The sequence below is a fragment of the Mytilus galloprovincialis genome, chromosome 11, assembly GCF_965363235.1.
Source record: "Mytilus galloprovincialis chromosome 11, xbMytGall1.hap1.1, whole genome shotgun sequence".
Taxonomy (NCBI): Eukaryota; Metazoa; Mollusca; class Bivalvia; order Mytilida; family Mytilidae; genus Mytilus; species Mytilus galloprovincialis.
The window spans coordinates 74442119-74514207 of record NC_134848.1 but is presented as its reverse complement, the minus strand read 5'-3'; the positions used below and the strand labels follow the sequence as shown (position 1 = coordinate 74514207).

The 72089-nt window shown below is 32.5% G+C and overlaps 2 protein-coding genes and 1 long non-coding RNA gene across 3 annotated transcripts in view; 1 reads left to right on the top strand and 2 right to left on the bottom strand.

Annotated features, from left to right (window-relative positions):
• Positions 1–11239: 11239 nt before the first annotated feature.
• LOC143050897 (cytochrome P450 2J4-like) lies at positions 11240–22557 on the bottom strand. Its single transcript, XM_076224002.1, has 7 exons — positions 22541–22557; positions 21341–21467; positions 17688–17844; positions 16199–16335; positions 15436–15532; positions 13355–13546; positions 11240–12170 (listed from the first exon to the last, which is right to left on the bottom strand). The coding sequence occupies exons 1-7, from the start codon at positions 22555–22557 to the stop codon at positions 11989–11991; spliced, it is 909 nt and encodes a 302-aa protein (XP_076080117.1). The 3' UTR covers positions 11240–11988.
• Positions 22558–47724: 25167 nt separating this feature from the next.
• On the top strand, positions 47725–51781 carry LOC143052792 (uncharacterized). Its single transcript, XR_012971245.1, has 3 exons — positions 47725–48138; positions 50012–50121; positions 51714–51781. It is a non-coding gene; the product is annotated as an uncharacterized LOC143052792 (long non-coding RNA).
• A 17734-nt stretch (positions 51782–69515) lies between these two features.
• The window catches only part of LOC143052793 (cytochrome P450 2J4-like), a 14999-nt gene continuing 12425 nt past the window's right edge, over positions 69516–72089 (bottom strand). The window contains exons 7-8 of the mRNA XM_076225896.1: positions 70933–71124; positions 69516–69919 (exon numbers count right to left, since the gene is read on the bottom strand). Coding sequence (XP_076082011.1) covers positions 69723–69919; positions 70933–71124 — 389 coding nt within the window. The 3' untranslated portion in view covers positions 69516–69722. The remainder of the gene's footprint in view (positions 69920–70932; positions 71125–72089) is intronic.

The window sequence follows — 72089 nt, the reverse complement described above, 5'->3', positions numbered from 1 at the left end:
AATGTTTGTCCATGTTCGGTATGATTATGAAAATGTTGTAAAATGTAATTTTATGTAGTACTGACAGAGATGTAAAAGTTTCAGAAATTTCAGCAATCGCAAAATTAGATAGAACAAATTGTGGATAGGTTATGGAAGGAATAACGTCTTTGATGGCTTCCTGTATGTGACATATCAATCGCGTTTGGTCCTTGGTTGCCGCTCTTACTTTCGTCCATGCATTCAGTGGATGTGGGACATTGTCGAATTGTCGTGAGAAAGGGAAGATGTCAGTTTGGCTAACAATGGAAGGTTTTCCAGATATAAAGGACGTTTTTTTTTGGCAGAAGTATGAAGCGAGGCACTATGTGAATTGTTTTCCAGGAAGCAGCGGCATTGTGATGCAATTCCGCCTACAAGAGGTTCTTTTCCAGAGTACATCAAAAGATAAGTATATCAAGGAGAAGTTGTTTGGGCTTGGCCTGATTCTTGTATTATACAGGTACATGTACCAAGTCATGAGCACTGGGGTTGGATGAAAGAAAGAATGACAGTTGGAAACCAAAATGGACTTCTTTGACTGTCGTTGCATCCTCGTGTCAGTAAATTTTGAAATGCGGTAGCGAAAATACAACTGTGTTGGTAACTGTAGATGATACCGTTCTGGCCTTCCTTGTACGGGTTATTGTATAGGAAACTATCAGATAATTAAAAGATAAGCAACCTGTCTTTCTAACCAAACTAGGCATCTAAAATTAACAAAGAGTGTTATCACTCGTAAATTTATTGAAATAATAAAAATATTTTCTACATATTTGCCGCCATTTTTTACCGGAAGTCACCATATTTTTTTCATTTATGTGTTGTTTTGTCATACTTAGGAACTGTTTTTAACGTTTAATCATAACTTACATTGGATTATACCTATCACACATCTTTAAGGAATTACATCCCTTGTGAAGTTGTTTGAAAGTATAAAAATTGAAACCGGAAATCACCTTTAGTTTCAATAATGTATTGTCTAGTCCCAATTTAGGAACTGTCATTTACCTTTTATCAAATCTAAAAATGGATTTTACATATAAGACACGTTTCATAGGATTAACGAATTATTGCCAATTTGAAATGACGCCATTTCCAAAATGTGTGGTGGCCATTTTGAAAAAAAATGATTTTTTTTTCTGGCCAGCAGCGGATATTTCTTAAGTATCATTTTGTCAACCTTTATACCAAATTTCATGCTTGTATCACGATTTGCACAATTATGTCCATAATATCTCCAACTATAACTGGAAAACACGCAAATTAAGATAAGATAAATATATAAAATATAAAAACTGACCTGAACAAATAAATTAAAGTTACTGTGTAGTCCCAAACAAAAATACGTTTAGTAAAGATTGAAATAAAACAATTATACACGCAGCTTTTAAAATACAAACGCACAAAACATTATGTCGGTGAAGCGTAAAAATGTCATGGTCAATCCCATACAAATATCAATAAGGCACCTTGTGAAACAACTACTCATGTTTTAGTATTACCTGTTAGGCGCTAGGCACAATTTATATACAAACTTCCGTGTTGAAATATAAACTGTCGACATTATAAGTATGCATGTGCACTGATTTGTTTATTTTTGGATCATAGTGTAAAATTGAGAATGGAAATGGGGAATGTGTTAAACAGACAACAACCCGACCATAGTGCAGACTACAGTGTTTTATTGTCCAAGCTGTCACGATTGAACGTTAAGAACCATGCATACATGTATATTATATATTACTTCGTTACTGATATGAGTTATAACAAACCTGTCTTAAATTGTCAGTAAAAGAACAACAAAAAAACACAAAAGGGACAGTTTGAACGCGCATGAGTCGAAAACAAAGCGACAACGCAGTGGCTAAAAAAGACAAACACCAGTACACAAAACTTTTTAGATATATTGTATTTCGCACTTTTTTCTTCTGTCGTGAATTTGACAGTTCCGAGGCAAATATAACAGTTGTGTGAAACCAATTCCGTAAGTGGAATGCACAATAATGAATAACCATCAAGTAGTCTAACAAGACATTGTGTACCTGCTCATAGTTTTTTTTTCTTTTTTCTCTCTTTTTTAGTTAATTTGTAAAGTAAATTAAAGAGAGTCTAACGATACCAAAGGGATATTCAAACTCAAAATCAAACTGACAATGAACAAAAGATAACCTTTATCTGATAATTGGTAGTACATACATGTACACGAACTAGAAAACATTGATTTTTAATTACTGTAATAAGTGTTTTTTTTTTCTTTGCATCAAAGTAACATGTTTATGCCAAATAAATAACAAATATCAATGATTTACAAATTAAATATAAAACTATGTGTTCCCATCATTTATATATGTGTACTGCATACAAAAAAGAAATGTATACGTCTGTGTGTTGCATTGAAAACAGTTTTAAATAACATACAAAATATTGCTAACAATGCATCCAAATAACGGTTTATAAAATTATCAAGTGTACGATTTATTTTTTGTAAAATCAATTTATTGCTGATATGACAATTCTTATATGGTAATTCATTAGGAAAGGTAAAATTCAAAACATCATGCAATATATATCAATTGAAAATCAGTTATTGGATATTAGTTGATTTTTTTTTTTTTTTGTGTTTAAAAAAGATACCTTAAAGATTTCAGGAATACCTTGTTTGTTTGTTTTTTTTGTAATAGAAATAAGACAAACCTGGACAGAAGTCCATTGTCACACATGTTTCACCATTTAAACACGGGCAGTATTTAGCTAAAAAACAACATTATCGTAACTAAATTTCTTCTTAATAAGTATGTTTAAAGGTTTGAATGATTCGAAAAAAAAATAGTTGGAGTTTACATAAGGTGATAGTTTATGGGTTTTTTTTTCTATAAAAAAAGTCTCTCATATAGAGATTTATAATTGTTCAGTGTCTACAAAACGTATGAAACAGTTTAAATAACCGTGAGATTTCGGATATAGGTGAAATTCTGTTACTCGTTAACAAATCAGCAGATATGTTATGAAAGACACTTGTTATAAATATCGATCGTATCGTATTCCTGTATATATTTACCAATAACATCCTGATTTATTAATTGCTGTTTGATTATAAACGACCCAGACAAGATAATTCATATACTAGTTCAAATTAAATTACTTTTAACATTTATTTTGTTTAATTTGTTTAAAGACTTTTCCAACGCGGAAGAATATCATTTGATAAACTGGTATTCTTAATAAATGCAGTCTTAATAGAAATGATATTAACTGAATACGGAAGAATTTATCTACGTTTTCTTAAGCGATATTGAATATAATACTTGTTTTTGTGTCCTTTCAAATGCATGTCCTATTTCACTAAAGATTTAAAAACGTTATCGTTTTTTTTTATCAAATGGATCAACTTGTTTTTAATTTGTCTTACCCTTTATTAAAAGAGATAAATCAAACATATCCGTTAAAATGTTTATTGAATCGCTAACATACTGCAGATAATATTTATAAGCAGACCTGGTCTATCTGGTTTTTATGTTTATTCGTTGCATTGCATTATGTGATTCAGGGATAATATTATATTGTGTAAGTAATTGACATGCGTTGTGTTATCGGGTATCGGGAAAGTCTGAAATGTAAAACACGATGTGTGTGTTGTACTAAAAGAGGGACGAAAGATACCAAAGGGACAGTCAAACTCATAAATCTAAAACAAACTGACAACGTCATGGCTAAAAATGAAAAAGACAAACAGAAAAACAATAGTACACATGACACAACATAGAAAACTAAAAAATAAACAACACGAAGGGGTGATCGCAGGTGCTCCGGAAGGGTAAGCAGATCCTGCTCCACATGCGGCACCTGTCGTGTTGCTTATGTGATAACACATCCGGTAAATAGTCTAATTCGGTAGGTCATATTCAGGAAAGGGAAGGGGATTGTAGTTACGACGTAAGGAACATATCCGATATCATTTGTGATACGGTTATTCCATAACGGTCAACCAACTCGTGATGGCGTCCGTAAACTAAACTGCTTGTACTAGAAACTACAAAACACTGTCCAGACCTACATCCATGCACAAAAAAGTGTAAATTTCATATCTTTTGTCAATTATAAAATGGTTAAGTAGGGCTTTAAATATGTCATTTCATATAGATAAGGCGATTGATAATATAAAAACAAACAGATGTTTAAAACACAAATTGTAAAACTTAAAAAGTTTTAGGAAAATGCACAGGCACATTTGGGGTTGACCCTTCCCCTTTCTTTCTTTTTTTTGTGTTTAATCTTTATTTTTTAAATATTTTTTTAAGCTGTTTATCCTTACTTTTAAGATTTTTTTGAAAATCCAATTATCTTTAAGTACGCTTTTTTTTAAATATTTTAATCTTGTTGATTAAAACAATTAAATCTTGTAAAAAAATCACATATATAAAAAAATGATACATTTCTTCATTTGTATTGTGTATTTCATTTTTATCCCTTCTTGCAACAATTGTCACCTAAAAATTGAGAGAGAAACCATGTTAACTTGACATTGTATACTTGATGTGACAGTTTAATTTGAAAATATGGTGTTTTCTAAGTGGTGCAGGAGATAAGTTCACTTGTTATTCAACATCATTTGAAGCAAATTATTGAGCTTAGATTAACGAATGTGTCGTACATGTAGTTTGTGTCTTTGTCAGATTTTGTCAGATTTACTATACCTTATATCTGAAAAAAGTGTTTGTAGTCTTCCTAGATAGATGTATCATTATGTATTTTTTTCTTGAATTATTGAGTTAGCTATATTGTACGTATGGGATCCATGTCAACCCAGTTCTGCTGAAAAAAAAAGTGAAAGAAAAATGCAACTATGACATTAATCATTTATATCTGTTAAGGTTGCATTCCCAATGTTGTCAATACAACTAAATTATAAACAGATGTCATGCAAATATAAGATTAAGCTGGCTATACAACTAGGTTTATTTATTCCTGTACCAAATAAAAAAAATATGACAGCTGCAGTTTCCCACTCTTTCCGCTGGCTAATATAGTCTATTGTTTGATTTTGTCAGTTTTTATGGACTTCCCCTTTCTTTTCATTTTCATCTTACAGTTTGAAGTATTTAATCATTTGATGAATGTCATATTCCTTAAGAAATCATTTACATGATGTATTTCTCAATTACACTTTGAACGACATAACAGTTATGATTAAATACGGCACCTGTCTTTTTTTAAGATAGTATCGTAATCCTTTATACGTTCTCCGATTACATCTTAGTGGTTTATGTGTTATTTGATTCACAATCACTCCCATTATTAAGTTCATGATGTTTCTTTTATCTTTAAATCAAAGTACGTTTGCATGTAATGTGTTTATGGCAGTTTCAATGCGGGAGAGTATGATTATACAAGTTATTTGTAAAAATGAACAGTGTGAATAAAAATGGATTTTCTGTATTATTTGTTATTGAATTTTATTATCAAAACAACTTTTGTGTACCTCTTCATATTGCATGTACTGTACACTTCTGCTTTAATTTTTTTTGTTTTGTTTTGTGTTTAAGCATCGTTGTAAATGTTGTTGAATAGCAAGAACAAGTTTTCGTCTGCAAGTAAGACAACAAGTGTATAGGTCCGTGTTAACACTTATCAACATGATCGATTCAAATGTGTTCATTATTTCAATATCAAACTTTCAAAAAGCGAAATGATCAAAACTGTCCCTTCAGTTTAGTATTTTAAAAGTTTGCTGAAAAATCTAAACTGTTAAGTTTTAAAACGAAGTTTATAATTTCTAAATTTTAATTATTTGTTGAAAATTAAAAAAAAAAGAAATTGTAATTGATAAGTGTTATATGGACCATTATACAATTAATATTAAAAATACATAGTAAGTACTTAAAAATGTTGTACGGAACACCTCCAAAGTGAATAATTACGGAGCCCCGAGAGGGACATGCAAAGAAAAAAATATATATTGTGCGCACAATTTAAATATTTTGTGCGCACAATTTAAATATTTTGTGCGCACAACCTAAATATTTTGTGCGCACAACCTAAATATTTTGTGCGCACAACCTAAATATATTGTGCGCACAATATAATATACTGTGCACACAAAACTAATATGGTGTGCGCACAAAAACAGTTTTCACTTGACCATGACCTCATTTTATTGATCATTGAACAAGGTTAAGTGATCATGGTTTAGACGAAACCTCAGATACCAAATTCAATAGTTCTTCTATATTTGACTGTATGGAACGAGTTTAATGTCTAAATGTCCACTCGACAGGTGTCACCTGACATTGACCTCATTTTCAGGGTAAAGTGGTCCGGCAAAGACAAATTTTGTGTTTTGGTGTAATTATCGGACTTGCAGTAATTTTAATCTGACCATGGGTCATTGGTTTATGTTATTTCAATCTTGTTTGGTCAGTTTTTCAGATACTATGAGGAATATGTGAATTATATTTGTTTTATGGAATGATTGGGATGTATATATATTTGTCTGGTCAGTATCATTTGATTTTTATCTTATTTTCATAGTTTATTAGTCAATGTTAAATATCTTAGAGCTAGTCTATTTTTCAGTTATGATCATAAAGATGTAGGTTTACTGTATTTAATTTAAAAAATAATTATAAGGCGAGTATGTCGTATAATTTATTGTTTCTCAGATACATTTGGTTTCAATGCAGCAAGAAAATCCCGCACACAAAGGCGTGCTTTAGCTGGCCAATAAACAAAAATATGCACTAGTTCAGTGCTAATGGACGTCATACTAAATTTCATAAGTGTTTCTCGTTTCGCGTTTTTTATATGATTAGACCATTGTTGTTCACATTTGAATGGTTTAACACTATTAATGTTGGTGGCCTTTTATATCTTGCTGTTCAGTGTGAGCCTATGCTCCGTGTTGAAGACCATCCCTTGACCTATAATGGTTTACTTTTATAAACTGTTACTTGAATGGAGAGTTGTCCCATATCACATCTTCCTTTATCTATCCAAAAATATATACAAGAAACTAAGATTAAAAATCATACAAGACCAACAAACGCCATAGGCTCCTGACCTTAGACAGGCACACAAATGCAGCGGACTTCAACATGTTTTGTGAGACTTTAACCCTCCTTTTATACCTATAGTCAATGCAGACAAAAAACAAAAATATGATTTGAACCAAACCCGACAGTAAAACTCATTTTCAAAGAAGTCCTTGACCGATGTCAGAATAGGTAACAAATGAAACTTAACAAAATGACAATTATACATAACTTAACAAAATGACAATTATACATAAATTAACAAAGGACTACTAGCAGCTACTGTCATGCCAGCTCCACACCTCAATTAAAATGATTGAAATATTATGTTTCAATCATATGAATATCAAGCACAATCCCTCCCGTTAGCGGTTGAGTATCACACCATCATAAAATATATGAGAAGAGTACAACCCGTATTTGTATGAGCTATGGTGTATATGTATAGAGTTGTCTCATTGGCAATGGCATCGATCGCGATCAATCGCGCCACAAGTTTTTGAATAAATGATGCCCCTAAACGGACCATATTTGGAAAAAAAAGAATCATAACTGTTTCGTTTGTTTTCAAAATATTCTACTGAGGAATACGTTTTCATTGACTATTCCTAAATTACTTCGTAAAATTTCAGTTTCATAATGTATACGAACAATATTTTGTAAAATTGTATAACGAAATCGATCAAAAATAGGTACTATAAGTGACATCTTGTCCTCTTTTCTATTAATGAAAATGAAAATATAACTTGACCTGAAACATTTGTTTGGCTTTTTAACTTTTTTGGTCTGAGCGTCACTGATGAGTTTTATGTAGACAAAATGCGCGTCTGGCGTATTACATTATAATGGTACCTATGATAACTATTGTACACAACTGTTAAAAATTTCAAATCATAATAAGCATGTACTTTTCTATGTCGGGAGCTTATTATTCATTGTCGTTTATAATGTGGTTCATATCTGCTTATCGTTTTGTTATAGCCATTTTGGGTCTTTTATAGTTTGCTGTTTGGTGTGAGCCAACGATCGGTGATGAAGACCGTACTATAACAAATACTGTTGATTAGTCATTGTTCGTTGGATACCAATATTCGTGTGTTTCGAGGGTACAGGAGAACCACGAATTACAATGTTCAACGAAAAAAACAAATTCTAAAATGTTGTATCCAGACTTTGCCAGAACCACGAAATGACATATAAACGAAAATGCAAGGTTTCCGCAATCAACAAAATTTGGTACCAACGAAAATTAAAGATTCCAAAGTAATTGTTAACTTTTAATAAATTATGACTTGTAGGGAGAGCTGTCTCATTGGCACTCATATTGCATCTCAGTTTTATCTTTGTTTGATCACAACTTCATGTTGAATTTCTTAGACTGAACACACCGTCACATTCCAATAACGAATAGTACATTTTGGGTCAAAACCGTACGTAATCAGGATCAACCATAGTCATCTTTAATAAAACGAAAAACTTGATATCTTTAGAGAAACCACATAATTCATTTAAGTTGATGACACTAAAACTTCATCATAAACCAAAACATGTACCATAAAAAGAGACGGACTAATGGACGGAAGTAGAGACTTTTAAATATAATGACCATCTCTATCGTCGACGAAGTATAACAAAATCAAAGTCGTGAATTGAGTAACATTTCAGTCTTGTGTCAACAAACATAAAGTATAATGCATAAGTGCATATAGTTTTATATTTGGTACAAGAAAACAGGTACAACCATATTATCAAAGTCTCTCGCTCTATTGCCAAGTCGGTTTTAACCCGTTCCAATAAGCTCGGATATTAAGTGGAGGCTACCAAGATTCAGACGAAATACACTTCCTCAGTATTCGTGTCAGGAGTCGATAAAAATACAGTGATGCTGTTTTGCTGGAGAATTTCCATGTAATCTAGCTCCACTTCAAAAGAAAATCTTATGCATTTCTCCACTCTGTCATTTTAAAAAAGGAGACATTGAAGCCCCGTACCATGTGTAAAGGTCAATAAATTTAACGCACAATATATTATTTTGTGTGCACACTATATTAAATTTGTGCGCACAATTTATATAAGTTGTGCGCACAATATACTCAATTCTCTTCAACTTTATTTGGCTCTTTTAACTTTTGCTCTTTTTACTTTTAAGAACTGAGCGACACTGATGAGTCCATGGTGAACTTGCGCGCGAGTCTGGTGTAACACATTTTAATCCTGGTATCTACGATGATTTTATTGACTTTTCATAAAACTTCTGAAAGGTATTCTTAAAAACTAAGTTTTTCCTTTAAACTATTTGGATTGATTTCAGTTACCTCAGAAAATCATAAAAATTGAAAATGTTTACTTCGACTTAAATAATTGTCAGTACATAATTTTTTACTTTTGTTATTTGAAAACAACATAACCAAACGACAAACTGGGTTGTTTTAACTATTTTACAGTACTGCTTGATCAAATACCTGCATACAGCCTTGGTTGCATAATTATTCAATTTATCTGCTTCAAATGATCAATTAAGTTTCACACATAAGTACATTGTTAGCATGATGCCATCGTTTAGTATGTAATAGGATATTCATTCCATTTACAATATTTGTGCATGCTGGTTTTCAAAGACCACTGTAATAGGAATGGATTGTTTCCCTTTTCATTACTCAATTATTTCAGGCTGTTAATTTAATTGCTTTATTATATTTCATTTTCATTTGATTTATTCTATTTAGTATTCATATATTGAGCAAGACTGACATTTGTATTTCTCTATTTATTTGGCGTTTGTGATAATTTTGCAATTTATTTATTTTTGCTTACCATTTTGAAATACTTATAATATTTGAATTTTAATTCATCGAATTAAGACGTATTGCCTGTTTGATGTGTTTCTCAAGCCAGGTAATAAAGATGAAAAAAAAAGCTGGCCTCATGAAATAAAGATAAAAAAAAAGGTGGCTTCATGATGGTTAAGTTAATTTGGTCTTGCAGTAATGTATGAAAAGGGTTTCTGTCTAAACTTAGTTAGGATGTTTTGATGTGATAAATGTTGTATTAAATATGTCTGTACTTTCATTTGATTAAATTGTTAATTATTTATCTGTCTTGAGTTTTAATTGAAGTGCCTTGGAAAATACCCCATACACTGTATCTAGAACCACTCCTCTCACATCAAGAACGAAAAATGTATTCACTGTAGAAAAGTAAAATAAAGATATTTTAAATAGTTCATACTTTTCGTTCTTATGTACTATAAAATATGCGTAAACATAACAATACTGATTCATGGTTAAAAAAAACGAAAAAGGGCGCTAGAGTTCAATATATATATGTGTTTACCAATATTTCTATTAGCACGATAGTTCTTCATTTTAAAGAAACGGGCCGGACGTTCCCAATTTTTTTTAATAAGCTTCAATGCATAATATTTATTATCATTATATACTAAACCCAAACTGCAAAAATACCGTTTGTTAAAACAAACAAAAAACAAAACAGTTCAATATGTTATATCCTCTACATAACGGAACTACCCCCTGATTAGCTATGCGATTTAAGGCCTCACTGTTGGTCAAATATCTAATTATGATTTGCGAAATCGTAATACTTATTTACCCCCGTTATGGCCTTGACAAGGCGGTACGGTTGCACTTTGGTGGATAGTTGTATCATTAGCAATCATACCACATCTCCTTATTTCTATAATAACCATAAAATCCTGTTACTATTAAATGGAATAGCATAAACCCCGACATACGTACTTCTCAAACGTAAATATATTCAAACGGAAGATATGACATCCTGTTGAGGATAGTATTCACTTTGCCCTTTTTACAACAAAGCCAGAGAAACATTGTTTTTGAAATTAGAAAGATATGATATCAACTGATCTTCTATAAGCTGATGACGGTCACCTTTCATTTCAGCAAAATATAGATATAGTATATACAATCTTATATCAGAATAACACAACACTTTAGATCATTTAATCAGAATTCTGACTTCCTACTTTCTCACACTTCAATCTAGTCCAGTCTTATATAATATTCCTTATTATTTTGTATTTGTTTGTTTTTTGTTAAAAGTTTGTATTACATTCATTCCTACTATGTTGTTTTTGTCATTATATAATGCATATTGTGTTTAAATGTGTATAGGGAGACGAAGTCGTTAATGTTGTAATAACCTGTGTCCAATCATATTTGCTACATTTGCAAATGAAATACGTTAAAACTAAAGAGTAACAAGAATGTGTCCCCAGTACACGAATGCCCCACTCGCACTATCATTTTCCATGTTCAGTGGACCGTGACATTAGGGTAAAAACTCTAGTTTGGCATTAAAATTAGAAAGATCATATCATAGGGAACATGTGAACCAAGTTTGAAGTCGATTGGACTTCAACTTCATCAAAAACTATCTTGACCAAAAACTTTAACCTGAAGCGGGACAGACGGACGGACGGACGAACGGACGAACTGACGAACGGAAGAACGGACGCACAGACCAGAAAACATAATGCCCCCCTACTATCGTAGGTGGGGCATAAACACATTTAATTCGTTTGACATGAATCATGTGGTGTTGCAAGTTGTGGGTTTATTGCACAATTGTCTATATTTAATATTCTTGAAAGGTGTTACGCAAAAATAATCCTGTCTTCATGAATGAGATTGAAATATGAGTCACTAGAAAATGTCTTGCCTGTACAGTTTAACTTTCGAAACAAATAATTTGAAGTTCTGTTAATGTATCACTTCAAAAAAGGGCCATTATGAGAGATCAACACGCTTTTAAATCAAGCAAAGAAACCAAAAACTAAACACAGCTATCATATTACTCAGACTATGTTGGAACTTCTCTTTACAAACACACATTTGTTTTTGAACCCGTGGTTTTACACATATTTAGTATATCAACACTTTGTCTGTTTGGTGTATTGTCATCATTCCAGAGGCTTCATACATATTTTGAAGGGTTTAGGAAAAAGAGATATGCCAGTCCATTCTCGTTCCACAGGCAAGTTTCTCTCATCTTCAGGTATCAATTCAAATTTCTTCAATATATTAGTTATCATGAAGAAAAGTGACAATTCGGCTGTTGGTGCACCTACACATCGTCTTGGTCCTGTTAAACATATGCATAGCTTTTAGTTTATATTGGACATAAAAGAGACAAAGTATAAGATGAGTTTAGGGACAAATCAGACACTGCTATAAATTTAAGTTATATAGTTTTATTGCAAAAATGTTAAAAATGTTGTGTGATTAGGGTCGTGTTGCTCAGTCGGTGTTCTGTTTTTGACTAAACTTATTTTTTTGTGTTTTTGTATCGTGACATTGTCAGTTTGTTTTCGATTTTATTACGGAAATTCACCCAATGGAACTTACTTTAGATAAATCGAAACCAGACAGTATTGATTTTGGAAATTTCAGTTTCATGAGGGAATCTCAGTGCAATAATTTTCAACAAAAGAAACGATGTTTTGTTTTATATTGTTACGTTTCACGTTTTGGATGTTGACACCTTTTTTCGATTTATATATTTTACAACTAGGTCGCATGTATTGCTGTGTTTTATATTTAAATGTACGTATTGTTTGTATAATTGGTAATGTCAGGAATTTCGTGAACTCAAATTAATCAAAACCTTTACCAAATTCTTTCATAGGTACACATATTAGGAAGTGTGACTGTTCCTTTAGAATGCTTATTAAAAGGAGATAGCACATCCTACTGTTTAACGATGGTGTTATTTATAAAGTATATAGTATATACGATCAGTGTAAGTAAATTTAAGTATAACTGGATATATATTGTAATATATGTACAGTTATGATAACTTATAATCCCGACAATACTTTTCCCTCATATTTTGTCATCGCATAAGGTCATGCGTTTTATAGTCTCTTGAAATTCGTATTGTACTTATAGCCACTAAAGTTTGATCGAACATGATGTATTCATTAGTTGCAATTTGCTTTACACTAGCTTTTGATACATATGGGTTCTTCTTTTTGTGATTTGTTTCTTTTGTATGAATGTAAGCTGTTAATATATGTATGACAATTTGTTCTTATGCTGTGCTGTTACACCAATGACACAGTTTGGGGGAGGTGTTAACCGCTCACAAACAGTCCGTACAATGGCCTGTAAGTGATAGCATCCACTTCATTTGAACTTGAGTGTATAGTTGTCTCGTTGGCAATCAGGCAGCATCTCCTTAATGTTATATAGTAAAACAAATGTTAGTCAGTCGAAAAGCTAGAGTGCTAACAAATGTTTTGTAAACTTTGTCTGTTTTACATTTACCTATACCAAAGGGAAGATATCCATTCTTCTGTGGTTTTGTCCATCTGACAGGATCGAATTCATTAGGATGGTCCCATAATTTAGGGTCAATCTGTGGATCATTTAAATCAAACAGTATAATAGACTTAGCTGGAATAGTATATTTTTCTACTTTTATTTCACGCGGGTTGGTTCTGTATACGGCAAGTACAACTACAAAATTAGGGGAAAAAAACATCAAGAAGAGAGAAATATGGAACCAGCAAGCATGTGATTTTATAAGGGCATACGATACAGAAGCAATGGCAGATACATATGCATCCACATTGAACGCGTCGTTTTCGCAGGGCATTGTATATTTAAGCACATTAAATCAACTGCGGTGAATACATTAAATGCGTCGTTTTTACAATGCTGCTTATGATAACTTTAATTAAATATCAGATAAGCATCCACAATTGGCGGAAAATTGCTTGTGTCATCATATTGGTTACGTGATTATGAAAGAATTTGCAAACGAACATATCGAATATGTAAGGTTTGGTGTACAGCGGTAATATCTCCATGACAATGTTGCACGATACACATATCTCAGTGTAAAAATAATTAGGTTTAAGCAAAGATAAAAAATGAGCACACAGATACTTTTGTTTCCTTCTTTCGCTGTAGACATGGTAGACTAGTTCACTTAGGGTTTATAAAAATTGTAAGAAAAAAACAACGGTATAATTTGTGTATACATATTTCCTCTGACAAGAAAATGTTTACGGCATTTATGTTCAATAATCGTACGGTTTAACAGTATTCGAGTAAGAAATTTGCGAGGTCCTATAAATTAAGGAACTCTTTTCAAAATAATTGTTTAAATATTTCCGTTTCTACAAGTTTAAAGTTGTGTTATTTTTTTTTTAAAGAAATGAAACATAATTTTTTTCGTTTTTACATGAAATATACACTTTTGAATTGCTATATATCAAAGAGAATTTCAGGAAGGTATATTTTTTTCTTTCAAAATTGTGATAGTGCATATAAAAATGTTAAGGAAACATCAACGATAGATCTTTTCTGTATAGTATGCACTTAAAGTTTCAGTTCTAAAAACATTTGAAGAGCAAACATGTATACAAATGTATGTGGTTGGTAATGAACATCTAACCCTAGAAATCCCGCAAAAAAGGGATTCGATTTTGGTCGATGAACACTGCATTTTCAAATAAAGTTCAAACTGATTCAAACTCAAAGTTGAAGACCTATAAGTCTTAATTTCTATCATTTGTTCTCTTGTGAAGAGGTTTCATTGGCAATCATACCACATTCTCTTTTTCCTATTATACATGTATTCAAAATTCATATTAGTTTCATGATTTTTTTCTCAAAAATATGTATAGAAAAAATGGAGAATATGTCCATGGGAAAAGATGATGCCCCCGCTTGTACATTACGTTATAAAGCGATATAATTTTAGAATGATAAAAGGGAAGCAACCCAAATTCGCACTTTATCTGTGTTTTGTGGTAATACGCATTGTATATAAGTTTCCTAACTTTCGATAGAGGAATAAAGTTACATTGTAGAGAGCGGAATTACAGACGAACAGACATATGGACGGAAAATGGTAACTTTTAGTGCCCTATCGACGCGGTGGGTGCATACAAAGACTAGTAAATGCATTTAAGAATTGAATGCTTCTTTTTGTAACTTTATTTGGGTGTAAAAGTGTTGACCGAAGTACATTTTGTAAGAAGCGCACGGTCAACGCTTTTACAACCGAATACAGTTACAAACGGAACCATTCAATACTTATAATTACAATTTTTAGCTAGGATCATGAAAACACGATTTTTATCAAGTTTGTATTTTATTTATCTGTGCACTTTATTGTGGACCTCATGTCATCATGAATGATACATTTTATTGTAATAATTGACTAAGAAACACACGAGATTGCAGTGTAGCAAATCAGAATAACGTGTTATAATGACACATACATCTAATATAATTATAAGATTGTGAAATGGTACGCAACGAAATGAATTTCCTCTAATCTTCACATTATGAACAAATAAAAACTGTGGCAAACTGCAATATTGTCAGAATCTCACCTGGTTTAGCAATACGTAGCACTTCTTTAATAGTAGATTCCACGTAACGTAGTTTATCTCGGTCTTCGATCGTTACTGTTTGTTTTCCTCTGCAAACCTTGAACATATAAAATAAAAACATGAATTTGCATAAATGTAAAGTCAGTATTTGCTTTGTCTATATCTTTAAGATCATCAGTTTAGATAATGTGTATCACAGTTTACCGATATAAGCGTTGACATACAATTTCATATTAACAGTACGTTCAAGTTGGGATAATAACATGAATAATACTGATAAGAAATTAAGGGGATATGGAAGGCTTTCTTGGTAATTTGCAAGTATTCAAAAAGTTAAAATGACAATGATGTGACCAATTATATCTTAATTGTTTGTACTATTTTGCCTTGTCATAAAATTCAAGGACAGAGAATCATGATTAAAGTCCCATAACAACACTAGTTACTTTTAAAAACCCTAATTGTGTGTATAATTTTCATGAAAATTGGTTAATGCCAATTGTGTTATCGTCAGCAGTTTTAATACACATATATTCGGTAAAGGTTTGGGCAGATTAGCTACCAACCAAACCAACAGACCAGAGCATATCATAAAATGGAGGTATAACCAAAATTAAAATCAAATCCAAGCCTGAAATCATAGTTACAAGTCACGATCAAATCCGACGGGTTACAATTTCCCGAGGGAGGGACAAACTAAGTTTCACTACAGTACACAAGCTATGAACTTGTGATTAACAAACTTTTTAGTCTTGTAATTTACCCTTTGTATTTCCTCCCTGCATTTTTTCTGGACATCCGGGTATTTCAGTAGATAAAACACCAATGTCATCATTGCGCCTGTGTACGTCTCGTATGCCGCCATATACATTTCAATGAAAGCTTGGAAAAAGTTAGTTTCTGGAAAAGAATAAAAAAAACAACAATCTTAAACGAGTTTGAAAAATTATCCTTTTCCGACATATTACAATTAGATTGACAAAACTATTTGGTCAAAATGAATATCAGATTGGACATATGGACTTAAAACTAAAATGCTGTCAACGTATCTGTTGTAGCTTTTTTTTTCTTTAATTCTAAACATTTGAATACTAGGCAATAATAAAAATGACTGTAAATTGTCTCGTTCAGTTTGTGTTGAAATCTCAAGTTCTTATGTTGTTCAAATTTGATGTATATTTTTTAACCTTTAATTCGGAATTTAACTGGATATATTTGAACAATTTATTTGCAACCTTCATATATTTACAACAGTAATTGTCCATTGTAAATCTTAAGAGTTGATTTTATGTTTTGTAAGTTTTGTATAAATTTTTTCACTTTTTTTTATTGCATAATCTTTATTATTTTGCAACATATTATCTATAATCATCATTTGTTACAACTTTGATTTTTTTTAAATGACAGCATCATTCTTTATTCCAAAAATGAAACTAATTTCCAAAATGAAAGTCATCGTTGTTACTGCTCTGCCAGTCTGTCAGTTGATTCAGTCAAATGAACTGACTGATCACCAGTATCTATAACTTTACTTTATTTTATAGTTTTTCTTTCTCATATTGTTCTATGTCACCTGACGGAAGATTAAAAAAAAACGTAAACTTGTTTTTACATTATTTTAATGGCATATATTCTCAAGGAAAAAAGAGGCAGAAAATACCAAATGGGTCATGTAAACCCATCCATTAAAGAGAAACTGTTAATAAATTAAAACATACAAAAAATCGAAAGGACTAACAGTGTACACAACACTACAACGAAACTTGAAAACAGAGAAACACGAGCTCCATCAAATTATGACTGATTTCTAAGAGCTATGGAAGGGTAAGCAGATCCTCGTCCACATCGTCATGTTCCTCGTTGTAACAACAATGTCGGCTATGTCAGCGATCGCTGATAATATTTGTCATAGCGTGTACATCTGATTTCAGTGGCGGAGATTGAATATGTTACAGCAAAAGAACATCGCAATGGTTTCCTATGAGATGATTTTTTGTCAAGCATTCTACGTTCTACGATTGACATTTTGTCAGAACGTGTTATTACATTGCGTCGAAAATCACTTGGATATGTTGTTTTCTAAAATGCACTTACAACTTGTCTAGACAAAATGGGATTAACTACTTGATTTCCATAAATGAAACGGCTTGTCTAATACTGAAGGGGGTGATCTTTTGATGGGTTTGATAACTTGTTTTACTTTTTGGTGCATGTATATGTTTCAAGAAATCTCATTGTAATACAACACATACCTGATAAGGCACTGTCCTTTCTTTCTGATTCAGAAAGATTCAAATAAACATCCAACAAATCACGTGGGAACTTGCAATTATGGTCAGTGATATGATTTTCCAGTTCTTGTTTAATGAATTCTTGTAGTTTGTCAATTTCTCCAATAACTTCATTGACCTGTAAATGTACATTTTATATACATTTTACTAGCTGATTTAATTATAACCTTCTCTAACATCATCAATTGAATTAAGTTCACGTTTAAGACATATTACAGGTGACCATGCAGTTGACATCTTAAACTGTCATAAAAGACCACACATGTGATCATGCAGGATACACCTTAAATTGTGATAGGAGACCGACCATGTTATCAATGAGGAGGCACCTTAAATTGTTATAAAAGACATACTTTGTAATCAAGGAGGAGGTATCTTAAATTGTCAAAATAGACCGACCATATAATCAAAGAGGAGGCACCTTAAATTGTGATAAGAGACCGACCATGTAATCAATAAGGAGGTACCTTAAATTTTTATAAAAGACCTACTATGATATCAAAGAGGAGGCACCTTAAATTGCTATATAAGACCTACTATGTAATCCAGGAGTAGGCACCTTAAATTGTCATAAGAGACCGACCATGTAATCAATGAGGAGGCATCTTAAATATTCATAACAGACCGACCATGTAAGCAAGGAGGAGGCACCTTTAATTGTTATAAAAGACCGACCATATAATCAAAGAGGAGGCACCTTAAATTGTGATAAGAGACCGACCATGTAATCAATAAGGAGGTACCTTAAATTGCTATAAAAGACCTACGATGATATCAAAGAGGAGGCAACTTAAATTGCTATAAAAGACCTACTATGTAATCCAGTAGTAGGCACCTTAAATTGTCATTAAAGACCGACCATGTAATCAATGAGGAGGCATCTTAAATATTCACAACAGACCGACCATGTAAGCAAGGGGGAGGCACCTTTAATTGTTATAAAAGATCTACAATGTAATAAAGGAGGATGCATCTTAAATTGTCAAAATAGACCGATCATGTAATTAAGGAGGGTTCACCTTAAATTGTTATAAAAGACCTACTATGTAATCCAGGAGGAGGCACCTTAAATTGTCATAAATACACTCATCATAGATAACCAGGATTTAAATTTTGTATTTACACCAGACGCGCGTTTCGTCTAAAAAAGACTTATTAGTGACGTTGGATTCCAAAAAAGTAAAAAAGGCCAAATACAGTACGAAGATAAAGAGCATTGAAGACCAAAATTCCTCAAAATGTTTTGCCAAATACAGCTAACTTGAAGGTTATCATTTCCTGAGGTAGAAAAGCCTTAGTATTTCAAAAATATTCAAAAGAGACCGACCATGTAATCATTTAGGAGGCACCTTAAATTGTGATAAGAGACCGCTGCAATTATTTGCACCTGTCCTAAGTCAGGAATCTGATGTTCAGTAGTTGTCGTTTGATTAGACCGTTGGTTTTCCCGTTTGATTGGTTTTACACTAGTAATGTGTGGGGCCCTTTATAGCTTGTTGTTCGGTGGGAACCAAGGCTCCGTGTTGAAGACCGTACTTTGACCTATAATGGTTTACTTTTATAAATTGTGACTTGGATGGAGAGTTGTCTCATTGGCACTCATACAACATATTCTTATATCCAGGTAATCATGGAGGAGGCACCTTAGCTTTTCATAAGAGACCGACCATGTAATCAAGGAAGAGGAATCATCTTAAATTGTCATAAGAGACCGAAAGGTAACAATGCACGATGCACCTTTATTATTCATAAGAGGCTAAGCATGTGCCCATACGAATTGTAACATCAGGAAACCTGATGCAAATATTGGTGTTTTTTTGGTCTATCTAATATTCTGAAGGTGAATCAATACAAAAAACTATCTTCTAAAACGTTGTGTACCCGAGTACTATATTGAGCTTTTTTGAACTGAGACCATACATTGTAGTATTTTCATGCCTACCTGGAGAAACCGAAAGTCGTAACTCGACACAAAACCATATTTTGTCTTTACATTTCAGTTGGATCGGCCTCTTTTCAACAGTAAGGCACCATAGTTACGTCATAGCATCGCGTGTACGTTTTGAAGACGATAACCTATGCATTTATATTTCAAGACTACACAGATTACCACATTTCTGATTTGGTGATAAATACAAAGAGCAAAATAGTACGTTTTGCATTACCATTCATCTAAACTTTTACTGATTAACAACAGAATGCCCTTGAAAATGTTGAAAGGATATTAAGGTTTCCTATGAACGAAATTTATAATATATACTTCTGTTCTTGGTAAAATTTGTTTGCCCTTTCGAAATAAATAGTCGGACACTTTGTGAGCTATTGACACGTATTTGTCTGCCATCTACAAAAACAGTGGGGAAATTTTAATGTTAATATCTGCATACATGTATATATAATGTTTGTCATACTTCTCAAAGAACGAAATCAAGAGATTATACGTCATATTGAAGATAGTAATGTTTATGTTATAGTGTAAATTTGTATAAGCAGTTTAAGCAAAAATTGATACAACCCCATTCAGTGAATTAATGCATAGCCATATTTTTTTTTCAAATGACGCCACGATAAATGAACGCGAATGATCCCCTGTTCTGCATCTAATTGTTTCACTTGTGTTTGCTCTAAAAAACTAAAACCTTCACGTATATATATAGATAATTATTACTCTTGAAATGTGACGACTTACTTCTTTTACATTTAGTAAACTCTATCCAAAGATAAAGCGAAATTAAGCAATTAAAGGTCAACATACATTCTTTAACAATGTGCAAAACTGACTATACAAGGCTCCGAATGTTTATTTCAGATTTATACTTGAGATCTGCTTGCATATATTTTCTAGAACTATTGAAGTAAGTTTCGCATACCACGTTTCTATATTGGATGATTATTTCCTTCACCCAACAAAAGGAAATATTTGGGGACGAACACATGGGCATTCGCAAATTTCTTACCTTCCCCATGGTCCTCCCAAAACAAGAAATGTTTTTCTTAAAACACATGTAAAATATGATCTTGATAAAAGCTTTTTGATTCAATTTAAATTAAGCTTTTTTGACAGCACTGACAAACATTGTATGATGTATTAAAACCCTCATCATTTTCATGTAAAATCATGTATCTGTTATCATATCGATACATGATTGCTACCATTAACGAAATGTTTCACATTAATTTGTAAATGAAGAATACAATTATGTGTTAAGTATAAAAGTATAGAACACAAATGTATATAACATGTTAACGTGTATTTCGAGACTTTGTATGGTGTTCCTGTTTTGTTCGATAGGCAGAACAAGGTGATATTGTGGTACAATAGTAAAAACATGGTCGATTCCCATTTTCCCATAAAACGGTGAAATATAATTAAAGTATAATACGTTCAGTTACACATGATTGCATTCAATCCTACCATGCAGTATAGCTTTCTGGCAAAGAGTCTCAGATGAGTTGAGCCTTCTTAAAAACGGTCTGTATGTATCGGTATGTAATTATACAATCAACATATTATTTATTGTAAGTGTAAGCAAATGACTTGCACATAATATTCCGTATGCTCTAAAAGCTTTTTAATAAAACTAACCATATCAAGTACAGATTCGTATAAATACCTGAGATTTCGTAAACAGAGCAAGCCAGCTAAACAAAGTTTCCTTTCTACCCAAACTTTGACCATGTTTGAAGATATACTTAATTCTAGTACGTAAGGTCGTAAAATCTGGTTCGTTATATTCAAATCTGCAAAATACATTACATAGATTTATTTTATACATTTGTATACGCCCTTAATCATGTTAATATAATATAACAGAAAAGAATGGATATAGGGAATCCGTCCATGACATAAAATCAGAATGTGCACAGCTAAAACACACAAACAGGACAGGCACAGGGCTTTTTTGTTGCTATTCTTCATCTCGAAGTGGCAGTGAGACCTTCAACACGGAGCAAACAAAATATATCATATCAATGTCATTTTATTTCTTATACAAAGCAAGACGAACACACACCACAATGTTGAAAATAACATACTCATTATTATTTCAGAATGAAGCACGGATTACGGCGTAAATACTTTGAGAGATGAACAGTTTTATACAAATGGATGATGGATTTAGCACTATAGTCTCTACTTTGGTGTTAAAGTGATATGTTAACTCGTGAATATTCGTGTGCTTATTTATTTACTCGATTGCTCTGAGATCTTATACCTATAGTACTCTGCTCTTCAAATTGTTGAATTTAATGTTGGCGTTTAGGATAGTGAGCTGCATATATTCAATCAGTCTTTCGGAAACTCTTTAATATGTTTTGTGCAAGTTCTCTAGAACATTTCCCAACATGTGTGTTTGTTTTTATGTGAAATATGAGGGCAGAGAAACAAGGCGATCACTTCATAATGTGTTCGCCCATGTGCCAATGTTATTAGCCCTGTGCTATTTCTGCGCATGTGTACGGTACGAAAAGTAATAAACATTTGTCAATTGTCCTTGTTTCTTATATGTTATACTACAATGTACATTGTATGTACTGAATGCCGTATGTTGTGTACATGTTTTATATAAAAACCTCCGTTTGAGATACAAAAACTGATCTATAAAGAAATCCTTGCACTACAACAGTATGTTAATATGTAAAATAGAACAAAGTGTACAAGGGAAGAAGAAATAGAGGGTTCCCTCGTCCCTCCAACGAAATTGTGTGCACTCTGTCCATCTGAGTACACATTTTCCTGTATCCAGTACGAAAAAATAATAAATATTTTTTAATTATCTGGATGTCTGTTATAAGATATTCAACAATAATTTTACCTTTTTCCGAATGCCATTATCGATATTATGTTAAGTGTACTGTTAAAGAAATGGTCTAACGGATCCATGGCGTCATTCGGACTGAAACATTGACAAAGTGTGTTGACCTCTAGAGAAAGTTGTTGTTGCATGTTCTCTATTACGGTTGTCTTATGTTGACCTTGAAGTATTAGTTTGTTTAGTTCAAGCCACTGGTGTCCATTCGCCCATACAATACCTACGTAGAAACATGTAAAAAAGCTATCATTCATTATCCAAAACATCGGAAAAGATTTTACAACAGTGTCATGTTTTCACAATAACAATAATAATTGTATGACATTTGAGTGCATACACTATGCTGATCTAACCACACCACATGTTCGTAAGTAGCAAACCATGCTGTTAAATTATGTGTTGTCCGCTGTTATTTTTTTAGGAGTCAGGTTTATCAGGTAAGTGTCCTATTTTGAACAGTTCACATTGTGTTACTGTTATCAATGTTATCCTTATGTGTGATCTGTCATAAAATGGTTCAAGCCATCGTTTTACAAAACATCTTACGGCAATTTTATATCTTACGTCGGTCGTACGTCAAATCATAAGTTTTTGACTGTTTCATAAACAATCGTAAGTAAAATTTTATCTTAAGTTTGATCGTAAACTAAAAAGTGGTAGCCATTGGAAGCCGCGTTTTACTATTTATTCGAACTTCAAAATATCGAATAAACTTGATAAGATATCTAACTTAGTTTATATGACATCTTATAAAATTTATCATACTAGTATATCTTATACCGTTTATAAAAAATCTCATATATTTTTCTTTATAAGATATCTTATAAAAGAGGGACGAAAGATACCAAAGGGACAGTCAAACTCATAAATCTAAAACAAACTGACAACGCCATGGCTAAAAATGAAAAAGACAAACAGAAAAACAATAGTTCACATGACACAACATAGAAAACTAAAGAATAAACAACACGAACCCCACCAAAAACTAGGGGTGATCTCAGGTGCTCCGGAAGGGTAAGCAGATCCTGTTCCACATGTGGCACCCGTCGTGTTGATTATGTGATTACAAATCCGGTAAATAGTCTAATTCGGTAGGTCACATTCATAAAGGGAAGGGGATTGTAGTTACGACGTAAGGAACATATCCGATATCAGTTGTGAAACGGTTATTCCATAACGGTCAACCAACTCGTGATGGCGTCCGTAAAATTTACGTAGGGATGATTTCAACTTCACAGCTTCCTTTTGAGCAGTAACCCTCTATCAAGAATATCATGATAAGAAATGCACACACGGGAATATCGTATCAATTGGGAGATATATACCCCGTATGCAGGTGCTGCTGGAATGTTGCTACTTAGAAATGGAAAGTTCACAATTGGAAAGCTGAAATCATCTCTTTTGTCGTAAAGTTTTGTTTTCAACCGACCCTCATTGTCAATTTCTAGATGTAAGTCAAGATATGAAGTCGACTTAACTGTATCTGTAGTATCCTTTGTCTTCAATTCGATGGGATAGATGCGTTCCACGTAGTCACCAAATTTTGAATTGTTTAGTGAAAGAACGTCATCTATATAGCAGAAAGTAGAGTTAAAGGATATTGCTAACTTCTGATCTTTCTTCCTAAGAAGTTCCTGCATGAAGTCAGCCTCATAATAATAAAGAAACAAGTCAGCAAGTAGAGGGGCACATTTTGTTCTCATTGGGATGTCGACAGTCTGTTGAAAAACACGTCCTCCGAACATTACAAATATGTTGTCAATCAAAAAATCAAGCATCTTGATAAAATCGGTTTCGGAAAATTTTTTGTTTGAATCAGAGTGATTCTTTACAAAGTATGATTTATCCCTCCCTAAGACAAGATACATGTATCTACGTTGGCCATTCTTTTTTATGAAGCAAAGTAATTCGTGGAGCACTTGGACGACCCAGCAATATACCGTTGTTTGTAAGGACACTTATGTAGTTTAGGTATCCAATACAGTGATGGAAGATCCAGTTCTTCTTTTTTGGTTGAAATACCAAAGGAACAAAGAACAGACCTATGATTATCCAGGATTTCCTCTTCGGTAAGTGTCGTGAGGGTATATGTTGAGTTTCCAAGTGAATTGTCTATACCTAATTCGTTTATCAAGCAATTCAAAATGAATAGAATCCTGTAATTTAAACAAGTATAATTCAAATATTCCTTAAAACTGTAACAGTCCAGTACGGAAGCCAAAGTTACTGGAAAAAGGTGAGGGCAGGAAAATGAGTGAAAGTAGGGAAAATGAGTGACTCATTCTATGTTTTTTTCATTTATGCCCTCTGTGGAAACTGTCCTTAACTTTCTTATCCAAAAACCTTTCCCGATCAAGTCTGTCGGCCCTTGACCAATCCTCGTTGTGGTCTATGATTGTGATGGTAAGGTTTTTGAGATCATTTTGGGCATTTGTCTGATTTTTAAAGATTTCGTTATTCTTCAACGATATAAAAAGAAAAACAGACCCAGCCTGAAAAACAAATCGCCTAGAGCCATTGTTTCTAATAAAGCCAAAACGAACAAATATCTTAAAAACTAGACGGGACACTCACCTCACAAAACCTATTCGCCATACAAAAAACATACAAAAACTGATGAACCTTTGAAACTACAAAAAATTTACGATTTTGAAAGCTGAGTTGAAAAAAAATCTGTGACAAAATTGTTTTTCGTGGTTTTGAAACAGAGATTTTTTTTAGACATGAACGCGACTGCCAAAAAAAGTATCATATTTTTCTTTGTAATTGTAAGATTATGTCAAATTAAATTTTATATCGGAACGATAATAACGTACATAAAAATGTAGAGCCAACCCTATCCCTTACAGACTTCATTACATTACCGTAAATCCATATTATATAATAGTTCCTGGCTAATTCTTTTACTGTAAATTCAGAAATTAATGCGAGGTTTTAACTATTAGGAATAATGCGGCTGGGTGAGTATCGCAATAAAAAAAACTCGCATTATGATATGTAATGCATATATCTGTATGCACATTTTTCTGAAATCGCAATAATTTATCTCGCATTTACATTTGTGTACGTCCATTCTTCAAAAATCGCAACAATAATTTCACGCAATAATTTATGAACTTACCGTATATACAAACTTATAAAAGTCGATATTACTTAACGAGTTTGACAATAGTTGAATATTTGTATGTAAAACCATTTCAATAAAATACAATACATAATTGGAAGAAGTGTATAACATTACGCACTTATTATCATAGAAAACAATTAGAAATAAGTCGAGTACTTATAGACAGAAAAGAAGTTTCAAATAACTCTCCTTTTGTTTAAAGCATTTCATTATCTGCTGAGATTCGATATTTGGTTTGCATTTTTCAGTTTTCAAGCCTGTGACATTTATGTCGCGAAAGCGAGACATAGCGATCATAGATTTCGTTGGCGACGTCACCATTTAGGTTTAGTATGTGTTAGACTTTTTTTAAATATCATTAACTCTATCAAACCTTCATGAAATTTTACGAAAGTTGGACAGAAGCTTTTTGTGATCAAAGAGAGCATAATGATGAAATAACATTTTTAATTTTCCCGTATTTTACTGATAAAAGCATTTTTTTTAAGTTAACAAGTACAATGTAGATACAGTCTGGGGTTAAAGTTTGTTACACATCAATTACTTTGTCAAACCTTCATTGAATTTTTATGAATCTTTGGCAGAAGTTTTTTTATGATGAAAGTAAAATTTTGAAAGTATTTTTTTTTTTATTTTTCTTATCTTTTCGCAATTAAAAGACGGTATGTGATTAGTATTTTTTACATGATAAAATTGAAAACCTACAGAGATTGTCATGAAACTTGGGTAGAAGTTAATATTCCAGATCAAGAAAAAATATCATAAGAAAATGTTTGATTTTTTAAAACCTGTAATGGACTGAAAAGTGGATTTTCTTTTCGCGGGATGTAATCCCAGGCGAGAACCAGGGTTTCACGGAACGCTTTACAAATTTTCATAATACACCTGAACATCTATGAACATTAATTACTTTATGTCCATTAACGAAATTTGCACAAATAAGGGGTTTCGATCGAGTGCGGCTCCTTTTATACATATTTCAAAGTAACTGGTTTGGACATTTTCTCTTAAACCAATGACCATTAGATTCCAAATCAACACAATGAATAAATTAAACATAAGAGATAAACAAATTAGACTCTAAAGTATGTTGCTATTGGTGAGTTTTTAATGACAGAAATGGTATCTCATTCTCCATAACTCGTTAGCTCCAGGGTGTTTCGCCCCCTCGAACTTACTACCAGTGGATGCTTTAACCTGGACCCGATTGCGGCCATCACACCCCTCGCCGAGGTTTAGGCGTACACCTGAACATAGCCTAGCTACGCCACTGTTGATACATAACGGAGCGTACGAATATTTCGCCACTCTTTTTTTTCCTTTTTGAATACATGACATATTTGATTTTAGTAACGTAATTATCAATTTACCTTTGCCTTTAAAGATGTGCTTAGGACAAAACATCCAGGTTGGTCTATGTGATGAGTTTTCGCCATCACCAACCATAATTTGGGATAAATTCGTATGTCCGGAAATAAACACAACAGTTATCTGCCCCAACTGTAATCTGAAAACGTTCCCATACTGATTTTGTAAATCTTTTGTCAGCTGGTAAACGTTTTTGGCTCTACTAACCATGATAAGATTTCCGAAAAATGGCCATGCCTTTGGTCCTGGGAGAGTATCACCTGATGTCATAAATTTGTTATAAATCAAATAAGTTATGAAGATCACGACCAATGTAAATAATCCCACAGTGAAGATGTTTTCCATCATCTGTTCAGATGTTGCTGTAAGAATGAAATAAATGATTATAAATTTCACAAAATGCATATCTTTTCCTTAAATGTTTGTGATAGTGATATATGAAATCCGGAATATTAAAATATAATCGACGATATGGAAATGAAAAAGACACCAATCAATTATACACAATGCGTGTACGCCTTCAACAACTGCGACCATTTGTTTATAAGCTGTACAGTTGTATCAGTTCAAACCTCGCTCAAGAGCTGTCGAAATAATATGTAAAGAAACTGTTTTATATAGGTTAAAATTGGCATGATCCGTTCTAGTATTACACTCTCATGGCACCTTATAGGGAAAAACTGCCATGACCTGTGCTAATTGTCTTGGTATGTTCTAAGGAAATATTGTCATAGTCTTTTCTCAGGTAAAGCAATCAAGATGTATTCTAGGGTAGAAATTTCATGATATCTTCCAGGCTAGAACTAAAATTAAGCAGTAGAGGCTAAAACTGTCATTATCTCTTCTTGGGAAGAACTGTCCTTCATGATATACTAGTATTCTAGGTTAGAACCGTCATGATACGTAAAAGGGTAGAACTGTCGTGATCTGTTTTGGGGTATAACTGGAATTATATGGTCTAGGGTAGAACATTTAAACTATGCCTTAGGGTACAACTGTCAGGATATGGTAGGGTAATTGGGGAATAGAATTATGGTCACTACATGTCTTCCTCCGACCGGCAGTGAAATCCTTGCCGCAGTGCGGAGTCCGTTTGGATGTGCAAGTACGCATCCACATGGGGACGTTAAATACGACACCTTATGTAGAGAGAGTGCCACAATTAAGAACCCTTGCAACAACTCTTTGAAGGGTCCGTATGTGACCTGTGGCAGAGCCAAATGCTTGTCCAAATCCATCATATCCTCTTTTTTCATTTGTCCTCGATCTTCATCCCAGGCGGCTATATTACAGGAACTACCTAATGCATTTATTGTTAATGTGTTCGCATCCTAAACATGCATAAAGTATTTGCCACTGGACGTTAAGCAACCAACAATCAATCAATCAGGATATGGTATAATATAGAACTGTCGGAAACTTTTGTCATGTACTGCTCTAGTGTACTGACATGATCGGTATTGAATTACTTTTCATTTTCTAGAAAACAATTTGAAAAAATGTAGTAAAAACATCTTTGTTCTTTGGTCACACTTTCTTGATTGAAAAGAACTATCATTTTACTTTACTTTCAAGTTGTGCGACTTGAAAGGTTGTAGGGTTTGCAATTTCGCCTTTCCTTTAAATAAAGTTGTTATAAATCAGTACTGCTTAAAAGGTTCGGGGACTTAAAGTTGCTAACTTCTGTCTCATTTGGTCTCTAATAATGAGTTGTCTCATTTGCAGTCATACCACATCTTATTATTTTTAAAGAAAAAAATATATTTGAATATTTTAGTACTGGTTTAGTAGTATCAAACTTAGTATATTTGCATCTAAACATCTGATAAATAGTACAGTTCAACTAGTACGGTGATATATAGTTTTTCTTTTTACTTTAACTAGTATCGTCTTTGTTTTGTCACCTCAAAATCACTATACATTGTAATATTGAATCATTTTTCTTTAAATATTTTGTTTAGAAAGATCTGTATTCCATGGTTGCAACATATACAAAATTAATATTAATAAAGTTTATACTAGACAAATTTTCTCAGTTTATCTAAATGAACACACCTAAGTAATGTTCATATGTGGTTTACAATGTAGTATCATTGGGTGTAAGCTATTAAATTTAGACAACATGACTTTGTCATAAAACGAATAATGTAAAAGTCAATCAAAATAGCATGTCTTGTGATCTTGTGACTTTAAAATTACATGTCTGTTATACCATTACAGGTAAATATTTTGTTGTTATAAGAATGTAATTATGGTGTACTAATAGATGTTACTTATATACATGTAGGTAGTGCATCTTTAAAAATTGATCAATTATTGTAATAACAGTGTGGGAAAGGTTATTTAAAGTGTTTTTTTGGGTTTTTTTTTTTTCGCGGGGATCTGCAATGGGATAGACTTATGTATTGACGATTGGAACGGTTAATTTAAACACTCAGATGCTTATATAAAAATGTATATAGAGTTTCTGCCGCAAGACTTGTTAACAACAACGTACAACAAGTATTTATAAACCAATCAAAACAATTGCTCATACCAAAATTTTAACATACATGTATATGACAATTTTTTGTTATATTTTTCGAAAACAATAAACCCCCACAATATATATAATTCTTACCTTGATTTTAGAAAGGTAAATGCATACACCTGTATTATAATAACAAAAATGTGACGCACAGTCGTTAATAGTTTCGATGCATCAGAGTTATCGTTCTTACAGCCAACATTGACGTCTGGTGTCAATTGTTGAGATGTATGTTATATTTTTGAGCCTCGCCTTCGATTTTCAGATTTTTTTTTCTAATACGCGATTGGATGGTATTTACATGTTGATTAATAAACTCCTCCCTTACTTCAATAACAACAACGTGGTCGAAGAGCACGTGTATCGTGCAGTTTTATTTTAAAGAGGATAGTTTCATCTTTTATTTAGATGCATTTTATTAGGAATGATTTGTGTTAAAAGCGAGATGAACAAAATATTGTCATTGAATGTTTTAAACTCCTGTATTTAGATATAAAAGAAGCTCAAATAAGATTCTATAAGTAGTTCCATATAAATCCTTGGTTAAAAAATAATATATATTGTTTTTGGTATTGAAGAAGCATTATAAATCTCGAACACATTATCCGCCTCATCAAAAGATGAATGATTGAACAATTTATTTTAAAAAGCAAGTTTTAATTTTAGCCTGTTGGTGGCATGGTGGCACCACTCTCGTTTTTTTAATGCAGAAAAAATATACTGAGCCAAAAAAGTTTAGCAACACTTTTTTCCAATTTTTTTTATGTTGTTTCTGGATTCTTTTTTTTATTAAACATCATTGATATAGTCCTTAGTTTTACCTGTAATTTTAAACAGTCGTACTTTTTTTCCTGGTGGTTGATTTTGCGCCATTTCAGCTTTGCACGTGTAATTGATGTTTTACCTTCTGTACCTGTACTTTTGAAACGAAATTTAAATTTGTTTGGCACCAACGTTGAGAAACACACCATTGGTAAGAAAAACACATAAAAGTTTGAATAAATTGCATGGGGCGTCAACCAGGCCTCTCCGAAAATGACCGTCGGATGGCTCTTGGAATGGTTGGTGCAAGCATGAGTGTTGCTGACGTCGTGGCTCAATTTAATGTGCATAAGTCAACAGTTTAGAGACTAACAAACAGATATCAACAAATTTCAACAGCACAGGATAGGTCGATATGTCGTAAACCAACAACAACCATCGACGAGGGAGGAGCTTTACCTTCGCTTTACGTCAACACGAGTTTTTTCCGGCCACAATAGTAGTGCATTGACTAAAGGCAGCTGCTGGTGTGCCTTCCAAATTTTCATTGATGCTCTTAGAGCATGGCAGGGAAATTGATTTTGAATAACACTATACTCATTTCCGCATTTTGACCCTCCCGCGCTCCATACAAAAAATATCCTAATGAATATGAGAGTTAACCATTCATGTTGCTTCTGACATATCATAATTCAATTTTTATATTATCAAAATTATATCTTGTTATGATTTGGTAATAAAATAAAATTTCATATTTTTGTTGCTAAACTTTTTTGGCTCAGTATATATGTGCCGATTATATAGCGAATAAACACAACAGACTGCAACGACCTCTCTAAGACAGTGAGTGAAAATTTCTAGATATACCTCTCACGGCCACTTCATGTATATTGACAAACACGCTTTGTGTATTATATCAACAAAATCGGGGATCTAATGGGGTCACGGTTGGGGGGGGGAGGGTACACAAATCAATAATTTGTTAGTATCAATACAATAGCGAATATTGACTGTGTTTATCTTTACAACTGATAGTGCTTTTACTCCCCCCTTCTATTTCGGAAAGATAATTGGTTTGTTAGGAAAATAGTTCATACATGCATTTTCCAGAGGATGCATGCAAGCTGTATACATGCCAAGCAGCTATATATATACCGATTGGTCATTATTGGTATCAAAAGTAATGTTTTACCTTTGATTTATTTATTTCCTTTCTTTCAAATTTCAAGATATACATACTTTGACTGTTACGTTAAACCAAGGAGTTGTATATATACTATCCTTCTGACACGGTAGAAATTGGACATAACTGCTATACCTCAAATTAAACATCATGGTGCTTTTTTGTGTATATAATTAAGTAAAAATAATTCGGATGGGGAGGTGGGTTGCATTTAAAATTAATAAAATGAATATTTTTCACATTTACATATATTAAGATTTAATAAAACACTTCGAATTCAATATTGTAAATCTTTCATTTTATACGGATTTTTTTTTCTAAATTCTTACATTATATCGCTGTTTTACACGGCTAATCGTTTCGTGTGATGGCAAAGGCCCCTATCTATATCTTTGGGAAGAAAGAGGGAGGATTTATCATCGCAAGAAAAAGATGCTATTGTTGCTCCTTGTTGTCGGCCTCACTGGTTTTGAGAAGAAAACAGCGCTATCATTTGTTTGTATATGCGTGTAGTGATAACCCCCCCCCCCCCCCCAAAAAAAAAAAAGAGAGAAAAAGTAAAATATGACAATGATGACCACGAAGGCAGAGTAGGGAATTAATAAACAAGGTCAAATAAATGAGTATGACCGCTGTGAAAACTAAACTTGAAATTGATAGAAAATAGCTAATGCAAGTTATTTGTAGTATATTTTAATTCATATGACATAGAAAAACGGGAAAATTTCGATTTTTTTAGGTGAAAATTTAACGGATATTTGAAAAAGGGCTTATCTATTGCTCGGTCCACAAACATCTATGAAATGACATTGGTTAAGGTATTGTAGACTAGTACACAATACGACATCAATGAACAATGAGCAAAATTATTACCGTATAGTCTAAACCGGGCCTGACATAACCAAATGAATAAAAAAGAAAAAAAGGAAAGACCAACGTAAGCATGAATGACAAAATAATTAATGAGAAAAAGGCATGCAGCTCACCTTAGCAAATAAAATAAACAATGATGCTGTAGAATATTACATTTTTGCACACATGTATGTCAATGAGGTAATTAAAATCTACTCAACACCATTCCTTGACATAAAAAAAAGATTCTAACAATGTAACAAAAACTACACTAACAACTAATTACTGCTACACTCATAACTGATTATGGCAACACTAATAACTGATTACTTCTTTACCAAGAACCTCATCAATAGCTATAGGAACTACACTATCCTACTCTCAGCGATATTTAACCATTATCGAAAGATATGTATTTAAAATTGTTTTGTTTTTTTGGCAATTCTAAAAATTTATTCATTATTATCTTGTATTATAATTGTCTCAAAAGCTTGTTCAAATAGTGGTAGGATCATTACACCTAACCGAAGGATACCTGTAAACTACTGTTCTTTAAATCTAGATGATTGTATTGTAAAATCTATCTTTTTGTTTCATTTTTGTTTTAATTCTAAATGTTATAATCCAGATTCAATTAAATACAAAAATGTCAAGTAGAATTGAAAAAAACACACTTATTATCCAATGCAAGTGTGACTTTTTTTTATATTACATCAGAGAAATGAGGTAAACAACAGATGATCATTTGATCCAGACAGCTTTACAGTATCTCATGAAATTCAAATACTAATTTAATGATTTAGTTTATTCCCTGTTTAATTATGTTATTAATGATAAAATCTTCTTATCAACCTTCCCATCATCACTTAAACACATGATACAATTTTGTATAAACAACAATGATTTTTCAATAGGTTTTGGATAGACTAAATTGAAACAATAAATTGAAGCTATCAAACCAGTTATTAATTCAAGAAAAGTTTCACATCTGAATATCACATTCCTTTCTACCTTCAGTTCAAATAGGTCATTCCCCATACTTAAAATTCTGTGTTTGATTATCAGAAGAAATAGTTCTTCTGTTTCTTCGTAATCACTGAAGTGCATCACCTGATTGAACTTCTCCTTCAAAAGCAATGCAATTCCTAAGATGGCTGCGCACTGACTTGTGTCTGAAACAACAAATATAACATCATACAGTTTTATTCTACAAAAATACACCCATTCTGTACTATACATTAATATATATATATATATATATATATATACAACTCGTCTAAACATCAACCCAACAATGTTAGATCTGTAAATTTGCTGTCGCAAATTTTTAGTTCTTTCCTCGCCGGGATTCGAACCCATGCTACTGTGATATCGTGACACCAATTCGCCTGCACTGCAGCCGTCCCGCTAGACCACACGACCACCTGGGCTCTCAAAAAAGAGCTTTCGCTGGCCGTGTGTTACCTTTCCTCGTCAGTTTTAATCTAGCGGCGTACTACAGTACATGATAGATAAGGCATGAAGATGTTATTGTTACAGATCAGCTAAATCATCTATAGTAAAGGATCCTACAAATTAATGTAATATACAGTCACAGAAAATAATTATATTTATAAGTACGTCTGAGTCAGTGACAACTCTACAACAAATGTATCCATCGGATCGCCATCAATGATGGTGATACATGGCTGTGTACATAATGTATATACAACTCGTCTAAACATCAACCCAACAGTGTTAGATCTGTAAATTTGCTTTCGTAAATGTTTAGTTCTTCCCTCGTCGGGATTCGAACCCATGATACTGTGATATCGTGACACCAAATCGCCTGCATTGCAGCCGTCCCGTATATGTATGATATTAGATCAATGTCAGAAAAATATAAACTTTTTTGTATGACATGTATGAGGCTGAAAAAACTGTTCAAGGGTAAAGTTGTATCGGGCATTGCCAGTTTTGTTCCAAATACAGAATTGTTAACCTCTCTTGATTTTTGCTGTTGTGAATTTAAGGTTTTATCAAAAATGATTTCTTTTAGCTAATGAAAAAAAACAGAAAATTCAGTAATTTAATAATAAATATCAAAATTAATATAACTATCTTTCATATACCACAGTACATGTAATATTAATTCTGTATCATCTATTGGTCAGATTATACATGTATATGCCTTTATATATAATTTTATATTTTTATAAAAATCTTATTCTAGTGTTTTTGGTTTGATAGATCGATTGATGGCTGTTAAATTAAATGCATATACTTATATAATGTGATATGAATATACACTTTGTACTAGACTGACACACTGAGTCCTTTTTTTAACGTGCTAGTCCACAATTTAAGGGATCAGTTCAAAGAAAGCTAGATTAAACATACCAAGACAAAAAGATTTAAAAAAATAGTTGTACCAACAAATTATGTTTCAACTAGAGAAACACAATAATGAAATAATACACTTACATTTTCTCTGGTCATCAGATCTTTGTACAGCTATTTAATCATAAATTTCTTTTTTTTTAAATTTATGCAGCTTCTTTTCTTTGGATAATTCACTATAACTTCTCTGTACGAATCAAAACCATCAAAAAAAAGGTCTTCCAATTCTTTTTTTATTTTCTGTATTAGGTCCTACATTGTAGTCTGGCAAATTCTTGAAGTTACTGTAATTAGGGCAGACAATATAAATAAATATATACAGTACATGTACATATATGATATATATTGTGTCTAAAAATATCAATGAATTTCTTAAATTAATTCCATGACGGGTTGTCAAAGTTATGGTTGTCTTGAATACTTTTTATACATAAATATTGATAGTAAATAAAAAAAAAAAAACAGAAAGACAAAAAAAACTCAAATTCAAAATTAGGAACATTACTCCGTGTTTTGAGCATTACAATAAATTTCTGAAATACATAATACCTGTCTTTTGTCTTGCAAAAATGGATATTTTTTAATATTTTCTGATAAACTATTTCCATCTTGAGCTATATTTTTTCTTCTGTCAGGAAATGTCAGGTCCATTTTCAAGTCAACCAGTCTAAAATGTTGTTCAACCTTTCTGTACTCCTGCTTTAGCCAAGTTTTGTGCAATTTTATGGATGCCGAATCTTTCGAATCTGGCCTCATCGGCAAATAATTGGACATTCTTGGCTTTTGGCATATCATCTTTCAACTCGGTCGTTATCTTCCTCTTCTTTGAATTTAAACAATTGAACGACTCAAGGAAACCTCCAATTGCATGTGCACCAAGATTGTCTGCTATAACTGATATAACTGTCCCATATAACCTGTGTTCGCCACCGGGCTTCATGATCGTAATACCTTCTTCTTCTAATCATTTTAAATCTTGCAGTAGCGGATCAATAACAGCACTATATCCCTCTGTTTTTATAAGACTTGACATTCAAAGAATTGCTAATTGTATAACATAAAGTTAAGATCTATATTTAGGGAGAACATTGCCCAAAAGCATATAAAACCCAACAAGTTTGAAATGTTTTACTTTATTTCCTATTGGATTACTAGCGGTAAAGTCATCATAGTAAAGTATTATTAGCAAAGATTTTGCATCCGTTTCAAATAGTTCACTTTTTTATAGTATTCCTCATCACAGTAATCCCTAAAAATACCATTACTGGATTGATGATTGACAAATGAAAAAACATCATCATGCTCAAGTATTTTTTTCAAAGTTTGTAAATTTGGCACATACTGATATTTTCCATTCTTACGAGAAGTTCGATGATTAGATAAGTTGTACTGTATTGGGCTAACAAATCCAAAAATGCTCCCTTATACATTTGTTCAGCTTGTACTCTGTATTAAGGTCATTACAAGCCATTTCAGTTTGTGTTTGACAATTGAAAGCATCTTTAACACTATTTATCAAGTCTCTGTCTAGGCCCTTTTGACCTAAATGTTTTAAAATACTATCCAACACTTCAGCACGATGATAACAAAGAGTCTCTGTCATTTCTTTCACCACATTCAAGATTGCATTTGAAGGTAATTTGTTACATTCCCTTAATTTTAGTAAAAATAATGCAATTTTTCTTTTAAAATTAATTACATTTTCTGCCTGATTCTGATCAGTTTCTACAGGATCACCATAATTGTCCATACAATGAGTATCGTGATCATTCTAAAATTCATGGACAGTTTTCTTCAAAAATGTTTACTATTGCAATAATGAGATCTCACTTTTTTTCCTGTTATTAGTGATTCTCAGTAATAATTACAGATATATATTGTAAACAATTACAGGTATTTCAGAAAAAAAATGTAGATATCAATTCGTCATTGAAAACTTATATTTTTGTATTTGTTTTCCGATGAAGACCCTATTAACTTTCATAGGCGGATCTAGTCCAAATAATTATGACGTCTGGCAAGGCTATTTTTTTTCTGGAACGCCTATGACGTCTGGCAAGATCGTAGGAAGGCGTTCCAGAAAAAAAATAGCCTTGCCAGATGTCATAATTATTTGGACTAAGGCGGATCAGCCATTTTCAAAGGGGGTTCCTAACCACGAATAAAAGGGGGCACACCTTTGTCCCCTTTGATTTGCATTGATCGTGTAAAAGACCTATATAATCTTGATCTACTATTGAATTTGATGAAGAAACATCAAATTTATCCTTTATTTATTATTTTCTTACAAATTTACTTCTACTTCTACCGGATAATGACTATATCAACAAACTGAATATTTTTACATGACGTTGGTGCGCATACGGACACCTCCCCTCCCATATAGTTTGAATTTGGTTCAGCATTGTCACGGAGAATTTAAAAGCCTCGACAGACAGCGCTGACTCTACCCCCAGTAAAGTGTAGATTAGTCTATGTTAATTTCAGTTTTGTTATTGTTAGAGTGAAACAGTTAAACTGTTTTTTTACCTGAAAATTACATGTACTTACTCTGACTAGGAAATTTTTATCAGCGATTTTTCTATGTCCTTCATTTTCATGACTTTGGACTACTATTACCTGTCAGTGCATTTCGAATCTTTGAGCTAACCATTAATCTCTTTTTGGGGAGAATTACATTACAAACTTCCCACATTTTACAATTTTAGACCAGACACAAGCCACGAAACTTTGACGCAACGTTTATTATCTCCCTGGTTAAATCTGGATCCCAGAATTTCGCAAAACAACGGGGAATCGGATACGTTACAATCAAAAGTAGTGTCCCTTTTACAATTGATGATCATTGATATTTTTGGGTTTTTTAAATTTAAAAATATTTAATTTTAATAATAATTACACATCTTACAACACCGTGAACTTTGTTATTGAGTTTGTTTACATGTATCTGTTACAAATAAATAGATTATCACCCCCATTCTTAACATGATGATTTAATCGATTCTTTATTAATTAAACAGAATTATGTTTGACATACGAGAAATAGTTAAGGTGAAATAAAAGATATATTCATTTATTAAACAATTAACTATTACTTATCTAGTCTTTCTGAAGCATCTGTGCTGTGACCACGCTTTCGATTATTTGTCTTTGTCTACGACTGACCACGACTGGTGGGAAAAGATCGGCCACAATATAAGGTTGAGTTATCTACTAATTGCGAAATCTTAATACTATGACTTCTCCCATCTAATTTAACAGTGATTCCTTTACCCCGTTGTCATTTCTTAATTTTAGAGCTATAATTTCAACCGCCAAAACAAACAATAAAGCTAATAAAGGACAGCCTTGTCGAATTCCCCATGATTTTTTTAAATTTGCGGATACCCACCCATTATTCATGACAGATGTTTGAACGTCTGTATACATAGTTTTAACCCACTTAATACATGATTCATTAAAACCAAAATGTTTCAAAGTTCCAAGCATAAGAAACCATTCTAACGAATCAAATGCTTTCGTGAACTCTATAAAAACAATTGCTCCCTCAATTTTGTAGGTGTCTGCATAGTTATACAGATATATATTGTAAACAATTACAGGTATTTCAGAAAAAAAATGTAGATATCAATTCGTCATTGAAAACTTATATTTTTGTATTTGTTTTCCGATGAAGACCCTATTAACTTTCATAGGCGGATCTAGTCCAAATAATTATGACGTCTGGCAAGGCTATTTCTTTTCTGGAACGCCTATGACGTCTGGCAAGATCGTAGGAAGGCGTTCCAGAAAAAAAATAGCCTTGCCAGATGTCATAATTATTTGGACTAAGGCGGATCAGCCATTTTCAAAGGGGGTTCCTAACCACGAATAAAAGGGGGCACACCTTTGTCCCCTTTGATTTGCATTGATCGTGTAAAAGACCTATATAATCTTGATCTACTATTGAATTTGATGAAGAAACATCAAATTTATCCTTTATTTATTATTTTCTTACAAATTTACTTCTACTTCTACCGGATAATGACTATATCAACAAACTGAATATTTTTACATGACGTTGGTGCGCATACGGACACCTCCCCTTCCATATAGTTTGAATTTGGTTCAGCATTGTCACGGAGAATTTAAAAGCCTCGACAGACAGCGCTGACTCTACCCCCAGTAAAGTGTAGATTAGTCTATGTTAATTTCAGTTTTGTTATTGTTAGAGTGAAACAGTTAAACTGTTTTTTTACCTGAAAATTACATGTACTTACTCTGACTAGGAAATTTTTATCAGCGATTTTTCTATGTCCTTCATTTTCATGACTTTGGACTACTATTACCTGTCAGTGCATTTCGAATCTTTGAGCTAACCATTAATCTCTTTTTGGGGAGAATTACATTACAAACTTCCCACATTTTACAATTTTAGACCAGACACAAGCCACGAAACTTTGACGCAACGTTTATTATCTCCCTGGTTAAATCTGGATCCCAGAATTTCGCAAAACAACGGGGAATCGGATACGTTACAATCAAAAGTAGTGTCCCTTTTACAATTGATGATCATTGATATTTTTGGGTTTTTTAAATTTAAAAATATTTAATTTTAATAATAATTACACATCTTACAACACCGTGAACTTTGTTATTGAGTTTGTTTACATGTATCTGTTACAAATAAATAGATTATCACCCCCATTCTTAACATGATGATTTAATCGATTCTTTATTAATTAAACAGAATTATGTTTGACATACGAGAAATAGTTAAGGTGAAATAAAAGATATATTCATTTATTAAACAATTAACTATTACTTATCTAGTCTTTCTGAAGCATCTGTGCTGTGACCACGCTTTCGATTATTTGTCTTTGTCTACGACTGACCACGACTGGTGGGAAAAGATCGGCCACAATATAAGGTTGAGTTATCTACTAATTGCGAAATCTTAATACTATGACTTCTCCCATCTAATTTAACAGTGATTCCTTTACCCCGTTGTCATTTCTTAATTTTAGAGCTATAATTTCAACCGCCAAAACAAACAATAAAGCTAATAAAGGACAGCCTTGTCGAATTCCCCATGATTTTTTTAAATTTGCGGATACCCACCCATTATTCATGACAGATGTTTGAACGTCTGTATACATAGTTTTAACCCACTTAATACATGATTCATTAAAACCAAAATGTTTCAAAGTTCCAAGCATAAGAAACCATTCTAACGAATCAAATGCTTTCGTGAACTCTATAAAAACAATTGCTCCCTCAATTTTGTAGGTGTCTGCATAGTCTATAACATCTTAGATTTGTCACAGATTAAACCCAATAAATCTATTTTTAACATAAGCAGTTTGATCCTCATTTATAATTTTTGGAAGTACTTTTTTTAAACGTCGAACAAGAACAACATTTTAAAATCCATATTTAGAAGAGATATTGTACCATAGTTTTCCAAAAGTAGAGGGTCCCCCTTTTTTAATATCAAAGTTAATATACTAGTGCGTTGTGAATATAGAAGACTGTTTCTATCATATCCTGTATTTAAGACATTTGCCAATAATAATTTTAGGTTATTCCAAAACATTCTATAAAATTCTACCGTAAGTCCATCAAGAACTGGAGATTTATTTTATTTCATTTTATCCGGTCTTACATCCACAAATTTAATTTAAAATATGACATTTATCAGGTGTTACATCCACAAATTTAATTTAAAATATAACATTTATCAGGTGTTACATCCACAGATTTGATTTAAAATATGACATTTATCAGGTGTTACATCCACAAATTTTAATTTAAAATATGATATTTATCAGGTGTTACATCCACAAACTTAATTCAAAATATGAGTTAAAGCTAACACATTTGGAAAACTGCCATTTATTATAGATTTTCATATAAGTAGCAACGACAGCTTTTTCACAGAGTGCACTAAGCCTCCACATAGTTTCATAATCTATTGAAAACGACCAAGGGGTGTCACAGTGAAGGAATTTATTTTATAGTGTAGATATGTAATCTGAAAAAAATAAAGATGAACATGTTTGTGAAAACAACAAGATAAAGTAGTTCATATCCCCTTTTCAAAAAAATGCCTTTTGTACAATATTCGTTTTGTCTGTTGTAAAAAGTAAAATCACAAAAATACTGAACTTAGAGGAAGATCAATTGGGAAAGTCCATAATCACATGGCAAAATCAAATAACAAAACGCATCAAAAACGAATGAACAAAAACTGTCATATTCCTGACTTCGTACAGGCATTTTCAAATGTAGAAAATGGTGGATTAAACCTGGTTCTATAGCGCTAACCCTCTCACTTTAATGACAGTCTCATCAATTTCCGATATTTTTACATTGATGCGTTAAATAAACAGACACAATAAATATAATAGTCAAAATATGGGTACATCAGTCATCATCGTTTAACAATTTTAAAAGGAACAATTTAACAGAACACAAAACCATCTACTATCTACGAACACATTTATTGAGTGTCTGACGTCAGAAAATTGTATACGTCACATAAATTTGTCGTTCAATGTGCGTACAAACAATTTTAAAATTTTCATGTTACTATACATTTTGATTTTAAACATATGTGTATTTGTTTAACTCACCTTACGTCAAAGTTTCTTTCTTAGAGATGTTCTATAATTTAAAAGCTCGGCAATGAAAGGAAAAGAGTAACATGCTGTCATTCATCAACTTACTAGAAGATTTGAATGATTCCGATTTTTTATTCTCATTTGATGTTTGCGTTGATACATCGAAACCGATCTAAAGTTACATGCAATTAATACTAGTGAATGAATATTTTTTGGTACACAATTAATTACCAATTTATTATGAAGTCAACATATTATACATTTGAAAGCTATATCATGTATATGGATTAACACATTGAATATAAACTACATACATTGCATCCATTTCTTTTGAACGTTGGTGGATAGTTACCTCATTTGCAATCATACCATATCTCCTTTTTATATACATGTATGAAATACAATAAATTACATAAATTAAAAAAGGGTTTGAACAATAAGAAATTACCATTGAATATCAGAATGATATAACCAACATGTTTTTCTTCTGAGAATGAACAGAATTCTAACTTTTCTATTTTCTTGCTCACTGAACCGTGCAATTTGTGTTAAAATACTAATGTTGCAAATATGATATGAAATCACTCTATCGCTGTATATCAAAATGATGAAATACTGTAAATTGTTTATATAACTTTAGAAATTACGAATATTTACAATTCCTTCTCTCCACTCACTACGACTTATCTCTGGAAATAAACACTCATTTATAAACAACAATACCAGCCAGTCACTAGCACTTGTGAATAAGGCATTACAATGCATATGGTTGGTAAACTAATTACATGAATAATATGGCAGGTGTATTAAAGTGATTTCAAAATGTCATTAAAATATAATAAAATATGTTTAATACATCATCTTCTTCAGTATCATTATATTCCTCTATTCTTCTTACCATTTCTAGTAATAATAGTTTTTGTTCTATTATAATATCGGTTGAACATAACAATTGTAGGTATTGGTTAGAGTTTGCGATTTGTTTATCAGATAAAATACTTATGGTACATTTTGTACTCTGCAGACTTTTCTGTTTCAGAAAACCTAGTACGTTTTAGTCGTGTTCATGCAATTCAGGTGAACTCACAAATAATGGCTTTAAAAAAGTCATAAATATAATTCCTTTGACAATGTTTGAGTGACTTGGCTACCAGAACAAACTTAAAATGTATGGTTCGCTAAAGATCGTGATACCGGTTCAATCATGAACTCATTGACTTGTGTGTGTTGTTTTGTTAGCTCTAGATTATCCTCTGTATTAAAGAGAACTTACAGGCATACAAGATACTGAATGTTCTTGTTTGTTATACTTTACACATAAATGACAGCCATTTGAATATCTATTTCGATTCAGGTCGACAATAGTCCATTTTCATATAACAGACTTTTGACTCCGGAAATTAATATTTTTTCGACAGGTTACCTTCTCTATGGTAGGAAATCATGGTACTCGGTCAAATTAAATAAGTAATTTCAATATTTTAATCGGTACAATTTTGAGGGAAAGTTAACTGTTTTAATACTTTGTATACATGACTAAATCATCAGAAATTAGTGAATCCCCCCCCCCCCCCCCCAAATTGCACCAATAATATATTTGATTTTACTTTTTTTGGTATCTCGTAATTGACCGAGTACCATGATGTTCTACCACAGATTATGTAACATGTCAAATAATTGTGGAACCCAGAGTCAAAAGTCGGTAATATGAAAATGGTCTATTGTGAGGTGATTTCTGTTACAAATTTTGGTCGTCTTAATCCGGATAGCGGAAATGAAAACATGGCAGGATTCACAATGGTTATAATTGCAGCTCTCCTTTCTTTCGAAAACATCCCAAATGAAATTGGATTTAGAATGGTTGAACATGCAGATAAAATAGCATAGCTTATAATTTGGTTATTGATGTTGTGATTAAGATACACAGGAAAAATTGCAACATATGTTTATCATATGTTTTCAAAACATATGAAAAACATATGAAAATCATATGTTTTTCATATGTTTAGGACAAACATATGATAAACATATGTTTACAATCATATGTTTACATATGATTTGAAACATATGAAAACATATGTTAGCAAACATATGTTAACATATGTTTTATGACATATGTAAACATATGTTTACAAACATATGAAAAACACATGATTTTCATATGTTTTCATATGTTTTAAAATACATTAATGAAAATTGGAGAAAATGTCTAAATTAGTATTGAAGCCTATAATCCTAACAGCAGAGCTTTCTAATTAATTTAATAATAAAGTAAAATAAGTGAATGAGTTATGATAAATAGATAATAATATGAATAATGAATAAATATTCTTTACTTTTTATAGTTTGTTCTTTATTCTAAATTATTTTTTTTAATTATTATTGATTATCCCATTATTCTCTCTCTGTTTTTCATAACTATTCTGCAATTTTTTTCTTATTCCCTTTTCTTAAATCCCTAATTTTGATTCCAGACCCTCGTATTACGTACTTGGCACATCGAAATCGAAAACCAGGAAAACTCGGAAATATTTTCACCGTTATCGTTTTGTGCATTATGACGCAAACCATGGACGCTCACGCGATCATCTGCAGCAGTCTACAGCTGTTTATTTAAGTTTTAAGAATGGACAGAGACAGATTTTACTTCTTCTTCTACTTATAAACAGATAAATTGAATTGAGTGACTTGTCGATTAACTAGAAGAAACCGGGGAACGAAACATAGATATGAAAGTCTAGAGAAAGTCAACGCAACGAAAGTTCGAAATGTCGAAAGTGTTTTGTTTTCATGGATTACGTACATTTATGTACCTTAAAAGGGCAACGAATGTAAACCGGAGAACCGGTATATCACAATACCAGCTCTGTCTTAAATATGCTTGATCACCTACAGTGGCCTACATTAGAATTGAGACGAATACAAACAAGACTAGTGGTATTCTATAAGATCATACACCAACACATAGCAATTTACCCTAAAGATCTTCTTTTTAAATCAGACAGTAGAACAAGACATAAACATACCAACCACTTTACACTCAGCCACCAAGGCCTGCCAACAATTATAAGTTAAAATACAAGTACAAATGTAGTCTAAATAATAATGAAGTCTTGGAAGCTATTATACTTAATTTTATTTACATCTATGTCGCAGAATGGCTGCGTCAATACAAAAATTAAAAATAGCCTTTCTAGACGTCATAATAATTTGGACTACATGTTCATTTGTATCTTACAAGTTGACTTCAACAATGAGCAAAGTGCATAATGCAAAGTCAGCTTTATAAGTCAAATGAAGGAACTTACAGACTGATAATGATTTTAAAACAAAACAAGGAACAAATAAACAAATATGATATACAAGTATAGCAACAAACTACAACATGAACTTCTAAATATAAACACTGAATTCGGAATTACGATACGATATTTCTTTACAGGAAATATTTATAAGTTTTTACTTTTAAAATTTTAAAGTAATTCTAAATTATCGTTACAGCAGTACTCGAGTTATTTGCGATGAAATAATATTTACTGTTTTGCGTCTTATTTTGTTCTTCTTAAAAAAAAGGGGGATGCTGATTGCGTAAATAAAGCACGTGTTCGACTTGTTAAACTGTTTTCTTTGTAACTGGATTATTAATTTATTTATTTAATCTAAATTATCATAATCATTTGCTGAAACTTAGTTGATTAATTCGACAAATGGATCATCTATCCTCAGATAGTATTTTCCTGTCTGGTTTGTTGATCTACATGTACAAGCTCAGGTACAAGTGATTAGCGAACTTAATCCGGATATCCCTCAGGCGTTAGAACTGTGTTGGATTATAACATAAAAAGCCTAAGGGTTATGCAATTACATGCATTTGATTATAATTGATAAAAAAAAATGACGTCGGGCTACAAAAAATGATGAAGTTTTGAACGATGGCGGAAGACAATTTAACGATGGCGCAAGACAATTTAACGATGGGGCGAGTCATTTGACGATGGCGCAAAACATTTGAACGATGGCGGGGCGCCATCGTTAAACAGGCCATGGAGATCCCTGAACAGGCTTCTGACTTGGGACAGAAACATACAGCATGTACAGGATGTGATGGAGTCAAACCAGTTTGTTGGTGCCAAATTAAACCCCCTCCTAACCTTGGATAGTTGTGTGAAAAGGGCTTAACACATTTGCCATCAGATATGTACAACATGTACAAAGCAAAAAGACATCTAACAAAAACATAAAGCAGACAGGGTACATGTATTTATACATCACCACAGGCACAACAAAAATAACCTCTTTAAGTCCAGATTTGAGAGTTACCTCTTAGTTATTACTGATAACTAGTTCAAAGCTAACAACAAGTTATTTACCACCAAACCTTGCCTGGTTAAGGTTTATTCCAGATACAAGTAGTAACTGCAGCATACAAAATAGTTCAGGTTTTGGTGTAAAATGTATGTTTATAATAGGGCATGAATGAGTCTGCAAGTCTGTGTCTATCAACATGATCAAGGTTCATTTGACCTTGTCTTGATCTCATTTACACTGACCAAATTTAAACATCATTATGTATCTATATAATACTAAAATTACGAGGTCCAATTTGTCAGCCGTCATCACGTAAAAACGACGAATCACAGAATTCAACTTTATATATAACTAATATAGTACAAAGGTGTAGATTAAAAATTACACCACTCCAGGCCCTTTTTGTTTTCCACGTAATTAATATTGCCAATAATTAAGAAGTTCCGGGTCGAGTCCGCTACCGATACCAATAGTATATTCACCTGTTACCTATTACCTTATCTGTACGTTCCGCATCTGACAGGCGCACCACCAAACGTTGTATTCAGGACTAATATGCTATATACACGGGTCATAACCACAGGGTTGACACTACTAAATTGTCAAATTGTTACCTATTGTAGTATTTTAATCAGTAAGACTTTCTAAGATAACAATACGAATACTAAAAATCTGGACTAAAAATAAGGCGTATAGGTACAGTTTTCAATTTGTTGGTGGCAGGGGCGGATCCAGCCATTTTAAAAAGGGGGGGTTCCAATTAAATGTCCCCATTCAAATGCATTGATCGTCCAAAAAAAAAGGGAGGGTTCCAACCCCCGGAACCCCCCCTCTGGATCTGCGCCTGGGTGGGCATGACGTAAAACAGCAAAGCAAAGAATTCAACTTTATTTATAACTTATATAGGACAATGCTGTTGATTAAAAAATACTCCATTCCAGGACCTTTTGTTTTCAAAATAATTAATATTACCAATAACTGATAAGTTCCAGTTCAACGGGTTCAAACAGAAAGACTTGAAAGCAGAGAAAAACTGTGTATCTTATAATCGACATGACTTTATCAGATGACAATACTAATACTCAAATAAGGCTTGCGCATAGTTGTATACTTCAATCAGTCACGGACCCGTGATATCACGGGTGTGTTCTAGTTATTGTATACATGTACATGTAACTTCAAATTTCAAAAGAGAGTGGAAACAAAAAATCAATAATTTTATTAATTCATTTGTAAAGGAGCATAACTCTTGAAATGTATAAGTAATTCCTCTAGAATTCAAAACTTGATCTGTGTTACAAAGTGTAAATTTTATGTGGTTTAATATAAGCATTGTGTGCATAGGCGGATCCAGGGGGGTGCTCAGGCCCCCCCTTTCGTGGGAAAAATTTGGTTGATTATATAGGGAATCACTGAAGCATGACTGGAGAGGGTCCCCCCTTAGGAAAAGTTCTGGATCCGCCACTGGTTTGTAATTTTCGTTGCATTTGGTCAAAACAAACGGAAACTACAATAAGAAAACGGAAACAAAAAAATCAGTCATTTTTCAATTTGTAAAGGGTATAAATCAAGAACAGTAAAAGTGATGCCACCAAATATGAACTCGATCTGAATTTATAGATGTGGAATTAAGTGGTGTGTATATAAGTTTATAACATTTGGTTGAGGCAAACTAAAATTAGAGAGAAAAGAACAATAAAAATTCAGCAATAGCCAATACATAACTGAAGAAAGGTAAAAGTAACACCAGTGACCACCCAATTTTTTGGGACATACATGTACAACTAAATGTACATGTATGTACTGACGGATGGACAAGGTTAAAATTTAACACCCCCTTGCTTTTCAGTAATTACCAAACTGTCTCATATAAAACATGTAATACATTAATACATGTCTGTAATAACCATGGTAACTAGGCCTTACATGTTATACATGTACATGTACAAATGTAACAGCTAAGTTTAATCCCTTGAAATCCCTTGTCTCATTGACTAAAGAAGTTACCATGGTTGATTAAAAATGTATACATTTAATTTGAAAATTAGTTATAAAGGCTGTGTATTTAGTTAAGTACTGCACATATAAAGTTGAATTCATACAACAAGCATATGGATTTAATAAGATGGATTAGAACATTTAAATAATTTAATACTTTTATATTATACATGTATATATACTAGTATAATTTTTTTCTGGGCAAGTCTAGATCTGTTGGTCTTGTTTTAAAAGATCAAAATAAGCCAATTTTGCCATATAACATGTATAAAAATATTTAAGGCAATTTGTCAGATATTTTAACTTCATTTCATTTTACATTATTTCTTTTAGCATTTTCTATGGAAGTACATGTACTTCAAGAAGAAGAAGAAGTTAAGCAACAGAATGGAATTCTTTGAGGCATTGCTTTCTAGATTATATGATGGATTCATAGATTTTCATATTGATTTATGTGCATATGAAGAGCAGCCGGCAATTATTTTATGACGAGAGGTATGTACATGTAATAAAAAGGATAACTTTGTTTGAATATTTTGTTGTTGTCAGACTATCTACATGTTACACATTTTGATTTCGTGTAAGCTGTGAAAAAATATTTTTTCTACTGGACCATTTTATTGAAAATAGCATTGGAAGCTCTATATACACTCCATTGCTTGTTCTTTTTATACAACCACAAACAATTTTTGGGGATTGTATAATGGTAAGGTGTTGTCGTTATCTGCAGCGTCCGAAGACACATTGGTTTCCGAACAATAACTTAGGTTTAAGTGCATAAATCTTTATGAATTTTGTTTAGAAGGTCCAATACCACAAACAAAGGTTGGGATGATTTTGGGGATGATGGTCGGAAGTCCCAACCGTTTAGGAATTAGGGGCCCAAAATGGGCCAAAAACAAGCATTTTTCTAGTTTCAGGATAATAGCTTGTTTACAAGTATTTCAATTGCCTGAAATTGTACCACAATGTTTAAAACCACAAGTAGAAGGTTTTGATTCAGTTTAGGGGTCATGGGGCCAAAGTTTAGGAATAAGGGGCCAAAAACAAGCATTTTTCTAGTTTCCAGACAATAACTTGTGTGTAATTGTATAGATCTCTCTGAAATTGTGCCACAATGTTCCATATAACAAAGGGAAGGCTGGGATAGTTTTGGGTTAGTTGCCCAAAATATGCAGGAATTAGGGGCCAAAAAGAAGCATGTTTCTAGTTTCCAGACAATAACTTGTGTTTAAGTGACTCATAGGCGGATTAAGGTGGGAGGCCCAGACAGCCCTGCCCCCTCCCTCCTCCCTCTTTTCTGGGAAAATTTTGGTTGATTATATAGGGAAACACTGAAGCATGTCCGGATCAGTCCCCCTCTTAGGCAGTCACTGGGCCCCCACATATGAAAATTTCTGGATCCACCATCAAGTGTATGGATCTCTCTGAAATTGTACTACAAGTTTCCATACTACAAAAGAAAGGATGGGATTGAGTTTTAGGGTTATTGCTCCAATGGAGATTTCAATAAGTTTAGGGGGGGGGGGATAGTTTGTTTACAACTTTTTTAAGGGATTCCTTTTTTTTTCAAAATTTTTCAAATTTTTTATTTTTGAAAAGTTTCATGCAATTGTGTTCAGCAAAGTAAGATCTACAATGGTCAACATAACCAAATTTTCAATGGACCCCTTAAGCAGTTGTTGCCCTTTATAGTCAATTTTTAACAACTTTCTCGTAAATTTTTTCAATCTTTTCCTCTTTTGTGTTTTGAGCAAGAACTAAAGAAGATAAAGAGAAACTTAACAGGCTATTAATAAAATATGTTTACAGGAGTTTTGCCTCTTGGAAATAGATATTGAATTTGTAAGGAATTGCATCCCACACATGTCTACTTTTCTTGTAGATCATTTTTATAATTTATGAAAAATGTTTAAAAAAAAGAACATACTTATTTGTTGTGGTTATTGCTTTTTGACAGCAAATTTTATATATCCATCAATTGGTGAGGTACATTGAAACACTGTTCTTTAATTAAATGCATGAAGTATACAGATGGTAACACAAATGACAACATGTTATGTTCATGAGTTTAATATTTATATATAAATGTTGTATTTCAACAATTTTGCCTATGAAACAGCAACTCAAGATTTAATAAACCAGAGTTAATGCCTAAATGGATTTTTTAAAACTTAGGCAGAAGAATAGTTTTTTATATATACATGATATATGAAAAGTTCATGCTATACATATATTTGTTGATTGTTTATGAATTGTTTCCATTAACTCAAAAGTAAAAGTATTAATTAGTGAGCATCAGTTCATACTACATGTACATTTAGTTTTTGTCTGGACTTTTGGATTAACTTAAAATTTATAATTTTAGCTTGTTACCAAATGAAAGTAAAGTGCAGTATTAGAATCACTGGGGTACATGCTACGGTGTACATGTACATGTAGGTGCAGATGTCCTGTAAAAAAAAAACTGGTATCAAAGTAAGTTCATATGTAGAATTGTATTTGATTTAAATAATTTAATGTTATCTATTCAAAACTTTTTCAAGTGTAATTGTACATGTATACAGTTGTTTATTTTTCTGTCTTTTTGATGTCAAGTATGCATCGAGGAATCCTTACCAGTCTCATCTGCTTCTGCTGCACACGCATGAGAAATGAGAAGCTCAAATGATTATAGCATTTGCATCACAGACCGTATATTATGAATTGTATATTTAACATGATCAAAAGTTGTTCTTGTCTTGAATATATACATTAAATATTTGCCACTGTACCTTAAAATAAACAAGAAAAATTAATTTGATAATTTTCTTTTAACCGTAGAGCTTTTTTAAAGAACTAGAATATTGATATAAGGAGATGGCGTATGCTCCTCAATGTGACAACTATCAATTAAAAAACTAAAGAACGAAGATAAAACATTTACTGGTCACTGTTCAGCAATGAACAATAATCAAAATCCATACCATAAAGTAACCTTCAACTTGTCAAGTTCACTACTTTTGACCGATTGACTATTTTCAAAAGAGTTATGCCCCTTGAAAATATTAAATAAAGGAAAATGGCCTTGTAAGCCCTCTCATCGGTTCAATTTTTTATAAAACACATATTATACTGTAAGTAATGCCCTTGCAGGTCTGTTTGAAATATTTCGTATACAAGAAAAAGAAGTTTTTTTCCAAGCACACTTTTTTATTTATAATTTTATTCAAGTGCCTTTTTAGCTCATCTGGCCCAAAGGGCCAAGTGAGCTTTTCCCATCACTTGGCGTCCATCGTCGTCGTCCGTCGTCGTTAACTTTTACAAAAATCTTCTCCTCTGAAACTACTGGGCCAATTTAAACCAAACTTGGCCACAATCATCATTGGGGTATCTCGTTTAAAAAATATGTGGTGTGACCCGGCCAACCAACCAAGATGGCCGCCATGGCTAAAAATAGAACATAGGGGTAAAATGCAGTTTTTGGCTTATAACTCAAAAACCAAAGCATTTTAGAGCAAATCTGACAGGGTGAACTTGTTTATCAGGTCAAGATCTTTCTGCCCTCAAATTTTCAGATGAATCCGACAACCCGTTGTTGGGTTGCTGCCCCTAAATTGTAAATTTTAAGGAAATTTTAATGTTTTTGGTTATTATCTTGAATATTATTATAGATAGAGATAAACTTTAAACAGCAATAATGTACAGCAAAGTAAGATTTACAAATAAGTCAACATGACTGAAATGATCAATTGACCCCCTAAGGAATTATTGTCTTTTATAGTCAATTTTTAAAATTTGTAAATTTTTACTAACATTTTCCACTGAAACTACTGGGCCAAGTTCATTATAGATAGAGATAACTGTAAGCAGCAAGAATGTTCAGTAAAGCAAGACGTACAAACACATCACCATCACAAAAACACAATTTTGTCATGAATCCATCTGCTTCCTTTGTTTAATATTCACATAGACCAAGGTGAGCGACACAGGCTCTTTAGAGCCTCTAGTTTTAATTATTGCTCCTTGCTAAATAAAATATGTGCAACTCAGTGGACATTGAAACTCTGTTCTGTTATTTTTATTTTCAGGAACTGAAAAGTAAAGAAACAGAACCAAAGAACATTCATTTTAAATTAATACAATATTGAACTCAAAAGTCAATCTAGTTGTCTTTCTTAATTATAGATATAAGAAGATGTGGTATTAGTGCCAATGAAACAACTCTCCATCCAGGTCATAATTTGTAAAAGTAAACCATTACAGGTCAAAATACAGTTTTCAAAACAGAGCTCACACGAAACAGCAAGCCATTAAGGGCCACAAAAGCAGCAGCATACACTAGCACCTGTAATAGCTAGCAGTGTAGACAATCACATATCAATGTGTATGGTGATATAGCAATAGAAATATCACATCCATCAGAGGGAAATAGAATATAGACAATAGAAATATCACATACATCAGAGGGAAATAGAATATAGACTGTCACAATAGAAATATCACAGACATCAGAGGAAAATAGAATATAGACAATAGAAATATCACATACATCAGATTAGAATAGATTATCAACAATAGAAATGGTGTATGTCACAGAGACAAACATACGAAAATAGAATATAGACAATAAAAATTTGAAATGTCATAGAGATGAAAATAGAATATAGGCAATAGAATTAGGGTATGTCAAAGAGGCAAACATAGAATGGGATATGTCAAAGAGACAAAACCATGAAAATAGAATATAGACAATAGAAATGGGATATGTCAAAGAGACAAAAATTTGAAAATAGAACATAGGCAATAGAAATGAGCATGTGAAAGAGACAAAAATATGAAAATAGAAGAGACAACAACTTAATAAAAAAAAGTTTTACTAGATATACAATACAAATTATGGAGCACTGACTGTGATAATTATTTTTCTGCATAAAGGAATGCTTATGTATACAGTTGCTTTTTATATGTTAAGAGCTTTTGATTTTGCCATGTATTTTCTGTGGAGTCAAGTATTTGGGGTTATTAAAATCATCATATTGAAGTATTTACACTCAAAATGAGTTCCTGACAGAAAAAAAGATGATGAAGAAGAAAAACATCAAAAACATAACCATTAAAAACAAACCAAACAAAAATACATATACATGAAAAAATAAATGCATTTGAAAAATAAAAAAAAAAAACATAAAAAAATATTTATTTAAGACCAATATAAAAACATGTGAAAACATATGTTTGGGCCGAACATATGAAAACATATGTTTAGGCCAAACATATGAAAACATATGTTTAGGTCTGGGATGAAAACATATGAAAAACATATGTTTATAAAAAACATATGTTTTTCATATGTTTTTCATATGTTTACATGTATGAAAAACATATGTTTTTCATATGATTTTATAAACATATGTTTTTCATATGTTTAACATATGTTTTTCATATGATCAAAAACATATGTTTTCATGTCGGGCCTAAACATATGTTTACATATGTTTTCAAACATATGAAAAACATATGTTAAACATATGAAAACATATGTCGCAATTTTTCCTATGTACTCAACTAAAATTTCCAATACATTAACATATGTACATGGGGCAATATTGAAAATAAGTAACAATATGACGGACATCAACACCTGTCGGAGAAGTTTACGTGATGCAGATCTACAGCTTTTGTGAATTCTTCGAGGAAAAACTTTTGATTGGCTATTGCTCAGCCCAGGTGGTCGTGTTCGAGAAACGTTGTCATTGCTCTTGTGTGTGCTTTTATCGTTGTATTTATATTGTCGTGGATTGCGGATTCTGCATCGATCGGTCTTAAAGAATACCACTGTGATGTACACAACGAAAACCAGATTCAGAATTATGACAAACATCCATGGAACGTCATTTGTAATAAATGTAAGTGTTCTATTAATAGTATACGCTTGACTTGTGTTTATAGGGCTCACGATAAACAGTGAAATTCCATAGGTGATGGTTGCCACAAAATTTAAAGTTATCGATACTGTCATGCATATTTGTGAAACCTGGACTCGTGTCTTTGGATTCTGTACAACTTTAACATTCTTTAAAACCAACATCCTGGTTATTGTTAGGGACAACAAGCACCAAGTAAACAGTCCACGAGTAAAAAGTCCAACGTATATGTAAAACATGTAAATGTGAATTAATATGATATATAGACAAATAAGCTTCTGAAAATGTTTAAACCAATCAAATTGTGTTTTTGCCTGTTCCAAGTCCCAAGCCTGTTATTCGGTGGCTGTCGTTTGTTTTTGTAAACATAAATGTTTTCCTTCGTTGTTTTGTATATAAATTTGTTGGTTTTTCTGATTTATTGCTGTTTTAGATTTTTAATATGTAGGGTCTCTTTGTAACTTGCTATATGGTTTGAATTCGCACATTGTTGACTGTCGTACGTTATAGATGCTAGTATATTCGTCAGTTTGTCTTTGGTGGATACTTATATCATTGGCAAGTAAACAACGTCTCATTCATTTATATTCAACTGGATAAATAGGAGAAACGATAGCACAAGCACATTACTTAAGTTTCTGTTTACTAAAAAGAAAGGTAACGATAAATGTTGCCTACAATATTTACAAACAAAAGATTTCCATCAAATAAATTCTCAATTATTAACTTATTTTGATATGACATTTCATTTTACACCTTAATGTAACATATCATATGAGACAATTCTCTAAATGTGTATATGACATACACTTTGATATAACATATTATACAAGACAATACTCTAAATGTTTTACTTCATTATTATTTATTGCGTTAGTTGATGCGCATAAACAATAGGCTGTTTGGTCTTTAAGCAGTACATATATATACCTCGTGTAAACACCAACCCAACAATGCTAGATCTGTAAATGTGCATTAATCATTTATTGTGCAAAATAAAATAAATAAAAAATATAAATGTATTATTTATACATCAGTTACAAGTGAAACACTGATCAGTTTTATATTTATTTCTGTTACATTCTTTAAACAACTTAAACACACAATTTTTAAGTTCGTCAAATCAATAAATCTTATACATATATTTTTGAACATACTGCTGTTTTTTACTTCAGTTGTTAACATTCTTCATTCTAGAATGTAATTAACTGGAAATCATTTCTTATTCTTGTTATTTTTTAGGATAATAAAAACTAAGAGGTTTGCACAATGGTACCTACCAAAGATGTTCAGTATAAAAATGTCGAAATCCGCTTCGCCTAGTGAATGTTTGAATGATGACTTCACAATTGTAACAAATGCTTGGAATAATTTAACAACAGTGACAGCTAACATCGTTTTGTCAACAAGTTTTTTCTTGTCGTTCATCTTGATGCTTGTGTAAACAAACACACTGTTTAAAATTATTCCAAATATATTACAGACAATGGAGATCCAAAATACCGTAGAACTGTTGTAGGTCGACGTTACAGTGATGTATGCATCCATCGTATATAGAAATATTAATATTAAAAGTTCTGAAATTGGTTTTTATACCTACCCACTGACATGTGAAGAAACGCTATCATCAGGTAACGTTTATCATATCAAGGAATTATTAAAAATGAAATTGGTATTGCGTTCCTTCCTATTTTATACTAGACTGATAAATGATATATATTTTACTCAAAGATTCATACAAACAAGACCGGAAAAAAGAAGCACATTGTAGATTTCTGCGCAGATGTTGGAATTCAAAACACGACATAAAAAAATTGAATGATTTTGAGTTCATTAGTACAATGAAAATTTCGGGAAAATTTTCCCCGATTTATTTTTTAATTTCTTTTTATTGATTTTTCTACTGTTATTGGGGACTTCGTCCCCATATAACTCAAGCTTTACCTATCAGAAGCAGCATATGTTCTTGCACAACTGTGCAGGGTCGCATACCACCGGGTCCATTTGTCGGTATACTTAGTGTTGTTTGTATTGTTCTTTCATATTAAATGTAATCTGTGAACTCATATCGTCAAAATTATCCCATCACTAACTGCTATCATTCTGAAGAACCTAATAAGCTCATCCCTCGGAATGTTGGCTGGTTTCTGCTGCTTAATCTATGTTGTTTTCCTCATGTTGAATACATAATGTTTGACTTGCCATGTTTGTTTCTTTATCTTTGTTGTCCTACAAACACATGTCAAAAGCATTTCTTTTTTAAATACATATTACAGTTATTTCAACGGCAAGATGATTGACACATGGTATTTATCTATACTATTAAAATAACGAGGTCTAAATTGTTGGACGGCATGACGTAAAAACGACGAATCAAAGAATTCAACTGTATATGTAACTAATATATGACAATGGTGTTGATTAAACATTACGCCATTTCAAGCCCTTTTATTTTTCACATAATCAAATTACCAATAATTAACAAGTTCAAAGTCGAATCCGATACCGATACCAATAGTATATGTCACATGTATGTCTGCATGTCCTGTATTGGTACAATTTTATGAAAGCATTTGCCTACCCAGTTTCACATATTTGCCGTAATGGGTCTAACTATCAGAAAGTTAACCTTCCAAAAAACAATTACTACAATGCAATTAAGCATAAGAACACACACTCACCACATTAGCTCATCCTCAAAGTATAAAAAATGCAAAATATAAAAAAAAACCATTATATACAAAATAAGAGACAAGTCACCCCAGATCCCAAACGATACCACTAATTGTCAAGCTGTTTTCCTGGTATAGGAAAGGCAAAAATCATACAATAAAGGAAATAACTACCGAACAATTAGGAAAATAGCGAAAACCTTCAGACATCAAATAAATTGGATTGATAGTTTCCTACATGGAAGCTTCAAATTCGCAAGGGTAAATGACTGAAACAAACAAGAAAATATCTGCAGAAACTTTCCTGATCAAAAACACTATAAAAAATATAATCCAAAACATAAAATATACAATGTACGGATAATTATAGGTTTCATAACGAGTGAGAATTAGATATCGATTGATATCAACTCGAGTTATTTAATATCAATAATAATAAACGAGCCTATGGCGAGTTTATTACAATTGAAATTAAATAACGAGAGTTGATATCAAGCGATATCTAAGTCTCACAAGTTGTTAAACCTATTTCTCTTATGGCAAAAAGTTGTATGTGCGTGGCCTATTTGTTGCGAGTTGTGTTGTTACCGCAGTTTTTCTTTGCAACGCGTACTGATCTTTCTCTTGTGGTTGGGGCCTGTTATCTAATTTGTAACAAGTGTATTGACACGTTATTTCTACAATAATTAACAAATAACTCACTTGTTGCGCCTTAAAATCTTCTTTTTATCAAATTTTATTACATTCTCAAGCGGCACAGAAGCCAGAAAATGCCCGGTGTTTATGTATGACACCGGAAGCATACCTATGACGTCACGTAGTGTAGGGACCAAAGAAGATAACATCTTTTTCGCGGAATTTTCTTTTATTTTGGAATGCTTGTATCGGTTCTTCTCTATATGTATTTATAAGATACAAAGCAAATGGTACAAGTCGAAGATTTTAAATAAATTTACAGTGTAAAGACAAACCATGTGTGCTGTTTATATGATTTGCTCTTATGGCTTACTTTGTAAACCTCAATTGAGGATTCAATCACGTTAAAACAAATCCCGCAATACTTGTGTTTATATAAAACGAAATGGCAATTGTTCTTCTTTAAGAAGGTTTAACATGTTTCTAAAGCAGCGGTCGTTAAATAAACCAGTGGTTTTAGTTACCACTACTGGACAGATGGAAGATTTCATAACATGATGATGCAATCATACTGAAACCCATGAAAAAACAAATGTAGTGCAAATCAAGGAATGGATGGAAAAAGATGATATATGTTTTGACAACTTTGGTTTAACAGAGGTAGAAAACATTCATACTGTCATGAATATAACTTGCAAATACCCTCTTTTCTTTTACACATACCTTTTAATTTGGATATGTTAGGACTCAAATCTCGGCCGTATTTTGTGAAAATCGAAAACAAATGTACCTAAAACTATCATTTAAAAAAAGTTACAATGTCTTACTAGTTTATTAAACAAAATTGAAATAATAGTAAAGTTCAACACTCGTATGGGGGCAATATATAATTTGTGTTTCCCGACTCCTGTCAGAATAATGATCGGGTTAGTAAATTGTATTCCTGCATATATCTAACATGTAATGCATGGTACATATTATAATTAAATGTATTTACTGAAGTAGGACACTCAACTATATTTTGTTTCTGTTCACTATATACTTTTGAAAACTAAAAAAAGGCAATACATATTTAGAAAATGTCCACCTTTCTTTCTGCAATTACTTGACCACGTCTATCACAACTGAATAATAGTTCAAGGGAGATGCATTGAAATTTAAGCGTTAAAATACTCCAATGTTGACGATTGGTTAGTTCTGGATAATACGTCTATTTTTTTATCAATCTTTAAAATCAATACCTTTAAAGGAATGTGTGTTTCAGTAAAGTGGATCCTCGAAGCAGTGAAGATTGAAGACATCGAAATATTTGGATAAACCAATGCCAAATAGACATCTATTATGTTAGACACTATTTTCGAACTGTAGCAGCTATATAAAATAAATGATAAACATATACAATGATAAGTCTGAAGATTAGACAGAAAAAAGAAAACTACATATACTATTTTAGAGTAACTCATTGGTATAATAAATTGAGACAATCCATTAAAAAAATCAAGTTATACCATGATAAAAAATGTTGTATAATTTGCATGGTTGACGTTAACAGTCCACACGTAGAGTTAAAAGGTACTTTCAGAATTGGTAATTAAAATTATCGCCGTTGATATTGCGTTTAATAATTGCATAATAGTTTAGATAAAACTCTGACAATTGGTTAAGGTTATCAGTTGTTAAGTTCATTTTTGTTAATGTCATAATTTTTTATGATGGTCCGATGTTTTCTTATCTGTATGTCCTTGAAATTTTGTAATCATATGTGATTATAAATATTTCATGACAATAGTTTTCAAAGGTACCATGGTTATAAATAATACACCAGACGCGCGTTTCGTCTAGACACTCTTATCATGTCAGCAGTATATTATCAAGAAAATAACCTACTTTATATTCCATCACTGTCCAAAATTATAAAACAAGCTTAACATATTTCTAGTAGCAGATGTGTTTAAACAGCAGTGCACATAACCTTCCTCGGCATTAAATATTAGAACATATCTAGCCAGACCTATACTTATTATGAATATGAAACCTCCATTTTTGCAGCAGGTAGCTGTACTTATTATTTTTAGATATCTTGCATTTTCTTCTTAATTTTTGTAGTTCTCTAAAATTTTCTGAAAAAAGTGTTAAGTGTGGTCATTTACAGTGTATGTATAACATTTCATACCTTTTAACGTAACTGTAATTTCGTGTTATTTCACTCTGTTGTGCGACTTATCACAAGATTTACATGCAGGAACAACATTAGTGAAGTAAGAACTGCTAACCTATCCTACACATCACCGGTTTTGGGTGGGGTTCGTCTTTATCGACCTTTAGTTGTTTGTGTACCTTTTTGTGATTGTTGTTTGTCGCCTCTTGTTTTTTCTCTCTCTCTTTTTGACCATGATGTTGTCTGTTCTTAAAGGACTGATTATTTTGGAATGTCTGTATGGTATCTTCTCTAGATGTATCCATAAGATACAAAGCCATCAACCATGAATGCTGTTTATATCATTTGCTCTTATGGCTTACTTGGTATATCCCAATTGACGATTCAATCACGTTACAACATTAACAAGAAAACAAACAATTAGTATGCATCCAAACTGCAAAGTAATTTGATAATTTACTCTGTCAACAGATCCCGCAATACTTGTTTATATATAAAAAGAAATGGCAGTTATTGTGCTTCGTCCAAAATTTTAAAAATATTTCATAAACAGCAGCGTTGTGTAAAACAAGTGGTTGTAGTTATCACTACTTGATAAATAGTTTCAGTCTTCCGGCTGTTTGTAGAAGATTTCAAAACATGATAATGCAAGCATACTGAAACTCATGAAAAAAAAACAAATTATTAAAACTAAATACTAATGTAGGACACTCATCTATATGTTGCGTCTGTTCACTGGATAACTTTAGAACTATAATAAAAGAAATCCATCTTTAGAAAATGTCTTTCACAACAGAATAATAGTTCAAGGGAGATGCATTGCAATTGTATGGTTAAAATACTCCAATTTTGAAGATCGGTTAGTTCTGGATAATACAACCTGTACTTCAAATTTTTATCATTTTTTAATATCTATAATTTAGATAATAAGGAATGTGTGTTTCAGTAAGGTGGATCGTCGAAGCAGTGAAGATTGAAGACATCGAAATACTTGGATAAATCATTGCCAAATAGACATATACTCCGTTAAATATTTAGTTCGAACTATAGCAGCTATATGACAAAAATGAAAACATATGCAATGATAATTCTAAATATCAGGCAGCAAATATTTCATACCATTCAAAGGAAAAGACGGAAAAAAAGAAGACTACATGCACGGATTTAGATTAACTCAATGGTATAATAAATTGAGACAATCCATTAAAAAAATCAAGATATACCATGATAAAAAATGTTTTATAATTTTCATGATTGACGTCAACAGTCCAAAAGTAGAGTTATAAGGTACTTTCAGAATTGTTAATTAAAATTATCGCCGTTGTTATTGTGTTTAATAATTGTATAATATTTTAGATAAAACTCTGACAATTGGTTAAGGTTATCAGTTGTCAAGTTCATTTGTGGTTATGTAATATAAAAGGATACGCACTATAGGAATTTCTGGAATAATTTTGCTAAGACACATTCAAGACCGAACATTTGGATATAGAAAAGTATAAAATGCATGATGTAATGCATGATATCATAAGTAAGATAGGGACTTATTAATATTGATTTTTTTTAATTTTTTTTTTTTATAATAACATATGTATATGTTTATGTTAGTTTGATGCTAGATCTAAAGTTGGTTTGTTTTTCATTTTGTTTGTTGTTTAGACAAAAATGTTTGACCTCGACACACGTGCATCACAGGAAGTTATTTTGATCTCAGAAACTAAAACGTGTATCTATGTGATATTTAAAATTGTTATTAAATAATACTTATCTCTCATTTCTTTTTAACGGAATCTTTAACTTTTACCAATAAACTTAGCATTAAAGTTTATATTAAACATAGAACAGTGGAGTTTTTTGTAGTGTAAACAATTTTGTAAATGTTTCTCGATACCTATATTTCGACAATGCACAATATCATGTTTTCTCTGACTGTGAATGACGTTTTTTTACTAAATCAATTGGATGTTGGTTGTATACTGATTTATATTTTAGTCTTGCATACACGATTGTTTATTAGTTATTGTTTGCTTTGAACTAGCTGCGATTACTATCAGACCTCTACGCTGTGTCTATCGCGATGTTGGGAATGTTTTAATATCTTGCCACGTCCGGTCTATGTGGTTTTTGTTTTTATCTTATTCTACTTTGTATCGTAATAAGCCCCTTTCAACTAATGTGTATATTGTGTTCTTATGTTGTGTTGTAACACCACTGTCCCATGTTAGAATATGATTAAACGCTTACAAACATGTTTTACCCCGCCGCATTCTTTCTCTGCCTCTCCAAAGTCAGGAGCCTGTTATTAAGTGGATGTTGTTTTTTCATGTCTGTCGTATTTAATTTTCGAAAATTGTTTAGTCATAAATTAAGCGGTTTGTTTTTCCCAACTAAATTGTTTCATGTCGGGGCTTTTTTAAGCCGAATATACGGTGTTAGTTTTATCATTCTTGAAGGCCGTATGGTTGGCTATCTTTCCTTATAACCTTTTCATTTTACCGTTGGTTGGTAGTTGCATTTTTAGCTATAATACCACATCTCCTGATTTATTTATATATATATATATATATATATATATATATATACAACTCGTCTAAACATCAACCCAACAATGTTAGACCTGTAAAATTTGCTTTCGCAAATTTTTGTTCTTCCCTCGCCGGGATTCGAACCCATGCTACTGCGATATCGTGACACCAAATCGCCTGCACTGTAGCCGTCCCGCTAGACCACATATATATATATATATATATATATTAGATAATTTAGCTGATCTGTAACAATAACATCTTCATGCCTTATATATCATGTACTGTAGTACGCCGCTAGATTAAAACTGACGTGGAAAGGTAACACATGCCCACCGAAAGCTCTTTTTTGAGAGCCCAGGTGGTCGTGTGGTCTAGCGGGACGGCTGCAGTGCAGGCGATTTGGTGTCACGATATCACAGTAGCATGGGTTCGAATCCCGGCGAGGGAAGAACCAAAAATTTGCGAAAGCAAATTTACAGATCTAACATTGTTGGGTTGATGTTTAGACGAGTTGTATATACATTATGTACACAGCCATGTATCACCATCATTGATGGCGATCCGATGGATACATCTGTTGTAGAGTTGTCACTGACTCAGACGTACTTATGAATATAATTATTTTCTGTGACTGTATATTACATTAATTTGTAGGATCCTTTACTATAGATAATTTAGCTGATCTGTAACAATAACATCTTCATGCCTTATATATCATGTACTGTAGTACGCCGCTAGATTTAAACTGACGTGGAAAGGTAACACATGCCCGACGAAAGCTCTTTTTTTGAGAGCCCAGGTGGTCGTTTGGTCTAGCGGGACGGCTGCAGTGCAGGCGATTTGGTGTCACGATATCACAGTAGCATGGGTTCGAATCCCGGCGAGGGAAGAACCAAAAATTTGCGAAAGCAAATTTACAGATCTAACATTGTTGGGTTGATGTTTAGACGAGTTGTATATACATTATGTACACAGCCATGTATCACCATCATTGATGGCGATCCGATGGATACATCTGTTGTAGAGTTGTCACTGACTCAGACGTACTTATGCATATAATTATTTTCTGTGACTGTATATTACATTAATTTGTAGGATCCTTTACTATAAATAATTTAGCTGATCTGTAACAATAACATCTGCATGCCTTATATATCATGTACTGTAGTACGCCGCTAGATTAAAACTGACGTGGAAAGGTAACACATGCCCACCGAAAGCTCTTTGTTTGAGAGCCCAGGTGGTCGTGTGGTCTAGCGGGACGGCTGCAGTGCAGGCGATTTGGTGTCACGATATCACAGAAGCATGGGTTCGAATCCCGGCGAGGGAAGAACCAAACATTTGCGAAAGCAAATTTACAGATCTAACATTGTTGGGTTGATGTTTAGACGAGTTGTATATACATTATGTACACAGCCATGTATCACCATCATTGATGGCGATCCGATGGATACATCTGTTGCAGAGTTTTCACTGACTCAGACGTACTTATGAATATAATTATTTTCTGTGACTGTATATTACATTAATTTGTAGGATCCTTTACTATAAATAATTTAGCTGATCTGTAACAATAACATCTTCATGCCTTATATATCATGTACTGTAGTACGCCGCTAGATTAAAACTGACGTGGAAAGGTAACACATGCCCACCGAAAGCTCTTTTTTTGAGAGCCCAGGTGGTCGTGTGGTCTAGCGGGACGGCTGCAGTGCAGGCGATTTGGTGTCACGATATCACAGTAGCATGGGTTCGAATCCCGGCGAGGGAAGAACCAAAAATTTGCGAAAGCAAATTTACAGATCTAACATTGTTGGGTTGATGTTTAGACGAGTTGTATATACATTATGTACACAGCCATGTATCACCATCATTGATGGCGATCCGATGGATACATCTGTTGTAGAGTTGTCACTGACTCAGACGTACTTATGAATATAATTATTTTCTGTGACTGTATATTACATTAATTTGTAGGATCCTTTACTATAGATAATTTAGCTGATCTGTAACAATAACATCTTCATGCCTTATATATCATGTACTGTAGTACGCCGCTAGATTAAAACTGACGTGGAAAGGTAACACATGCCCACCGAAAGCTCTTTTTTTGAGAGCCCAGGTGGTCGTGTGGTCTAGCGGGACGGCTGCAGTGCAGGCGATTTGGTGTCACGATATCACAGTAGCATGGGTTCGAATCCCGGCGAGGGAAGAACCAAAAATTTGCGAAAGCAAATTTACAGATCTAACATTGTTGGGTTGATGTTTAGACGAGTTGTATATAAATTATGTACACAGCCATATATCACCATCATTGATGGCGATCGGATGGATACATCTGTTGTAGAGTTGTCACTGACTCAGACGTACTTATATATATATATTATATATACAGTTCATATTAGAAATAACTATAATGAACATACACAGACGTAGTGTAGTAGATATTTATGAATAAGGAGATGTGGCATGATTGCCAATGAGACAACTATCCACTAAGTGCAAATGAGGTTGAATTTTTCAACGTATCCTTAATTACTTGTTGCCCCTTTTTCTTCACTATGCGGTTGTCGAAATTATAACGATAGATGTCATGGTTAAGGTCACTACATAAACGATAAAGAGTATTGGAAAACAATAATTCAATAGCAGTACATTTCATGAACAATGTTGCAAAAGGAATAAAACACATTTTATGTTAAAAAGAAAGTCTATGTACACGGGTTTTAAAGTGAAACTTAGCCATTCGAGTACATAACAATTTTAAACTTTTTCGTTAAATTTAAGGTATCATATGCCCTTAAATAAGCTTGCCACATTTAATCTGATATGGTGCCCTAGGATGAACGAGTACTACTTAAACTAACTTTTATGTATTTACTTGTAATGAAAATTTGATAATCTCCTTAAAATATATAAAATTCAGAACGGAAATTATGAATGTGTAAAAGAGACAATAACCCGACCAAAGAGCGGAAAGCAACCGAAGGCTTCCAATGGGTCGTTAACACAGCGGAAAAAACCCGCCACCGGAGGCGGGCTTCAGCTGGCCCCTAAACAAAAATGTGTACTAGTTCAATGAAAATGGACGTCATACTAATCTCCAAAACATAAAAATTAACTAAAATCAAAAAAAACATACAAGACTAGCAAAGACCAGAGGTTCCTGACTTTGGACAGGCGCAAAAATGCGGTGGGATACATAAATAAACATAAATAAACACATAGAGCTCAGTCTGAGTCCGATGTCAGAATAGGTACAAAATAAACTAAGCAAAATGAGAATGAAACATAAATTATCACAGGACTAATAGCAGATACTGACATGCCAGCTCCAGACCTCAATTAAAGCATAACATCAAACACCCCCCCCCCCCCCCCCCCCGTTAGGGGTTTAGTATCATATCATCATAAAATATACAAGAAATACATAACTCGTATAATGCCAAGAACTGGTTTTAGAATAAATGTGTTCATTTCCGAGGCAAAAACCTTATATGAGTGAATCAATACTAATACCAAAATATGCCATCTTCAATGACCTGACAACAGTATCATAACTATATCCCTTTTGAATAAGTCTGCTTAAAGGTTTGATTAGGTTTTTAGGTGAATGTCGACAGTTTTTTGCTTTGTATATAATATTATAAAAACAAGATTAAATGTGAAATACCTGAATGTATAAGATGTCTGCATGTTGATTTATATTTTCGAATGATGTCCTTGAACCGATGATAATCCAGAATATATTTATATATTATAGTAAAAAGTGTATCCGTTTTCGCAAATCTAATCGATCAAACCATTTTGTTTTGTACGGCGTCAACCGTTCAGTAGAGATGAACATTACTTTAAAAAATGCCAAATTAGATCATCGGTATGGGTAATTGTCTAAGGTTATTAGTTGTCGAGTTCATATTTTGTTGTGTCATAATGTGGTCCATGATTTTTTTTTTTTTTTTTTTGATTTTTTTTTATAGCAGGACACATTAACCCTGTCTACATTATTCTATATGTTTGCATATCCAAATATTCGGTCTGTAATGTAACTGGTTAAAATGATAAAAGATTCTTCTTTCGTGCATATGTTTTTTCATCACATAATGATCGATACCGCTGTTTGTGTATCATCAGTCAGATAGAGAAATCGTGTTATTTCTTTTTTTTTTTACTTTCATGTTTATATTTTGTTTGTGTTTATTGTTTTTTTCCCTGCCATTATTGTTATTCCTCATTTAGATGTTAAGGCAAAAGTGTATGACAACTACATACGTGACTCACAGGAACTTATATGTATAGTTGAAACCAGAACGTGACTTTATTTGATCTTTGGAATCCTTTTTTAAGGAGACATTATAGGCGGTGATTTATCTAAACATTGTAATGGTGATCATGTTGTAGTTTGAACTGTTGACGCAAAATTATAGCTATTGAATAATACCCTACAACGACCAGCTTATTTATATTAATTTATAAATATTATACACTATAAATATCTAATAAAATATCTTGAAAGTCGAAGAATGTTTATGTTTGACATCTGCAGAACACAAGTGGAGTTAATAAGTACTTTCGGACATGATAAAATTAACTCATCTCTATTGATAGTGCGTTAAATACTTGATAATATTTTATATTATCGCAAATCAATCTCTGACATTTGGCCAATGTTAAAAGTTGTCGAGTTCATACTTGTTATATATATATATATCCCGGCAAGGGAAGAACCAAAAATTTGCGAAAGCAAATTTACAGATCTAACATTGTTGGGTTGATGTTTAGACGAGTTGTATATATATATATATATATATATATATATATTTTATATTTGTTAGAATTAGCGAATAAGAATTGAATATAGATTTATTCATTAGTATTAAATAAAAGGACAATCTGATAAAAAAATCTAATGAAACATACTATGGTAAACAAAGGAATCAATTTTGCAAATATAACCGATACAATTTGTATACTGTAGAAACAATAATTTTCGTGGGGTTAAAATTTCGTGGTTTTGTCTCTCTATAAGATTTCATGGGAATTTATTTTCGTGTTTTCCCTTAAATGTAAGTAGTATTATATGGAGGTTAAATTGTCGTGGGGGTTTTAATTTTGTGGATATATTCTTTCCACAAAATAAACGAAAATAAATCCTCTACGAAGATTTCTACAGTATATTGTTGTTTGTTTGACCTCATCAGTTCACACGAAGAGTTAACAAAGTACTTTAAGAAATGTTAAATTAAATCATCGCTGTTGGAGGGGCGATAAATGCTTATATAAAATATCTTAAAATATCTTATTTGTTATTGATATACGATGGTCAGATGTTTTCTCATATTTCTGTCCTTGAGATTTTGTGTCATAATGTTTTTTTATAGCAGGACAAGTTTACCTTTACTCTATCTACAGTATTTTATCAGAGTAGTGACCTACATTATACTCAAATATATAAAATTTAATAAAGACTAATATCGTTGTACATAAACGTTTAGCCTAAATGTCCCTAACTCCTTTAATTCAATTTAATTATGAGTATAAACAATATAAAGTGTACCAACAATAGGAAATTGGACGCCATTAATCTTCGTAGTCAATTGAAAGGTACTAAAACTGTTAATTTAACGCATACAATTATTTCATATGTCAGCATGTCTTAATATTCGGTCTTGAATGTGTCTGGATACAATTATTAAAAAAGCTCCCATCATGCAAAAATGTGTTTCATTACCGCAGGGTTTGTACCTCTCTTTGTGTATCAGCAGTATGACAAGGAACTCTTGTTATTTTTTTGGTTTGTTCTTGCTTTCATTTTCCCTTTTTTTGTGTTTGACCTCGACACACGTGTTTCACAGGAACTAACGCTAAAGCTATATCTATTTGATCTTTGAAATTCTCTTATAAGGTTACATTATCGAACAATGTTATGGTGATCACGTTTAGTTTGTACTGTTGACGCCAAAATATTGTTTTTTAATAATGCACTTCATGGACTGACTTATTTACATATATAATATATATATATAAAAGTCTAGATTGCAAACTACGTTCAAACCTATGATTGCGTTGGATAAAAACCGTAATTTTTATACATGTGCATGTAAAACAAATTTCTTTGTAGAAGGGTCTAAATACAGCACAAACAACGTTTTCTAAAAGACCAAAAAAAAAGTGAAAAAGTATATCTAAACAAAACGCATTTGACTAACAGGTCGAACAACTGATGTTATTTAACCCTGCTGACTGCCACTGGCGATTGCCAAATGGAATTGATCACATGATGTAACAAAATGGGTCTTAATTTAAATTTAATACTAAACATTCCCATAATAATGTAGTAAATTTTCTCATTGGTAATCATACCACATCTACTTTTTTATGTTAAATCTTTTCAAAAATTACATTACAAAAGTTATTGATAAGTTCTTCAAAAGTAGTAACAACAATTAGCGGTAAAACTCTTGCTAGATGTGTTTAGACAAATGTCCGTTGATTTGATAGTATAGGACTGTTGATCTGTTTAATCACATGGACAAGTTATTTCTGGGTTCTTGACCTTGAAAGAGACCCAAAATAGTTTATAGGTTTGTTTACTAACATTACATGCATTAACATACTTTTCATAAAAGACCTAGATCTCATTCATCCAAAACAACCCTGTAGTTATCTTATCGTTATGTCAAAATATTAAAATAAAATAACTTTTGACACAGCTTTGAGCTTGTCACTCTTACTAAATTAACGACCACACACACATATACACACAGATCATTATCATAAACAAATATCTAGAGGTTCATAAGAGCCAGTATCGCTCATCTTGGTCATAGGACATATAAAACAAAGGAAACACTCTAACATTGAAGACTAAAATAGAACATGTAACAAATCTCTATTTTGTTGATCTTGTATTACCGATCTTTTAGTCTGTTCAGTTTCTTTGACTTATTAATATATATCTTGCCTGGCTGATTGAATATGTGATTTATAGTGTTTATGTGTCTATTATACATTATGTAATGAGGCATAGCAGAACAAAAAATGATTTTCTCTAGATATCATAGTTTCATGATAAAAGTCAATAATGAAAAATAACAGGGTAAATCAAGAGAAGCTAGGATTCTTGTTGAAATTTGTAACAAGCAAGATTAGATGAATAAATATTATTATGTTGTTTAAAAAAAATAATGAAAAATAAAATCGAAAAATTTGTCATTCATGGGCAATAACTCCTATCAGAATTTATCTCAAGTTTTATCAGAATTTTGCTAACAGTCTTCACGTATATATTGACTATTGGTAGAGTTGATTTTTCTGAACATATATTTTTCCTATGAGATTTTTTTCTTTTTTTTACGTTTCAAAAATTATAGACAAAGCTATGTTCTACTTGAAGCGATACCAGTCATTTTAGTTTGTACACACGGTTATCTGACACATTTTTGAACCTAAATGATGATTGTGGTCAAGTTCGGTTACATTAGTCCCAGAAGTTTCAGAGATGATTTTTGTAAAAGATTACAAAAATTGTAAAAGATTTCAAAAAATGGCAATGACTATAAGGCCTTTTAGAATAATCTCTACATTGCCAATTTAGGAAGACTTTATCGTCAACAAATATATTCATCCCCACAGTATCATAAATGTGCCTGTCCCAAGTCAGGAGGTTCAGTGGGTATCGTTAGTTCATACATGTCATACATTGTATATGCTTTTTTGTAAGTTATTTTGTTATAATTTTGATGTTTTTCAAGCCCATCTCCTCATTCCCATATTTAACCACAATGTTATTTCAATATTGGAAAGAAAAGCAAAAACAAAACAAAAAATATAAACGGACTATTTGAAACAGTTTTAAGTGCCCGAATTCCTGATTAACTTATGGCAAGAAGTCGCAAAGCCGAAACGACATACATAGGTTATATTTAGCACGTTTAACTAGATAAATATTAAAGAGACAATGAAAGATTGCTGAAGGGAAAATATATTTATTGATTTTTTTACATTATTGAAGTATATATCATGTATATATTGTACAACTATGTTGCTAAATACAAATGTTGTAGTATGTAGATATAGGAAGATGTGGTGTGAGTGCCAATGAGACAAATCTCCATCCAAATAACAATTTCAAAAAAGTAAACCATTATAGGTCAATGTACGTATGTGCTCACTCAGTTTAAGTGTATTGTTGGTATTCAACAGGCTTCATAAACATTTTGAACGGTTTAGGAAAAAGAGATATACCAGTCCAGTCTCGTTCCATCGGCAGGTTTCTCTCATCTTCAGGTGTCAATTCAAACTTCTGCAGTATATTTGTTATCATAAAGAAAAGTGACAATTCAACTGTTGGTGCGCCTACACATCGTCTTGGTCCTGTAAAACATAAGCATATTTTAAAGTCTATAGTGGACATAAATGGGCCTTTATCTTACTAGATGATTTTACGGACAGCATATGTTATATATATGGTTTTTATGGGTTCATGTTGTACTTGTTTTCCTAATTTTGACCGTTTATTGCGTTTTACCATGGTATTGTATGTTTTTGATTCATTCAATTAAAAATCCATTTTAGTAATGTTAAGCCTCTCTTTTAGATATGAGTTAACATAACAGCAATTTATAAATAACAAAACCACTAATATTTACTAAGCATGGTGACATGAGGGTAATCATACGAAAAGTAAGAGCGCATGAATCTCATTAAAAGAGGGACTAAAGATACCAGAGGGACAGTCAAACTCATAAATCGAAAATAAACTGCTAACGTCATGGCTAAAAATGAAAAAGACAAACAGACAAATAATAGTTCACATGACACAACATAGAAAACTAAACAATAAACAAAACGAACCCCACCACATGTGGCATGCACCCGACATGTTGCTTATGTGGATAGTCTAATTCATGAAAGGGAAGATGATTTTAGTTACGACGTAGGGAACGATCCGATATCATTTGTGAAACGGTTATTCCATAACGGTCAACCAACTCGTGATGGCATCCGTAAAATTTTCGAAGGGATAGTTTCAACTTCACCATTTTGAACTCTTGGTTTAATAGCTTTCTTGTGAGCAGCAATCCTCTATCTAGAATATCATGATGGGAAATGTAATCACGGGAATATCGTATCAATTAGGAGATATATACCCCGTATTCAGGTGCGGCTGGAATGTTGCTACTTAGAAATTGAAAGTTCAAAATTGGAAAGCTGCAATCATCTCTTTTGTCGTAAATATTTGTTTTCAACCGACCCTGATTGTCACTTTCTAGATGTATTTCAAGATATGAGGCCGACTTTACTGTATCTGTTCGATGGGATAAAAGGTAAATCTAGTAGGTATATTATTTCCTGATACATTATGTATGTCTATGTTTTACATTTACCTATACCAAAGGGAAGATATCCATTCTTCTGTGGCGTTTCCCATCTGTCAGGATCAAATTCATTAGGATTGTCCCATAGTTTAGGGTCTATCTGTGGGTCATTTAAATCAAATAGTATGATAGACTCAGCTGGAATAATATATTTCTCTACTTTTATTTCACGCGGGATGGTTCTGTAAATGGCAAGAACAACTAAAAAGAAAAGAAAAAATAACAAGACGAAAGAAATAATCTACCAGCTGGCACGTGACAATAAAAGGGCATATGATTCAGTTACAATAGTAGATACATATACATAAACATTGAACGCGTTATTTTCGCACGACATTATATATTTAAGCACATTGAATCTACTTTGAGATATACATTGAATACGTCATTCTTACAACGTTGCTTATGATAACTTTAATTAAAATATCAGAGAAGCATCCACAATTGACGGAAAATTGCTTATGTAAAATTGAAAATGGAAATGGGGAATGTGTCAAAGAGACAACAACCCGACCAAATAAAAAACAACAGCAGAGGGTCACCAACAGGTCTTCAATGTAGCGAGAAATTCCCGCACCCGGAGGCGTCCTTCAGCTGGCCCCTAAACAAATATATACTAGTCCAGTGATAATGAACGCCATACTAATTTCCAAATTGTACACAAGAAACTAAAATTAAAATAATACAAGACTAACAAAGGCCAGAGGCTCCTGACTTGGGACAGGCGCAAAAATGCGGCGAGGTTAAACATGTTTGTGAGATCTCAACCCTCCCCCTATACCTCTAACCAATGTAGTAAAGTAAACGCATAACAATGCGCACATTAAAATTCAGTTCAAGAGAAATCCGAGTCTGATGTCAGAAGATGTAACCAAAGAAAATAAACAAAATGACAATAATACATAAATAACAACAGACTACTAGCAGTTAACTGACATGCCAGCTCCAGACTTCAATTAAACTGACTGAAAGATTATGATTTCATCATATGAACATCAGGCACAATCCTTCCCGTTAGGGAATTAGTATCATACCATCATAACATATATGAGAAGAACATAACCCGTGTCATGCCAACAACTGTTTTTAGAATAAATGTGTTTAGTTCCGATGCAAAGACCTTATCAGTGACTCAATATTAACGCCAAAATATGCAATCTTTAATG

What these genes read in the sequence shown, in the direction of transcription:
- LOC143050897 (XM_076224002.1), bottom strand. An exon ending in CTCTGTTTACGAAATCTCAG is followed by an intron (nt 17,845 to 21,340) that starts GTATTTATACGA and finishes GTACATTTACAG; the next exon opens with GTCAATGAAGTTATTGGAGA. An exon ending in GCAGGGAGGAAATACAAAGG is followed by an intron (nt 15,533 to 16,198) that starts GTAAATTACAAG and finishes TATATGTTCAAG; the next exon opens with GTTTGCAGAGGAAAACAAAC.